This window comes from Talpa occidentalis, unplaced genomic scaffold (assembly GCF_014898055.3).
Source record: "Talpa occidentalis isolate TD23 unplaced genomic scaffold, MPIMG_talOcc4v2.1 talOcc4.12, whole genome shotgun sequence".
Lineage (NCBI taxonomy): Eukaryota > Metazoa > Chordata > Mammalia > Eulipotyphla > Talpidae > Talpa > Talpa occidentalis.
The window spans coordinates 62286879-62358967 of record NW_023601212.1 but is presented as its reverse complement, the minus strand read 5'-3'; the positions used below and the strand labels follow the sequence as shown (position 1 = coordinate 62358967).

At 37.9% G+C, this 72089-nt stretch overlaps 1 protein-coding gene and 1 long non-coding RNA gene across 3 annotated transcripts; one reads left to right on the top strand and one right to left on the bottom strand.

Annotated features, from left to right (window-relative positions):
* Positions 1–21553: 21553 nt before the first annotated feature.
* Positions 21554–26103, bottom strand: LOC119240076 (uncharacterized). The gene is made up of 3 exons (XR_005124073.2): positions 25587–26103; positions 24583–24788; positions 21554–21871 (listed from the first exon to the last, which is right to left on the bottom strand). It is a non-coding gene; the product is annotated as an uncharacterized LOC119240076 (long non-coding RNA).
* A 340-nt stretch (positions 26104–26443) lies between these two features.
* On the top strand, positions 26444–49479 carry GORAB (golgin, RAB6 interacting). 2 transcript variants are annotated; one of them, XM_037506503.2, is made up of 5 exons: positions 26444–26586; positions 34157–34517; positions 37018–37119; positions 39855–39995; positions 47993–49478. In XM_037506503.2, the coding sequence occupies exons 1-5, from the start codon at positions 26526–26528 to the stop codon at positions 48444–48446; spliced, it is 1119 nt and encodes a 372-aa protein (XP_037362400.1). In that variant the 5' UTR covers positions 26444–26525; the 3' UTR covers positions 48447–49478. The 2 variants fall into 2 exon arrangements, with proteins under 2 accessions (XP_037362400.1, XP_037362401.1); XM_037506504.2 differs by lacking the exon at positions 26444–26586 and having other exon boundaries at positions 34484–34521; positions 47993–49479.
* The last annotated feature ends 22610 nt before the right edge of the window (positions 49480–72089 follow it).

Genomic DNA, 72089 nt, shown 5'->3' with positions numbered 1-72089 from the left:
TTTTGGGGCCTCCCTGGTGGCACAAGGGGTTTAGTGCAGCGCTTTGAAGCTGTCCACAGCCACTGCAGCATGAGTTCAATCCCTGGCTGGCCAGGGAGCTACCCACATGGCACAGTAGACCTCTCCTGACTTGCCCGCTGCTCCCCTCAGCAGTGTATTTCAGTCAGTCTGCCTGTTCTGCTCCCCACTCTGTCTCTGGTGAATCCTCTTACCCCCCACGTCTCTGGCCTGTATCTTAGTTCTTGTATGCATAAATAAATATATCTTTTTAAAAAAAATTTTAAAGTATTTAAAAAATAGAACAGGGCAGGGAGAGAACACAATGGACTATGGTGGAGAACTAGGGGTGCTTTGGTGATGGGTGCACTGTGGTGACACCTGAGAGGGTGGGGGCCCTCTACTATCAAATACTAACAAGGTTGTAACCAATGGTACTTCAATAAAACAATATAAAAATAAGGCACTCCATTTATGTGTGTGTACAAGTACAACTGAAGGATTTCTAAACATCATGCAGGATTAATTTAACTGACTTGCATGTTGCAGACACTTGTCTAGAACCAAAATTTAGGGTAGAGGATAAATATAGGCTAGGCAGCAGAAAGAAAATTTTCTGAACTTCTCAAGTTTATAATGGAAATTGGCTGAGGTCTTCTGCAATTCACTTGTAATGTGAGCTGAACCAATTTCTCTTGGAAACAGATACCTGCCTCTAAGTTTATCACATGTTAAAAAAAAAAAAAAAAAAAGACTATGTCTGGCTTGAAGGCAGCAATGCAGACCACCTCACTGTCTTGTTTAGAGGAGATCAAAGCTGAATTTGAAATTCAACTCCAGTTTGTTCATCACACAGAAAATGATCTAATACTTATGGGAAAACAGCAAATCAATTTGCTGGTATTATGGTATTCAAACAGAACAACATGGGGTATTTGAGATATTCTGTATATGGTTGATTTGTTTATTATTTAGCTGTTAATAGATGTTGTGAGAACAATGACCTTTTGAGGACTGTATCCCTACTCCTGAACAATGATCTTGGTCACTCAATAAATGTTGAGGTGCTGGCAGCAAACATTAAATTTTAAATTTCTTTCACCCTGCCAAGAAGAAAGCAGGGAGTGGTTGTGTGTCAAGATGGACTGGATGTAACAACCGTTAACAGCTCATCAACGATACTGAAGCCGATTGTGGCACGTGTGAGGAATTTTGGCAGAATTCTACCAGGTTAAGAAAAATATTGAAAAATAATGGTGGGATATGAGCATCATGTGGAAAGAAGTCTAATTTGAGAGTGGACCTGATTTAATCAGTCTTGAACTTGATATCCCTCAAATTCCCAGCACTCCATGGTTTGTGCAACCAGATAGTCATGCTGAGGTCATGGAAGAAGATGTGGAAATGACATTAAGTCTCACAATAAGTCCAAAAGAGAGCAGATGATGCTGCTGAAGAGACTTGAAAGAGTTTTCCAATGTAGGGCCTCCCTGGTGGCACAGCGGGTTGAGCGCTGCACTGTGAAGCTGTCTGCAGTCTCTGCAGTGTGAGTTTTATTCCCAGCCTGCCAGGGAGCAACCCACATGGCGCACCAGGCCTCTCCTGCCTCACCTGCTGCTCCCCTCAGCAGAGTCCTTGATCCAACTTTGGTCCTTCTGCCTGTTCTGCTCCCGGCTCTATCTCTGGTGAATTCTCTCACCCTCCTGCAACTCTGACTGTACCCCAGGTCTTGTATAAATAAATATATCTTAAATCACATTTTAAAAAATCACATTTAAAAAAATCACATTTAAAAAACAAAAGAGTTTTCCAATGTAAAGAGTTTAACATGTTCAAAAGAGACAAATGGAGTTCTGAAAAAGAGGTTCTAGAAGTGGGGACACAGCATTGAAGAGTTAAAGATGATGCCGCAAGCACTGACCTAAAATAAAGTGAGTTATGAAGAAAGGAGAAAAGAGATATCTTTAGAAAAATTTAGATCTATTTAAATTCACAAAAAGAATCAGAGGACTATTAACTCAGGAAGAGAAAGCTGAGAAAACTCTGCCTCTAATCAGCATGGCTGTTCTTCTAAGTTGTCAACTAGCCTTTTTTAAATTTATTTATTAATGCATACAAGAGCTGCAGTGTAGGCCAGAAGTGGGGGGGGGGTGAGAGGATTCACCAGAAACAGAATGGGGAGCAGAACAGGTGGCTTGACTGAAATACACTGCTGAGGGGAGAAGCGGGCAATACAGGAGAGGTCTACTGCGCCATGTATGTTAGCTCCTTGCCCGCACTTTCTTTCTTTTTTTTAAATTTTTTTTTAAGATTTATTTATTGATTTATATAAGTTCCGGGGTATAGGCCAGATGTGAGGGAGGGTGAGAGGATTCACCAGAGACAGAGCGGGGAACAGAAGAGGCAGACTGACGAAATACACTGCTGAGGGGAGCAGCGGGGTAGACAGGAGAGGTCTGCCTCGCCATGTGGGCATCTCCATGGCTGGTAGGGATTGATCTGGCATTGCAGCGGCTGTGGACAGCTTCACAGTACAGCGCTCATCCACCTACGCCACCAGGGAGGCCCCTGGCCACGCTTTCTTAAGGAAGATAAACTTGGGAGTTTAGAACTAGAAGGAATATTAGAAAGCGTCTACCCCATCATCATTATTGTAGATCTGGGGAAGCTGAGGTCCCAGAGGTAGTGAATGAATATTCACTACTAGGTTACACAGCTAGTAACTAGTCTGTCAATACAAGAGTCCATCTTTCAGACTTCTGGTGTTGACTGATTTAGGGATCAGAAGATTCTGGACCTACACTAACTAGCAACTAGCTATTATGTATTAAAAAGATTCTGCAGGCCCTCCCCGGTGGCGCAGCAGTTGAGCGCTGGGTTGCAAACCTGCCCGCGGCCTCTGCGGCGCCGGTTCGATCCCTGGCTGCTCCCCAGCCACCAGAGGAGGGTCCCACATGGCACGCAGACCTCTCCTGCAGCCCGCTGCTCCCCTCAGCAGTGTACTTCGGTCCTTCTGCCTGCTCTGCTCCCCGCTCTGGCTCTGGTGAATTCTCTCACCCTCCCGTGCTCCTGACTGTACCCAGTGCATGTATAAACAAAACAAACAAACAAATAAATAAATAAACATGCCTCTATAAAATAAATAAATAAAAATAAAAAAGTAAAAAGATTCTGCAATCTCTCTATTACCAGTTTTCTCATCTGCTTTGTTTCATGGTTATTAGAATAAAATGAAGATGTGGCATGTAATGTTCATTGTAAAAAGCAAATAGTATTATTCAAAAATAAAGTATTCCTACCAGATGGGAATTAACTTTGTATCTTTCCCAGGTTCTGGCATAGAGAGTTCATCTGAAAATATCTGAACTGAATTATCTTTCATTTTAATAAACTTTCATTTTAATAAACTTAGAATAACCTAAGATTATAAACAACAGGCAAACCATTTAGAAAGGCTATATTATATTTTCAAAAACAATAACTGCACTTTTTGAGAAAAAGCAATACCCTCTGCTTTGTAGGGGTTTCCCTATATTCTAGGTCCCACTAGAATATAGATGTGGTTGGGAAAACAGAATATAGATGTGGTTTGATTACATTTCCAGTTTTTAGAACTCAAAAAATAGCTTCTAATTACCATGCAATTTATTTTCCTTGGTTCCCTTTTTCAGTGGAGAAAAACTCTACTAAAACAATCTTTCCTATATTAATAAACTAAATAAATTTAATTTAAAATACATATAGGACTACTGAGACAATCAGTTAATAATTCAGTGCAATTTGACATCTACTTAAAAACACTGTCTTCACAAAGAAATAGAAAAACATTGATGAAATTCACATGGAGTCACAAAAAACCCCGAGTAGCCAAAACCCTCCCGAAAAAAAAAGAAGGGAATGGAGGCATCACTCACCCGGATTTCAAACTACACTACAAAGCCACAATAATCAAAACTTCATGGTATTGGAACCAGAACAGACACACAGACCAATGGAACCAAATAGAAAACCCATAAATAAACCCACAGATTTATGGTTAACTAATCTTTGACAAAGGAGCAAAGAATATGCACTGGAGCAAAGAAAGTTTGTTCAATAAATGGTGCTGGGAAAACTGGGTCGCTACATGCAAAAGAATGAAACTTGACCACTACCTCACACCATACACAAAAATCAACTCAAAATGGATTAAAGAACTAGACATAAGACCTGAAACCATAAAATACATAGAAGGAAATATAGGTGAAACGCTACGTGATTTGCACATCAAAGACATCTTTACAGACACATCACCCAAAGCAGTGATAGTGAAGGCAAAGATAAACAGCTGGGACTACATCAAATTAAGGAGCTTCTGCACAGCAAAAGAGACAATAACAAAAACAAAGAGAAACCCTACCGACTGGGAGGGTTGCACTCAACACTAATGATAAAGGACGGATCACAAAAATCTACAAAGAGCTGAAGAGACTCAACAAAAACAAAATAATAATCCAGTCAAAAAATGGGCAGAAGAGCTAAAAAGAAATGTTCTCCAAAGAGGAAATACAAATGGCCAGCAGGCATATGAAAAAATGTTCACCATCACTTGCAATCAGGGAAATGCAAATCAAAACTACCAATGAGATACCATCTCACACCAGTGAGAATGGCACATATTAAAAAAACTAGCAATAACAAATGTTGGCGAGGATGTGGAGAAAAAGGAACTCTCCTGCACGGCTGGTGGGAGTACAAACTGGTCCAACCACTATGGAAAGCTGTGTGGAGATTCCTCAACCTACTAAAGATAGAGCTCCCATATGATCCAGCAATTCCATTCCTAGGTAATTACCCAAAGGACACAGAAACATCAATTCCAAAGAGCACCTGCACCCTTATGTTTATAGCAGCACTATTTACAATAGTGAAGCTTTGGAAACAACCCAAATGCCCACAAATAGATGACTGGATCAAGAAGATATGGTACATATACACCATGGAATATTACTCAGCAATCAAAAAAGATAAACACATGCAATTTGCAGCAACATGGGTGGCGCTGGAAGGGATCATGCTCAGCGAAATAAGCCAGAAAGAAAAAGAAAAATACCGGATGGTCTCACTCATAGCAGGAATCTAGAAAACCTAAATAAGGGACCAGGAAAAAGAATAACTATAAGAAAGAAAATATCAAAATCAACAAACAACTATGAACCAGAGACACACTATGGGGGGTGGGGGGGCGGGGAAAGGAGGGATTGGGGTCAAAATAAGGGGGTTGCAACTGTATGGGAAATATAAAAATAAAATTAAAAGAAAAAAACACTGTCTTCATTTATGAACCAACACATTCATTAAACATTACAGCCAAGTTATAGTTCAGTTTAGGCTAATCACTTGAATTTTCTAAAAATAGGATTAGCCCATGATACATCTCAATATTGTTTTCAATTGCTACCTAATTTTAAGTGGAAGAACATACACCAGTTATTATGAATTCATGAAATATTGGTCTTCAAAATTTGTTTCTATTTACATCTGTATTGTTTGAAATATCTTGGTAGTTAAATAGGACATCAAATAACACTTGGTAACATTTATTTTCCATCTTCTCCAGAGGAAATTCATTATTCAACACATAAAAATGACACCCTTCTTTATTTCAGAAATGATGTAACTTCAATTGGTCTATTTTTAAAAATTCAACTAGCTTCCTGCTAGTACCATCAGGAAAAGAAATTGATTAAAATTGCCACACATTATTTTACCTTTCGGCTCTAGAACATAATAACATTAGTTATCTTCTTCATCAGAAAGTTCCGAGACCAAATTCTACCAGACAAAACAGTATTAATGTTACAGAAACAAGATACCTAAGAGAAATGAATTTGATTCTCAAATTTGGTTACCCTCATGGAAGAAATTCCAGATAGTGTATTTTAATATACAGAGCCTTCAGAGCCATATCCAATTTAAATTCCAGTTAACTGAGATGAAAGTGCTTCCAAAGATGATGGTCACCATCCTCCTTTCTTGTGACAAAACGATGACCTGGAAAGTTATTACTCTAGGAATTTTATATGTCAAAATGTAGACATTGGTGGACTTTGCTAGCTTAGAACAGACAGCAATATTTTAATATTTTAATATTAATCATAGTTCTTTGATTTTTTAACTAAAAGTATAATTTACAAACATTATTTTAGCTTTACATGCACAATATAATGATTGACATCTGTATAAACATCAGAATAAGCCTACCATCTTGCCTTAGCAATTTTCAAATTTTAAATAACCTATTATTAATTATAATCCCACGCTATGTATTACATCTTCTTGTCTTATTTATTTTGTAACTGGAAATTTGTTCCTCTTGATCCCCTTTACCCATTTTGCCTACCTCCTAGCCTTCATTCCATAACCTGATTTTTTAAATTTTGGAGAAACTTATTTCTGTCTCACAGAAGTTCCACAAGGAAATGAAAAAAAGATACCTAAATAATTTAGCCTAAGTAAACTATGATAATAGAGACTTGCTTAGCAATAGTCTCTAGATGAAGGTGATAAGAGGAAAGCAGAAGAATGAGAACATCAGCATGTGATCTGCAAATTGCTCAAGATGGTCTGAGATATTCCATTACCAAAAGTCTAGACAAGCTAGATCAAGTAAATTGCCTCCAGAAAAAATTCACTGAGCTCAGGTATTACTTCTGAAAGATAGATAAAAGGGGTCACAATTTAGATCATAGACTTCAGTCAGACAGATATGGGTTTGAATTCTGGCCCTCCCACTTGGGCCTCACTAGCCTATATAAATGTTATTTACTCTCTCCGAACCTCAATTTCTTCATTTGAGAAGAGGGTATAACAAAATCACTGTCTCAGTGGGCCGCTGTAGGGATTAGGTGGGCACATGAGTGTGAATGCTTAACACAGTGCCTAGCACACACAGTGCCTAGCACACAGCAAGAGGTAAAAAAAAAAAAAAAATGGTTACACAGATGATCAGGATGTAACCAAAAGATTTTATAGAAGTTTTTATGAACTAAACAGGGAAGAGCAATTGTCTATCAGTGAAAGGACATGGCAAGTCCAGAAATTCCAATTAAATCTCTTGGTTAATGATTATTAGTAACTATATAAACCTAATTCAGGACAAGAATAAAAAATAGTCAATAGATTTCACTAATAATGTGGAAAACTTGAAGAACAAGATGGGCAAAGATATCTAAATGTATTTTCATCAGATAATGGGAAAATTCATTAAGTGAAAAAGACAAAAAGTTGAAAGCACAATCAATAACTTTCAGTATATTACTTGCTAATTCTCACTAATAGTTTCAAGACACTTAATTAGAATTACTTCACTTGACTGGATAAGTGGAAAATGGTATCATAGTCTTCTCATTGACCTCTGGAGTCAGTTGTTGCCCAATTTGTCCCAAAATCATTTGTTCCATAGTTTACAAACTAGATTATAATTTTGAGGTACATATAAGTCAAATCCATATTTTCATTTCCAAAGAAGCCCAAAACATATCCTGTGGCCCCCTCCCGAATTTTCCTTCCTTCCTTCCTTCCTCCCTCCCTCCCTCCCTCCCGTGAGAGAATTCACCAGAGCCAGAGCAGGGAACAGAAAAGGCAGACTGACAAGTACACTGCTGAGGGGAGCAGAGGGCGCAGCAGGAGAGGTCTGCACGTCATGTGGGACCCTCGCAGGTGGCCGGGGATCAAACTAGCGCTCCAGAGGCTGCAGGCTGCTTTGCAGCCCAGCGCTCAACTGCTGCGCCACCAGGGGAGGCCCCGAATTTAGTTTCTTTTAAACATTTGAGAAACTGTTTTTCTTTTTTTTATTTATCAGAATATGTTGTATTCTGGGGGGAGTTTTAAAGGAGTAATGTATATTAAAGCAGTAAAGCTGAAAATTGTAAGAGTAACTTTTGTTTTTCCATTTTTCTTTTTAAGTGAATATAGGATTGACTATTGTATAAGAATGATCTTCATGGAGTGGGGGGAATACGGCTTAAGAGTGGGACATGCATAGTCCAAATAAAACACGTTCAGTATGTATCTTACAATATCTAGAAACAAATAAAATAAAGATTGTTCAAAAGTTACAGAGAAGGGGCCTCTCTGGTGGCGCAGGGGTTAAAGACAGTGCTATCAAGCTATTGCCAAGCCACTGCAGCACAAGTTAGATCCCAGCAAGCCAGGGAGCAACCCACATGGTGCAGCAGACCTCTCCTGCCTTGTCTGCTGCTCTCCTCAGCAGTGTATTCCAGTAGATCTGCCTGTTCTGCTCCCCACTCTTTCTGATGAATCCTCTCACCCCCTGTACCTCTGGTTTACACCCCAGTTCTTGTATGTATAATTAAATAAATCTTTTTTAAGAAGTTACAAAGAAAAAAATGTTTGATATAATCTGCTTGGCTGGTGAAGAAACTCAGAAGACAAGCATTTCTCTCCCTCCCCTCATCCATCTTGGTCTTCCCCATTTCCAGGCAGGGCATAAAATAATTTCCAAAGAAACATGAGATTTTTCTTTATCAAAGAGGGGCAGGGGTTATAAAAAGGTTGAGAAACACCTTTAGAAACCCACCAGCTGGAGAATTATTTAAACATCACCAGGGACAGCAAATTCTCCCCATGCGGCATGCTACAGGAAGGAGATGAATTGAAGCCTTTAATCTCCTCTGTGGTAAATAGAGCCCAAAAAATTCAGATTATAAACACTGGAATACTACCTTGAGTGGTTTCCCCAAAGATTTTATTGCAGTGAATTGTGTCAGACCTTTGTTATTATTAACTCTCTTAAAAGGAATAATTTTAAGTCAGATGAACAAGATCTCTGAATGAAGATTCATTCTTATACAATAGCTAATCCTATATTCACTTAAAAAGAAAAATTGAAAAACAAAAGTTATTCTTACAATTTTCAGCTTTACTGCTTTAATATACATTACTCCTTTTAAAATTACCTCTAAGTGAGACTTGCACTATGTCCAATTTTTATAAGAGCACAATCATTTTTGCTTAAACTGAGTCTGATCTCCTTCTGTTATGAAATATACACTCAGTAACTGCCATTAGATTTTATTTGTTGCATCATTTTGCAATGAGCGTATTTTCAACTCCATTCACTGAATATGGTTCCTCATTAAGGCTAGATTATTTTTTCTAAACCACTAACACTACTTTTGTTTTTTTTTAAATAATAAATTTTATTTTTATATTCCCCATACAATTGCAACCCCCCCATTCTGATCCCAATCCCTCCCTCCCGCCCCCACCCCCCTAAAAGTGTCTCTGTTTCATAGTTTTTTGTTGATTCTGATTTTCACTTTCTTATAGTTATTCATTTTCCTGGTCCCTTATTTAAGTTTTCTAGATTCCTGCTATGAGTGAGACCATCCGGTATTTTTCTTTTTCTTTTTGGCTTATTTCGCTGAGCATGATCCCTTCCAGTGCCATCCATGTTGCTGCAAATTGCATGTGTTTATCTTTTTTGAATGCTGAGTAATATTCCATGGTGTATATGTACCACATCTTCTTGATCCAGTCATCTATTTTTGGGCATTTGGGTTGTTTCCAAAGCTTAGCTATTGTAAACAGTGCTGCTATAAACATAGGGGTGCAGGTGTTCTTTGGAATTGATGTTTCTGTGTCCTTTGGGTAAATCCTAGGAGTGGAATTGCTGGATCATATGGAAGTTCTATGTTTAGTAGGTCCAGAAATCTCCACACAGCTCTCCATAGTGGTTGGACCAGTTTGCACTCCCACCAACAGTGCAGAAGAGTTCCTTTTTCTCCACACCCTCGCCAACATTTGTTGTTGCTAGTTTTTTTAATATGTGCCATTCTCACTGGTGTAAGATGGTATCTCATGGTAGTTTTGATTTGCATTTCCCTGATTACAAATGATGTTGAACATTTTTTCATATGCCTGTTGGCCATTTGCATTTCCTCTTCAGAGAAGTTTCTTTTTAGCGCTTCTGCCCATTTTTTGACTGGATTATTTTCTTTGTTGTTGTTGAGTCTCATCAGCTCTTTGCAGATTTTTGTGATCAGTCCTTTATCATTAGTGTTGGGTGCAAAAATGTTCTCCCAGTTGGTGGGGTTTCTCTTTGTTTTTGTTATTGTCTCTTTTGCTGTGCAGAAGCTCTTTAATTTGATGTAGTCCCAGCTGTTTATCTTTGCCTTCACTATCACTGCTTTGGGTGATGTGTCTGTAAAGATGTCTTTGATGTGCAAATCACGTAGTGTTTCGCCTATATTTCCTTCTATATATTTTATGGTTTCAGGTCTTATGTCTAGTTCTTTAATCCATTTTGAGTTGATTGTTGTGTAATGTGTGAGGTAGTGGTCAAGCTTCATTCTTTTGCATGTAGCGGCCCAGTTTTCCCAGCACCATTTATTGAACAAACTTTCTTTGCTCCAATGCATAGTCTTTGCTCCTTTGTCAAAGATTAGTTGACCATAAATCTGTGGGTTTATTTCTGGATTTTCTATTCGATTCCATTGGTCTGTGTGTCTGTTCTTGTTCCAATACCATGCAGTTTTGATGATTATGGCTTTGTAGTAGAGTTTGAAGTCTGGGAATGTGATGCCTCCATTCCCTACTTTTTTTTTCAGGAGAGCTTTGGCTATTCGGGGTTTTTTGTGATTCCATATGAATTTCATCAATAATTGTTCTATTTCTTTGAAGAATGACATTGAAATTTTGATTGGAATAGCATTGAATCTGTAGATTGCTTTTGGTAGGATGGCCATTTTAATAATGTTTATTCTTCCAATCCATGAGCAGGGGATGTCTTTCCATTTCTTTGTGTCTTCTTCTATTTCTTTTAACAGTGTTTTATAGTTTTCCTTGTATAGGTCCTTTACCTCTTTTGTTAGATTTATTCCCAAATATTTGATTTTTTTTTGTTTCGATAATAAAAGGGATGGTTTTTTTTTAATTTCTTCTTCTTCAGATTTATTGTTTGTGTATAGGAAGGCTACTGACTTTTGCGTGTTGATTTTGTATCCTGCCACTTTACTGAACTGATTGATTAGTTGAATTAGTTTTTCTGTGGAGTTTTTGGGGTTCTCTACGTATATTATCATATCATCTGCAAATAGCTAACACTACTTTTGAATGGAGAATAATTTCAAAGGACCCATCCTAGTTAGCTTGCTGAAGAAAACCCAGTGGTATAGTAGAATCTCCTAAGGCTTTAGTTCAGACTCAATAACTCACTTCTGGATAGTGAATTCAGAGAATGACTGACTCTTGAGCTTAATGATAATTTTTTATTTCATTTGAAATCTAATGAGAATCATTTTTGGCATCTGAATCTCCTCATAAATAAAAGAGATCCAATGATTTGGCAATGAAGTGAACATTCTTCACACTGGTTTGCTCTCAATGAAATATGAACTGAGTAAAATTGAAGGTATTTTCAGGAATTTGATGTCAACTTCTGTACTATTGATAGGACAAAGGCTAATATTCCATTTTCCCAGCCTTGTGATGTTTCCATTTCATTTGATAAATTAAATCCTATTTAACATATCTACTGTACTCAAATAAATAATGAGCTTTGTCAAAAGAACAGTAATATCATAAAAAAATATAAATTAACCTCAAAAGGAGTGGGGCTTTCATCAAACTGAAAATTGGTCAAGATCAGTTTTGCAATTGAGTTACAGATTCTATTTCTAAATAGCACCAGATATCTATTATTTCTAAGATAAGGGAGTTGATACTTTAGTAAAATTATACTTTAGAGAGACAATACCTGATATGATCTGAGGTAACCTCTAGTGATATTAGTTTGAAAGCCTTTCACTGAGAGTAACTGACCTTTAACCTACCATTTAGATGACTCTCGTTTATTGCTAGCAAAGGGAGGAAAAGGAAGGGGGAATGTCTGAAAAATTAAAAGTAAATAAGTCTTCAAAGATTAAAAACTAATTAGAAGTTTGAACAGATAAGAAGAAACATGTAACTCCTAACTAAAACTGACATATACTCAAATTCTAAACAAACTTAGGACTGAGTGTGTTTACAAATTACGTTTCGCCAAAACCAAACCTCATAAGAAACTAATTGATCCATTTTAGGCTAAAGATTGATGATGATTGATAGACAGACAGACAGATAATAGATAAATGATAGACTACTCATGGGTATCAGAGCATCGAAAATTCAATACCATACACTAGCCTTATTTTACTAGAAGTTTTTGAATAGCATGACAAAAAGTTTATAATATAAATTTTAAAATATTGTGAGCAACCTGAGATAGCCAATATAAAATAAAAGTCATCAGAGCAATTAAGAGAATTTAATGAAGTTAAAGTTGCCTACCTCTTTTCAAGCAAGCCAGAAACCACTATTTAAAATATTAAGTATAGGGCCTCCCTGGTGGCACAACGAGTTAAGACGCAACCTATGAGACTAACCGCAGCCACTGCAGCACAAGTTCTATCCCAGGCCAGGGAGCAACCCACAAGGCGCAGCAGACCTCTCCTGACTTGCCTGCTGCTCCCCTCAGCAGTGTATTTCAGTCAATCTGCCTGTTCTGTTTCCCACTCTGTCTCCGGTGACTCCTCTCGCCCCCACACCCTGCACCTCTGGCCTGTACCTCAGCTCTTATAGGCATAAAAATAAAATAAATCGTAAATAAATAAATAAATAAATAAATAAATAAATAAAATATTAAGTATATCATTTGGAATTCCCACAATTAGAAAACTGGGACTGTTTTATAAAATATGATAGCCCTAGAGCTGATTACACAGTAGCTGTTTGATAAATATTTGTTGAATGACGTCTGAAAATTGCAGAAACCTGACCTTCTTGGGGCAATTGGTATTAGCTCCCATGCCATCACAAAGCCTGTAGCAGTTTCAAGTGTTAATATTTGGATTTTGAGATAAATGCACAATATTAAAAATGAATATTAGCAATATTAAAAATGAGGGGACTCATTTTCCAAAACTAAGTCAGAAGGTGCAATAACTCAGGCAGTAAATGGAAGAGGAGAGGGAGGGCTGTAAATATGAAATATGTATGTCACATTTAGCTTAGACCAGCTTATATCTATAACCAGTAGCTGACTGACAAAGGGGATAGTAGACAGTTGCTTAATTTTTCTTTTAAAGAATGATTGTGGTGCCCTATATCAGCAAGTCAAGGCTTCTATGCTTGAATCAATGCTTAAACATGGATTTTTCTTACATTTATATGTCTTTTGGGTAAAGTGAGGAATGCATAAATCACAATCCAATACAAAATTCTACTTAAGACAGACTTTCAACAGTCTGACCTTCACCTTCAGTTTTGTGTTTGAAATATACCTATGTGGGCCTCCCTGGTTGTGCAGCGGTTGAGCGCTGGGTTGCTAGGCTGCCTGCAGCCTCTGCAGCGCCAGTTCCATCACTGGGTGAGGGCCCCACATGGTGCGCAGACCTCTCCTACCGCCCACTGCTCCCCTCAGCAGTGTACTTGGTCAGTCTGCCTGCTCTTTCTGCTCTGACTCTGGTGAATTCTCTCACCCTCCCGTGCTTGGGACTATACCCAGTGCTTGTATAAATAAATAAATCTTTAAAATATATATATATATATATATATATATATATATATACACACCTATGTTTGATATACAATTCATTTTATCTTGTTTCCATATGGATGGGTCTGGTCATGGTGGAAACAATGACAAATCTGTCTCCACTGAAAACAGAAAGCTCCCCCCTCTCCAAGCTATCTCCTGTTTCCTCTACATCCAGCCAAATGGCTCCAAGCTAAGCATTAGGATGCCACCCACAGCAGTTGTTGTTGGTTGTATCTTTGCAGTCAAGCACATGCCTGTCTAACAGTGAAAACAAGGGTCTCTGTAGCCTCACTAGTCAGTGCTATATAGCTCCCTCTGTCTCCAGCATTCATTACTAAGGCAATATTGAGGGCAAAATCTTCTATTCCTGTCCTGGCTCTCCTCCCCCAGCAGAGCATGGGATAGGCATTAAGTAAGGTATTAATGCTCTCCTTCACTTGCAGAGAGCATTTCCCCCTCTTGAACATTCTCTCACAAGCCCCCTTTGTTTCCTGCCCTCCACCCCATCTATATGCTGCAGCAGCAGTGGCCCAGATGTTCTCTATCAAGGCCTGAGCCATGCCAGCAAACTTTGGCACGCAGGAAAGTGCACTGAGTACTGGCCCTCCAGAAATACCTTTTCCCCCCTCTGATTTCTGCAAATATTTTTAAATGTTAATGGGTTCCACTCACCCACAACCTAGGGGGAGGTTACAGAACAGGGCTCTGTGTGTCCAGCAAATTAGCAGCCCGAGGATACTGGTTGGCGCCTGGGTTCTGTCCCACCCTCAGGCATTGGCTGGGGTTCTCCGACCTTGAACTGTTGAGGCCAGTTTGCCAGTGCATAGTTTTCTAGTGACAGAGGTTAGACGGGCGGTTGACAGGAAAGTTGCTCCAAGCTACAAAAAGGGTCCTATCTTATTCTGAAGTTTCTGAGAGCAGGAGAGATGCTTTGACCATCCCTGAAAAAATTAAATGTTTGTTTTTTCCTCTTACTCCTCCTCCTCCTCCTCCTCTTTTTTCTATTAAAACAATTTTTCTATTAAAAACAGTTTTTTCCTGGTTTAGTACATAGGCACGGATAAGTCTGATCTGCTACTTTGAGTTTGATGTCACTTTTGAGGCACTCTTAAGTATATAAAAGGGTATTTAATATAATCCTTGGTGCAAATTTTAATAAAACACAATGTAACTCTTTATATGGTGATGGGAAGGCGATATGTATTTGGAGAGAGAAGAATAGATGGCCCAAGAGACATCTTATTTGCATTATGACAGCTGTTTTAAGGGCCCAGCTGAAGGCCTCAAAAAAGGCCAATTTCAAAAGATAAATGAAAACTACCCTTGAAGAGTTTTCATTTTTAATCCTGTCCTGATAAATTGATGTAACACTGGAAATAAATGGTGTAGATATTATCACCTTTAGGCAATAAGATGGTCTCCAAGGCTAAAGCTCACTTTGTTTACAAAGTCACACCGCTGAGGTAGGTAAGCCAGGTCTTGCTCTTACTCACTCTGGGGAGTGGAGGCCCCAGTTCTCAGATCTTGTCTCTTAGATTCCAGCTTCTCATCTACTCATGATTCAGACTTCAGAATGTGCTAGCTTTCCTGCTTAAGGTGAAATTGTATTCCAACACTTTGTAGTGACAGTTAATTGGAAGACCCGAGTGAGATTTGATTACAGAGCAAAGGAAGGGTCATCATGCTTGTTTATAGGGGCCTGGAACCTGGTCCTTGTTTGTTACCTTACCCTGCTGTTATTCAGTTAACCTGGTCTTTTTTGCATTGATTTCTAAATCCTTACTTAAACCAATATAAAGAAGACAAAGCTTCTGTTTCATGGAGGCAGACTAAGCATTGTTCATCTATTCTACTGCCCCAAAATCAGAGAAATAATAGAGGTAAAAATAAATCCACAGCAAATCCAGAACACAGGAAAGGACAACATACATGTCCACGAACAGAAAGATAATGATTTTAATTAACTGCAGATTCCAAAATAGCTAAACACATATACACACTTTAATCCCATAAGTGGGCAGAGAATTAAAGCACAACATTGAGCCAATTCTATAAGCAAAGCTTCTTGCTTTGGAATTGTCCCAAACAGAGCCAGGGTGCAGCTTTGCCCCCAAAATGGGAGTTCTAACCTAGACTGGATGTCAAGGACCTTGAAAGCCATATCAAAAGGGTTGGGAGATGGTATTTAAAGAGTAGGTATGAACTCTCTTTTGCACAACCAACAGAACCAGGGCTCACATACTTAACATGGAACAAGTATTATTACCCAGGCTTATGAAATATGTTCTAACAAGCAACAATAATCAGTCTCGCCTGGAGAGATCTTAACCTCTTTTGGGTCCTGGATCCAGCTGACTGAGAGAGCCTATGGACTCCTGCTCAAAGCAATGTTTTAAATACATTTATAAAAAATACATGGGATTTGGGGACTCCCTGGTGGCGCAAGGGGTTAAGATGCAATCTATGAAACTATTTGCAGCCCCTGCAGCATGAGTTCGATCCCCGTCCGGCCAGGAAGCAACCCACATGCTAGAGCAGACCTCTCTTGACTGCCCACTGCTCTCCTCAGCATTATATTTTGGTCAATCTGCCTGTTCTGTTCCCCACCCTGTTTCTAGTGAATCTTCTCATCCCCCACACCTCTGGCTTGTATCCCAGCTCTTGTATGCATAAATAAATGGATCTTAAAAAAAAAAATACATGGGATTTGAAAGGAAGTCAATTGCATTGGAATGAAAATATCAAGACATTCTTAAAATTATATAAAAACAGACTTCTTTATCAATACAGGATTGAGCTGTAGGACTCATACTGTCAATATTTTAAAGCAGTGAAGAATATAATCCACACTTACAAATGAATGTGATATGGAAATTTGTTTTCTATCAGTGACACAGATACTAATGACTCTTATAGTTGCAGGAATTCATAATTTTTACATTTGTAATTGAAGGAAAGAATGTAAATTTTCCTATCTAAATGAATGGACACCCTGAATTCTACCTAGGTACACCTCAGGGCTCTCTGGCCCTCAAGCTAAACCTCTGATGCAGACCTTCATCTACAAATATGTACAGGCAACCAAATACCAAATATGAGAAGTCCAACCAAATTCTTTAAAAACACCAGATTCCACAAAAGGACTAATTCCTAAGGGAAGAAAATTATAGGAAAACAAGAATAGTATAACTACAATTAGTAATTATAGACAATAGTGGTGCTTCCCCGGTGGTGTAGAGGTTGAGCGCTGGGCTGCGAAGCTGCCTGCAGCCTCTGCTGTGCCACTTCCATCGCAGGGTGAGGGATCCTTCATGGCGCGCAGACCTCTCCTGCTGCCCGCTGCTCCCCTCAGCAGTGTATTTCGGTCATTCTGCCTGTTCTTCTCCCTGCTCTGGCTCTGGTGAATTCTCTCACCCTCCCGTGCTTCTGACTGTACCCAGCGCTTGTATAAATAAATAAATAAATCTTTAAAAAAAAAAATTGTAGACAATAGCAAAAGGAAAAAGTGTAAACTAAAAAAAATAATAACAATAACCCAACCAGGGTGCTCTGAAAAAGAAGCAGAACTTTCTGGAAATTATTGAAATATGGGCTTAACTTCAGAATGAATGAGACTGAAGATTAAATTAGTAAACTGAAGACTGTAAGGAAGGTAAACTGAAAGACTGTATCAGAATTCATTTTTTAAAAAAAGGTTAAAAGGATGTGAGAAAAGAAAAATCTATGGAATAGATCTAAAAGTTCTGCCAGGGGCCTCCCCGTTGGCGCAGCGGTTGAGCGCTGGGTTGCAAAGCTGCCCACAGACTCTGCGGCGCCAGTTCGATCCCCGGCTGCTCCCTGGCCATCAGAGGCGGGTCCCGCATGGCGCGCAGACCTCTCCTGCCGTCCGCTGCTCCCCTCAGCAGTGTACTTGGGTCCTTCTGCCTGCTCTGCTCCCCGCTCTGGCTCTGGTGAATTCTCTCACCCTCCCATGCTTCTGACTGTACCCAGTGCTTGTATAAATAAATGAATGAATGAATGAATGAATGAATGAATGAATGAATAAATAAATAAATAAATAAATCTTAAAAAAAAATAAAGTTCTGCCAGTAGAAGTTCAAGAAAGAAAACTTAAAAATAGAAGGAAAAATCAAGTAAATGATAAAAACAATAAAGAATATCAACAACAAAATTTCCCCGATAAAGAAAATCTCTTCATATTAAAAGAACCATCAATAACAATGCAAGAATAACACCTAGAGAGCCTCCCCGGTGGCACAGCAGGTTGAGCGCTGCACTGTGAAGCTGTCTGCAGCCTCTGCAGCGCTGGTTCAATCCTAGCAGGCCAGGGACAGTCCCAAAAGGCATGGCAGACCTCTCCTGCCTTGCCCGCTGCTCCCCTCAGCAGTGTCTTCAGTCCATCTGCCTGCTCTGCTCCCCGCTTTCTCTTGTGAATTCTCTCACTCTCCCGCACCTCTAACCTGTACCCCAGTTCTTGTATAAATAAATCAATCTTAAAAAAAAAAGAATAACACCTAGACATATTCTACTAAAATATGTGAACTCCAGCAATAAACTATGAAGGAGATAGAGTAAAACCAAACAAAAAGAAAAATTAAAACAGAAGCAGACCTCTCCCCTGCAGAAGATAATGGAATAACGTTTTAAATTAATAAAAGGAAATCAGAATTTACAGAAGGCTAAATTGTTTAAAAACTGGGGCAAATAATAACATCCAAAGTCTAAGTCAGATACCTATAATCTCTTTGAAAAATCAACATAACATACTATCACAAAATAATAACTGAATTCAAAGAGGATAATGAAAGAAAAATTTTAAGCAAAGATAAGCCTACAATTATGTTCAAATAGCAATTGACAATTGACTAAAGTTAATTCAATTGCTAAATTACTCCAAAAATCAGAAATCCAAAATACAATAATGAAGAGGATGCAAATACACCCAAATCAGTAAAAAGGAGCCCAAAAGATCTCTGTGTGTCAGTGGATGGTAAGGTGTTATAAAGAATGCATGCTGAAGGATTTGTGTGCTCTGGGAGAAACAGGATATTTGTAGCAGCTGATCAATTCTTGATGTTTATAGAAAAGTTAGTATTTGTAAGTTATGATAAAGGTATAAATAAAAATATTTATTGTAAAATTAGAGAAAATAATCAGCATAACATGGGCACTGCTTTGGTCCTGAGGAAGTTCAAGTCAAACTTGAGATATAGCTGTAAAAAGTATTATAAGAACTTCAAACATGGATTTTTTTTTGTACTACCTTCATTCTTGTCTCAATTTTATTTTTCCTACCCTTATTTTTTCTAAGCTTAGACTTCCTTCTTTTAATATCTACAGATAGCTATCTACACATACAAATACATATATACATATATATACATCTTCTAGGCAGAGACATAAAGAGTACAAATTATATAGAGAGATAAACAGTGTAGCCACATTATTATTTAATCTCCATCTTATTACTGTAACCCAAACATTATCCGACCCAGAATTATTTTAACTTTAAAATGGTTTGTAAACCGGCTACTGTCTGATTATCAAAGGCAATCTCACCCTCTCTCTTATCCACATATGTTGACAGAATCTCAGGTAAATTCAATTACTTCAAAAAGGAACTTGAAAATATTCAAACTGATTAACTACAATAATGAATAGCCTTCTTTAAAACAAAACAAAACAAAACCAATATTTGAGGCATAAAAGTGCATTGATTAAGAGCCAGATTTGTGCCAGACTGCCTGGGTTAGTACCAATTACTAGCTGGGGCAACTTGGACAAGCTACTTAAACTCAGTGTTCTTCAGTTCCCTGACCAGCAGATGGAAGGGATAATATGCTGTGAGAATTCAATAAGATAATACATGAGAAACTCTTAGAGCTTACCACAATGAATGTTAGCTACAATTAACAAAATTGTAGCTTTAACAAAATATTTTCCTGGAAAATATCTTTCCCAGAATTCCATTAGCATTCCATCATGCATTTGATGATTGTTTTAAGGAATCCAACTCAAAACTCATTCAGTGCAGAACAGTCAATAATTCTTTATGAATAACAAGGAACATAAATCAAAAGTGACTGCTTCAAATGTTTCTATTTCCATTCACTTTCTTAAGCCACTTTTCTAATAGCTACTAAAATAGGTAAATAAACATTTGCTCAAAATGTTTCCTCTGATAAGGTGACTAAATCCTGTGAAAACTTTTCCAGGTAGCCTGTGCCCAAGGTAACAGTATTAGTACATGTTTACACAATTAAACCATATTTTTCATTAAACTTAGGTCTCTATAACTGATGGCATCCATAATTCATGCTTAACAAATATAAATGAATCCCACTTCAGTGTTCACTGGAGCAGTATGGTTTCAACTTGTAAAAGGATATTGGATGATTCTCTTCTTAACACCAGATTTCTTATGTACATGATGGAAATTGGCAAATCAAGGTGGTTATTGGCTTTCCCCCCTTTTTTCTTTCCTCCCTTCTCCCTCCTTCCCTCATCCATTCCTCCCTTCCTTTTTTCCTTCCAGTGAATTATTGCCTCTCGTCCAAAAGAATCAGTCTTCATGAAATCTGAGAGTCACAATGCCCACATCAACTCTTACAACGCTGCTGATTTCATGAGCAAGTATGAAAAAATAACCTGGTTCATAATATTTAAAGAAATACAATATAAAAAAGACAACAAAAAAGTATGTTTCTAATTCTAATATTCACATTTGTGAATCTAGTTTTCTATCTTGGTTTAAACATCTGAGCATAAATCTTTTCAGATACAACAGCAACTCGTGGTAATGATGTGGTTTGCTGAGTCCACATACTAAATTAACTTGGAAATATTGATGCATGATGTAAGTACTCTTAGAAATTCAGTTTGTTTTATTCAAAAAAAGTTTAAATACAGAATATTTTATTTTGTTCTGGAAATTTTATAAAGGCATATTGCCAAAAGCATTAAATATTTGATTCTACTTGTTAAGATTTGCAGGAACTGCTTTAAATTTATTATAAAAAATAACAGCAACAGCAACACATTTTCCCCTTTCATTAAGGTAGTGAAAAAAAGAACTTTAAGAGCTTTTCTATAAAAATGCTCTAAAATATTCCATTAAAATTAAAAGGCAACTGCCATTTCACACGTGGTTAGATTTAACTATTTAAAGTTATTTTAGGAATATCAGCCCCCAAAGACCAGACTACCTGAGAGTACAGCTGTGTTCAAGGATCTGCAGAACTAAGCCTCCAGATTTGGATAGGGCTGATATAAAGGGTTGTGGAACCCAAGAAGGGAAGAATAGTTCTGGTTCCTTATTAGTATTCTACCCCTTACCCTTTCCCACAAATCCTCTCCTGATTATAGGTTTCTTAATGAAACAATCATGCTGCAATGGTCAGGGATAAATCCACAGCAATGATGAACTGAGAATCTTAATAGCAAGTGATCTTCTGGGGTTGTGGAAAATAATAGCATTTCAGTAGAAATCTTAAACTCTTGAGATTATAAAAAGAACCCTGAATATGCTATAATAATATACATATTTGTCATTAAATATTATACTTCTTCTGGTATATTTCTCCTTGCCTAGTTTTGTTTTACAGCAATATTTATGTATTTTAAATATGGTTCAAACATTAACTGCCACAGAAATCTCCATGCATAGGTAAGTTATTAATGTATTTCTTAGGGTGGTCCATTGTACACATATTCAATTAGCTTAAGGATCAGATTGTTAAATGTTTGTTTAAATGTCCAAATATCAAGTAATAAGAGCACATTGTATTTTTCATGAATTTACTTTTGACTTTTGTACTTAAGCCTTCACAATTTTCACCAGTATCCTTGTTAGGGTTGCCCAGAAACCACAACAAACTGACATTACTCATCTTAGTGCCAGATGCTGATGTGTTTGGAAGTTCACTTTTTCAGCATGAAAGAAAGTTTCACTTTTCAGCATAAAAGAATAAGAAAGGTGAACTGATCACTACACAAATGAAAAAAAAAAAAATATGTACACAAATGACACAGTAACTAAATTGAAAGGCCAAAGACTTGCCATTAAGGAACTTTTTCCTTCTTGAATCAGTGTTAAAAAAGAGAATGGGGGTGATGGCTTGGTGGTGGGAATATGTTTATTTGGTTGGCTTGTTTGTTTAGAGATAGGTGAAAGGTCTGAGGCTTAAAGTTATACATTACCTGGACTATAATTCTGACTCTCCCATTTACTCATTTGCTTGATCCTGAAGAAATCACTCAACTTCAGATGACTTGTAGATTTTATTAGCTTTCCTTTCAGGTATCAAAAATGAGAAACAACAAAAAAGATATTTTAATGATCTTATTTATCCATGTACACTATACATTCTTATAAAAGAAAGAGCGATGTTAACTTTTATGTTAGGCCGCTGTCTTTTCTTGAAATGTCCCTATTAAGAATTTCTCAGCCTCTGCACTAGAAGGATTTCTTATTGTCAAGTATGCCTATAATGGTATCAAAAGTGCAACAGTTCTTCAACACCACACCACTTACTTGCAGGGCTATGGTTTTCTTCCACCCCATTAAGGAAGGGGCAATTTCCAGGCTACATGCCTCTGCATTTACTGTGAGCTCAACTCTGTTGGAAAGCTGCCATCCATACATTTATGAGAGCCTAAGGGGTACTGGTGGTTGTCATCTCACTATTGCTCCCTCCCACCACACCCAGTGCCCTGGCAAGGTTGTCACACCTGGTGACTGCGCTCCAGAGCACCTTGTTACCAAAAGTGTGAAAAACTTGGCCTAAGTTCAGAGAAGAGCTACTAAAATGATTAAGTGACTGAGGGGACCAATTTATAAGAAACCCAGAAATGTTTGGTTAAGTGGTAATTACCCTAAAAAAGGTATGGAGGCCTGGCATTAAGTTTGAATTCCAAGTCATACTTGGCAAAGAGGCCTCTCTTTGGGCCTTTACATTCAGAAATACTCTGAAGTGGGGGCAGACTCTCACTCTTGCCTGACCCTGTGAACACTGCACAGGCTGCTTGGGTGGTTTTCACACTCAAGTGTAGTGACCTCAACGAACAAGCACAGAAAGCAATAGCATGTGAGCAGAGAGTTCATTTTAAATGCCTGAAGGATACTTACAGGAAAGTCTTCCCAGAACAATGAATAAGTCTGATTTGAGAAGAGCCTGCTCTGAAATCCCAGTTTAGCACCTATCCACACCCCACCTCCAGTTTCTGCTTGATTTGTGGTACCATTTAATAAGAGCTGCCAACTGAGTCCAAGTATATGCAAATTTATTCAAAATACACTTTGGGGAAGGGTGTTGATTCCTTTAAGAATGAGTTCCTGCTTGACTGAATAACCACTCTTAAATAATCACACTATAAATATTGCCACAGTTGAAATTCCTTCTGAAGACCATCTGAAATTGTGCATCAATTTTTTCTTCCTCAAATAGAAACTGACATCTTTAAATTTGAATCTACAGTACTACAATTTGCCATTCTACTTCAATTGTTTAAGAGCTTTGTTTATATTAATGTTATCTTTTGGAATTTCCTGTAGGCTCCACAGATAAAGTAATTTTCAGTCTAATCTTCATCTTGTCTGCTCTGCAGCTTGACATTTTTTTAAATTGAATCTTATTATTTAATCTAAAACAAAATACTATATTACAGATTATTAAATCAGTAACATTAAAAGGCTGACCTTGGTAATACATTTTTACCACAATTGATAAGCCAGTTTAAGCTCTGATTGTTGATACACAAAGCTTTGCAATTTTGTCCAGACTATTCATAATTTTATAAGATATTGTAACACATACATGCAAACACACACAAATCCAACTACTCTTTGTGTTAGACTAAATCAATGCTATATTCTTTTTCCAACTAAAATACTATTTTAAGGAATTACATAAAGCAAAATGTCATCCTAATTCTTCTCAACCTGCTTTTGATGTTGTTTATTTACTAACTAATGAATCTGCAACTATTAGTAATAAATGGAGGGTATGTTATCCATCATCATATAAATTTATACTAGAATTTCAAAATACATTAAATATGGGAATGTTTCAGCTCCATCTTGACTTGGAAAGTCTTATTCTTTCAATATTTATTTAAATGTTCAGTAGGTGTCAAACATTCTGTTTTCATTGAGTGAATAAAAGATGTATCCCCCGATTTTGTTGAACTTTTACCTACTAGAGAATATAAACAAGTAACAAATATAAGCAAATGCAAATATTTTAGAAGCTATAATTAGTGTACAAAAGCAATAAAGAACACAGGAATGGGGAAAAAAGATGGGTAGTATAAACGGAAAAAGAGTCTATTGGTCACATAAGAGAAATAGGCAGAAATCAGATCATACAGACTCATGTGGGAGTTGGGAAACTTTTCAATTTTATTTAACATGCGATGTGAAATCATTCTACTCTTTTAAGCATTTTACGGACATGATTAGACTATTAGTTTTTAAAAATATATATATTACTCTAGTTGCTGTAGTGGATAATCAACTGGAGATAATATAATATTGTCTCAAAAATGCCCTCTTTTGCATAAATACATAAAATTGCTATGCTTTTTATTTAAAAGAAAAAAATCATTTAACTTAAGAGAAAACAAAATGTGTAGAAACCAGACTCAAATGGGACTCTACCTGAACATAAGCACTGAAGGCTTAGATTCCTATATACATTTGATGACAAGATCACTGAATACAGTTCAAAGCCTGAAAAGGGTGGTATGCTAACAGGATTGGGGTGGGGTGCGGGGAAGCTCAGCCTGCTGCTCTGGAAAAATAGTAAGGGAACCTAATACCTGCATCATATTTAAAAATAATTGTTTTAAATCAACTATACAACATTGATACCTGAGACCTCTACCATATATGGAATGGGATCCAAATTTATATTAGTTTGAAAATATAACCTCAAATCTGGTTTATTTTATTTTATTTACATTTTAAAAGGACAGGTTTATTAGAAGACAAATAAAAGAGGTACCTGCAAACATACAGTTGGGCAGGAGGGCTGCCCTCCGGTCTGGTTTAAAAGCAATTGAAACTTCAAGGACCCCAGAAAAACAATCTGTAGAGACAGTCTTAACCCAAGGTACAGAGAACTTGCACAGAACAATAAACTTCTTTGAAGATAAGCTCCCAATAACAGAACACACATCATTTGAAGATACCAGTCTCCATAAGGAAAAGCTAACAGAAACAACAAAAAGAAGATTTAGAACCTTGCAAACTGGAAGTTATAATTTTATATAGATGTTATCTTTTACTATACGCTCACACTTTGGTTTTCATTCAAGCCTAATGGAAAAACCTTTTAAAATACCATTTCTATCTCTACTAAGATTAGATAATATTTGAAATTCACTCAGTGAGCTAAAGAGAGTTTCTGCATAAAATTCAACATGGGGCATCAAGGTGGTTCAATATTTTAGATGGCCCTAGATGGCTGGTGACTGTAGATGGGAACTGAATTCACTGCTAGACTGCTACTGACCCCCATTAATTATGTTAGAGCTAGATAATCTGTATCTCTACCTTTAAGTGTTTAGTCTATGTTCAAAAGTTGCATCCAAAATCTACTCCTTCAAATCATTTTGGATAGCACAGTAATTTTTAAACGTTAAAGAAAATGAATTCACGTTTAAGATGAAGTGTCTGTGCACACCCAAATTTCAAGAAATCGATTTTAAATTTAAAAACTCAAAGCTTACAAGGGGATATTTCAAACATCCTTCACTTTCTGACCACTCACCTAAACCTGAAATATTCATTCCAACTCTGCATGTTTTATTTTCTGTCTACTCCCTTATCTCAATTTATTTAAAAGTGTTGACAAAGTAAAAATGACACTTTGGATTTTTAAATGTAAACCAAAATAATGAACCTTAAAAAACAAAAAACAAAAAAACAAAACACAGCAAAATAGTGAGAAGAGCAATATGAAAAACAAGTTAACTGGTGTTTTAAGTTACCCGGATCTGTACGTACTTTGGCAATGCTCACACATTGTAATTTTCACAATCTTGTTTAAAAAGAGAAAATGGAAGCCCAGAGATCTTAAGTGTTTACGATAGAACTACACAAGGGAATCAGGACCCAGGCAGGAAAAATCCAAGATAGGTTTTCCCATCCTCAAGAGTGCATAGTTTTTTTTTTTTTTCACATTATCTTCTCTGTACAGCTGAGATCCCTTTTAAGAGGAAGAGACTTAGACATCCTAAGACATGTCAGATAAGCGAGAATCGTCCAAAAAAACATCAAGGAAACAATCCGCAATCAAGATAAATCTGGGAGACGCTACAGTCTGCGGGCGATACAGCTTTAAACGCCTGTGCCTTTTTTATTAATTACACCTCACTCCTCTTCCAGGGTTATTCAGAGATAAAGCCTCAATGCGAATATGGTCGCGTCAATGTGCAGGAAGATTCCAACGCGGCCTTACAAGGAAACCCTAAACACCTGGAGCACACACCTCCCGGACCACCAGGTAGCGGGCTCTGCTACGGTGACTTTACTGAAGACCCCAAGAGGCATTTTCGTGCGCCTATCCGCCACCAACTCGTGCTCACTTCCTAACTGCCTGTTTATTTTTACCCTTATTCCCAGGGCTAGCTCCCTCCTTATTTGTTGGCGTCATGAATATCTAAATAGTAGGAGACAGAGAAAAACAGCAGAGCCAGATTAGAAGAAATAAAAGGCTGTGGTACCATGATTTTCTTTCGAATTTCTCCGGCACTATCTGGGGCAGCCTCGAAGGAAGTCGGACCCAATAGCAAGGGAAAGGGGAGGGACTTGAGTCCAGAAATCGGCGCGCGGATTGGTTGGTAGACCGCTGCCGGGTAGAACCCGGATGTGCCTGGGTAGTCGTGTTGGCAGTCTTGGGCTTCTGAGGTTTGGGCTGTCTGGGGGTGCTGGCAGCTCGGGCGGATGGCGCAAGATTGGGCCGGCTTCTCTGAGGAGGAGTTGAGGCGACTAAAGCAAGCTAAAGGTAACAGGACGTGCTTGTAGTGGTCTGATTCTTGGATCTGTTCAAGGGAAGGGGCGGAGCTGCAGCTTTTGGGGGTGAAAAGGGGCGGGGAAGAGGGAGCTCTCACTGGGAGGTCAGCGTTGAAGGGGCTTCTTCAGAGGTGGATGTACTGGGTCCAGGTCGGGGGACAGGCTCTGGAGACTGGGATCTACTTTAGAAAAGAGGATTAGGAAATATTTTACAGGAATTTGACTTTTTTTCCTGTGAATGAAATGGGACTTAGGGGAGGACGTGAGCCTGCACACTAGCTGTCACCTATATGAAAGGCTTGCTGCATGTATCAGTGATTGGAGGTTGGGGGTTAGGAAGGAGGAGGGGCACACACTGTATTGGGGTTGTGATGAATTTATAGGAGCAGACAGTGATTGGGGGTATAGGGAGCACAGGAATCTGAATAAATGCAAACAAATTGGTGCTTTTCATAGTACATCTAGAGTCTTGCATTCACTTCTGGTTGCCAGGTGATTTTTGCAGTTCTTTCCAATTCCTGAGATTTAGCAAACTAAAAGGATCTTTGAGAAGTTAGATGTGAAATATATATATGTGTGTGTGTACACACACACAAATGTACATAAATACACATACATATACTGACTTTCCCTTAAGCTAAAATTTTGTGCCTTCCCCACTAGTTTTATGGCGTAATCATTGACTGAATTTGTATTATTTTCTTATATTTCATGAAGGAATTTAGTTTGCTGATGTTTGACGGGAAGTTCTCGGTGATACAAACTATATTGTTTGTGACTGAAAATTAATAAAGCGCTCTGTGGTGATCCTGAGAGTGCAAGTTTACACCACTCTTGATACTGTAACTTATAGACTTTACTTTGGAAGAAAAGTAAGCCTTCCCATGCCTTTACTTAGAGTTTGTGAGAAAATTGGTTGTTGCTCAGATAAACATGTGCATTTTTATTGTAGATATGAGGATAATCTGGAACTGACAAGTGGAAAAGGAAATAAATTAGTAATGTAGGGCCAGTGTAGATTATTTATATTGAAGAAATCTTGACTGGTCTAAAGGCCTTTAAAAACTATTATAGAAGTTATATACATGTAATTAACTGACTGTAGCTTCTTTTGGTTGGTGTTTTCAACACCCATTCACTTATTGAGAGGTATGGAGTTACTGGTACCCCAGCTTCTGGTCTGACTTGGTTACAGATTTCAGCTTCTGTATTAGGGATGTCTAAGACGAACAAGACATCATTTCTGCCTTGAAAGAGTTCATAATGCAGAGAGGAAACAAACTACAATACAGTGTAGTAGTGGGTGTTGTTCAAGAGCTTACTATAGAATTAGCAGCAATTCCTGGTAGGAGTTGGGTGGAATTTGGGAAGATTTCATAGAGATTATGTGTTAGCAGAGGTGAGTTTGCCAGAGGAAAGAAGACACTATGTAGAAGTCTAACTTAAATAATACTCTCATTATGTTGATGTGTATTTCTAAATATCTCTGCAGTTTGAGAAAGATTTATATATCTTAACTATGCAGTTTGTGAAAGAACCTTAATTTCAAAGTCTGTCATTTTGTGATGAAATGTTAGAGCATAGACACCAGCTCACTAGCCTGTCACCTCATAGAAAACATCTTAGCTCTTTGTATACTCACAGCCAAATCCAGTGATTGGTATATAGGTCACCCAACCCTGCCTCAAAGTCTTTTTGCTTTGGAGATATCTCATTTATAAAACAAGAGGGGTTGGGTCTTTAGTTTTGAAGACTCCTACCACCTGTCCATCAACCTTAAAAATATGACGATGGAGTTGGTTGCCAGGGAATGTAAGGACTATAGCCGCATATATAACTTTCATAAATGTAATATATGAAAAAAAAAGTTGCAGGAGAATATATACAGTCTGATACTTTTATATAAGGTCAAAATCATACAAGGCAGATATATTCTTTTAGGAATGTAGACACAAAACTCAGGGTGATGGGGGGAAGCGAAGTATGATCAAGGAGGGGAAAATACATACTGATATTCAAAGGTGTTGGTTATATATCTAACATGGCTTTTCAGGTTTGTGCTCCATTGTGCTCCATATAGTTACTACACATAATGTTTTGTGGATTGTGCTCCATATAGTTACTACACATAATGTTTTGTCCAGTCATATAGAGGTTCACCCTAGCAATAGAAGAGAGTTGAGACTCAAGCATTGACATTTAAATGCTACCTGTAAATGATAGGTGATGCTTCTACTAGTATTTCATTTAAGAAAAGCAAGTCACATGGCTTAGAGGACAAAAAGAAAATAATTTTGTGTGTGCCAAAGAGGGAATGAATGATGTGTCTATCTTTGAATAATAGTTGTGTCTATTATAGTTAGGTTTCATTTAACTCTATTGTTATTTTTTATAGGTTGGATGTTTGTGTGTGTACATATACATATGTATTATTTGAGATAAGATAATCTTATGAAAAAATTAGAAAAAAACAGTACAGCTATAATACTGTCAATTCTAGTTAAAATATCCCTAGGAGCTCTTTATTATTGATATTATTTCTTTGCCAGTTGTATGATTATATCTTCTCCCAGTTTGTTTTTCTTTTTAACTTTTATGTTTTGATGAACAAAGTATTTAAAATCTTTGTACACTGCTCCCCGCAGCAGTGTACTTCAGACAGTCTGCCTGTTCTGTTTCCTGCTCTGTCTCTGGTGAATCCTCTCACCCCTGCACCTCTGGCCTGTATCCCAGTTTGTGTGTATAAATGGATGGATCTTTAAAAAAAAAGAAAGAAAGAAAGAAAAAGAAATACATTCTCTTTAATTAGTCCTTTCTAGGTCCTTAGAAATTAGTACACAAAAATATCAATAATTACTATAACACCATAAGTTCTAAAATATCTTAATCTTTGTTTTTCAACTAAGAGTTTTGCTTTTTAAAGATTTACTTATTTATGCATACAAGAGTTAGGGTGTATTCCAGAGGTGCGGGGATGAGAGGATTCACTAGAGACAGAGTGGGGAGCAGAACAGGCAGATCTACTGAAATACCCTGCTGAGGGGAGCAATGGGCGAGACAGGAGAGGTCTGCTACACCATGTGGGTCAGCTCCCTGGCTGGGATCTAGCTCTTGCTGCAATGGCTGCTGATAGCCTCAAAGTACTGAGACTTAACCTCTAGCGCCACCAGGGAGGCCCCAACTAAGAGTTTTTTAAAATCATTTTTGTTATAAGCTGTAACAGATTTTACTACATGAAAATGTGTTTATAATAAGAATAGTAAAGGGTTGGTTGAAATTTAAGTCTTTAATTCAGAGAATGTTTTATTTTTATATGGTGTGAGGTATGGATCAGACTTTATAGTTTATCATGTGGGTAATCATTTTTCCCCATTTTTTTGAATGACCTCATACTAGTGTTTCATACATGTATGAGTCTGTTTCTGGATTCTTTATTCTATTAGTCATTAATTCTAATATCTAATAGTCTAGTCTCCTTATTCTTTTTATTGGGAATTTCCTTGTTATTCTTGAACCTCTCATATAAAAATTTTAATAGTTTTACCAAATTTCAAACCAGTTGGAATTTTGATTTGAATTGCATTGCATCTCTAATCAATTTGGGGACACTTGGCAACTTCACATTTACACTACCACATTATTTAGATCTTCTTTAATAACTTTTAATAAAAATTTGGAATTTTTCTGTAGAGGTTTTGAACACCCTTTTGTTAGATGTGGTCCTATGTACTGAATAATTTCTGGTATGGAAATACGTTCTCTTTATGTTTTTCATTGCTGCTGCTGACATGAAAAATACAAGCAAGACAAAAGAAAAATCAACAAAAGATGTCAACAGCTGTTTTTTAAAAAAGGAAATATGAAAAGATGCTTATCAGCAGTGAACAAATCAAGAGCACAGTAAGATAAAAATCTGACAGTCTTATATAAGATCTGAAAGTCTTATAAAGTGAACGACTTTCTCTTATATATTGCTAGAGGGAATGCACTTTGGAAATGAATTTGACATTTCTCTTAAAGTTAAACTTTATGACACAACAGTTCTTTGATAATATCTCTGGCAAATTCTTAGGCATATACAAGAGAAGAAATAATAGCAGTATTCTCCGAAGCAAAAACCTGGAACCAACATAAATGTCTGCCATTAGAAGATCAATACACTGGCTTATTTAAAAATGAATGACATGAACAATATGGATATATTGGCAGTATCTTAAGTTTAATAAAAACATATGTAGCATGATGCCCTTTTCATAAAACTAAATAAAAATAGAAGTTTTAGAAATATTTGTAGATGCACTATCACATAAAAAGTGAAGGAAGGGAATGGTCTACACATGATTCAGATGTTGGCTGTCTTGGGTGGAGCATGCAGAGCTTAAATGCTATAGAGCAGAGATCACAAACTCATAGCTTGTTGGTTTAATTTAACCCAAATATGTGTTTGATATTTTTAAAACTTTATAATCTTTAAATTTCTTTTTAAATTAATAGTGATGATAATTATTAGTGGTGTTTGCCAAATTCTTCTAGTTCATTTCTCATGCCAGTAGATACTGCTTTTTGTTTTGGGGTATGATCAAGTGCAAGTTCAACATGAAATATAAGCAGAAGTGTTATGTCAGAGCAAATAATTGCTGTAGCATGACCTTCCTGAGCTTTCTCTTCTCCCTGCCATGGGGTTGGCAACACTAATAATAAGGTCATTGAGAAATGACCTTGAGAAACTGATCCGCTAAGCTCCTCTGCTGGCTCTCAGTTGGCATATTACACTAATGAAAAGTAAATTTTTGTTGTTTGAAACCACTAAGATCTAGAATCCATTGCCTCAACAACATAACATAATCTAGATTTTCTTGATTTAATTCCCTACATTTAAATATCAGTATATTTACCTAATTTTTAAATGTAGATGTAATTGTATAAATGATTTTTATAATGAGAAATCATAATGTCTGGTAGCACCTAAATTTTTTAATGAAAGCGCCATTTTTAATAGCTGGAGATGACTATGGTTTGCCCCCTTGAAACTAGACTTTCCCTCTCCAGATTACCACAGAATCTTTGATACTTCAGCCCAAATTTAAATATTAAAACAGTATTTTTTTTTTTACCAGCTTTTTTCCTAAAGACATTAATTTTTAAAAGTAGTTGCATGTACACAGCATCTTTCAGAGGAAAATATAAAGATTTCCATAAACACCTCCACACCTGCACATAATTTAGCTACCTCCCTATAATAGCATCCCCCACTAGAGTGGCTACAACTGATGAACCTACACTGATACATCATAATCCTCCAGTATTTACCTCTGGGTTCTTTCTTGATGGTGTGTATTTTCTATGGCTACATGACATATACCTATCACTAAAGAATCATATATAGTATTTTCACTGCCTGAAAAATCATCTGTGCCACACCTGTTCATCCCTCAATTCCTGCAACCCCTAATCTTTTTTACTGACTCCATAGTTTTACTTTTTCCAAATGTCATGTAGTTGGAGTTATTCACTATGTATGTAGCCTTTTCAGATTGATTTCTTTTACTTTGTAATATGCTTATAAATTTTGTTCATGTCTTTTAATGACTTAATACCTCATTGTATTTTAGCACTGAGCAATATTCCATTTTCTCTGTGTACAGTTTATGTATCCATTTAACTACTGAAGGACATCTTGGTTGCTTCCAAGTTTTTGCAATTATGAATAAGCCTTCAAATTGCTTCTCATTCCTTTAACATTGTCTAATGTAGAGTAGAAGACATGAACTAAATGGGTTGTGCCTCTTGTTTTGTATCTAAAGACATTGCTATACATAAAGGTTATCTAGGTTTTCTCCTTTGTTATCTTTTTTTTTTTTTTAAGATTTATTTAATTTTTTACAAGAGCTGGGGTACAGGCCAGAGATGCGGGAGGGTGAGAGCATTTGCCAGAGCAGAGCAGGGAGCAGAACAAGCAGACTGACTGAAATACACTGCTGAGGGGAGCAGCGGGTGAGACAGGAGAGGTCTGCCACGCCATGTGGGATTCTCGTCAGCCAGCAGGGATCGAACCCGTACTGCAGAGGCTGCGGATGGCTTCACAGCGTGGCGCTCAACCCGCTGCACCACCAGGGAGGCCCTCCTTTGTTATCTTGTAGGAGTTTTATAGTTTCATAAGTTTTACATTTAAGTCTGTGGTCTATTTCCAGTTAATTTTTGTGAAGGGTGTGTCTGGATTCTTTTTTTTTTTTTTTAATGTGTGTGTCTAGTTATTCCAACACTATTTGTATTACCTATTCCAACACTATTTGTGTTACCTATTCCAACACTGTTTGTGTTACCTATTTGTATTACCTTTGCCTTTCCTTCTTTGTCAAAGGTCAGTTGACTGTATTTATATGAGCCTTTTTCTATGTGCTTTTCTTTACATGTCTCATTTAATCGCCACACCACGTCTATGAGTTAAGTAGAGGAGGTGAAATATCAGTGACTTTGACAGATGAAGAAACTGAAGTATGGAATTATAAATAAGTATGGAAACCATAAATAAGTGTGGAATAATTAATTGATTTGCCTATAGTTACTGAAATGGACAAAGAAGTATTGGAACTGTGGACTCAACTTTTAACTCTCCTTTGGGAATTTTCAATAATAAGGTGGTTGTTTCAAAGGTCAATATGCAGATTTTAAAAGCCCTATTTGAGTTCATTTACAAGGGCTTGTCATAATTTCATTTCCCAGACATTTTGTAAAGAATACCATTTATAGATCTTAATAAGTATGGTATGAATTTGAGTCAAATTCTCTAATTGTCTGCCTTACAAGGTCAATACTGGCATGGTTAGTCCAGAAAGTATAATAGAACTATTATTATTTAGTTTATTATGCTTTTTAAAAAAAAATTCTTCCAATTTTATCTTCCTCTATTGCCTTGTTCAGACCGTTATTAAAATTAGCTTGCATACATGATTAGAGGCTAATTGGACTTTGGGGAACACAATCTTGGACTATTCTGGAAGATGAAAGAAAACAATTTAGGGTTAACTACTGTTCCTAGAAATAAGGGATTTCATTCAATTACATTTTGTATAGCGTATACCTGTATATCAAATCACCCCAAAATCTGTTAAGATTTAAGAAAAGTAAAACCCTTTTGCAAATTTAACTACCATTGTATTTCAGGAGAGTAGAAAGAGCCATAAATAAAATTTTAAGAGAATTTCAGAGAAATTAAGAAAATTCAGTTGTGTACCTACTTAGGTCAAATTAATTGGTTCTTTTAATAATTAACAAATGAAAATGAACAAGAAACCTTACTTTGTGTCCTGAGGCCTAATTCACACACACATGAACTTTCTTGAAGATAGAGTGAGTACTAGAACAGTTTTTGGTACACTATGACAGGAGAACTGTTGAAACTCTTCAGGAAGATGACCTTTTCCTTGGGCTTTTAAGATAGAGAAGGCGAGGATAACCATGCAAAATGATTTTTCAAGTTTAATGTTAATGCATCATTTTCTTAGAGAAATTACAATTATTTGCTGGTCATACAGGAATTTTCTCCATTCTCTTTTATATAGATGTATTTGAACCACAGAGGCGTGTTCCTGTAAAGAAAAGTCGACAACAACTTCAGCGAGAAAAAGCCTTGCAAGAGCAAAGCCAAAAACTTGGACTTAAAGATGGATCATCCTCCTTACCTCCAGAGCAACTGCTTTCTCCACCAAAACAGAGATTTAATAATCAAAACCCACATTCTTCTTCCCCTAATCCTCCCCTTAGTCCTCTTATGCCTACCCCCCCTATTGGTGATGGACAACCACAGAGTGTTGAAAATCATCCTGGGGAACTGGAATTTAAGAATTCCCATGATGGTCACAGAATTGCTGAGGTTCTACCTCCAAAACCAGATTGCAAATTGGAAAAAAAGAAAGTGGAATTGTTAGTAAGTCTATATATCCATGAGACTTTTCCCCAGTCTACCTTTTTCCCCCATCGAACTTTAAAGAAATATAGTTTTTTTTTAAAAGATTTATTTATTTGTACAAGCACTGGGGTACAGGCCAGAGGTGTGGGAGGGTGAGAGAATTCACCAGAGACTGAGCGGGGAGCAGAACAGGCAGAAGGACTGAAGTACACTGCTGAGGGGAGTAGCGGGCGAGACAGGAGAGGTCTGCCGCACCATGTGGGAATCTCCCTGGCTGGCCGGGAATCAAACCGGAGCTATGGAGGTTGCGGACAGCTTCACATGCTGTGCTCAACCTGCAGTGCCACCCGGCCCTAAAAAAACATAGTTTTTAACATTTTCTGTTTTATATTTTAACCTAGAAATGTGATGAGTAAACTGTTGAAAAGCTGCTTCCGTCTAAATAAGTTAATCCAGGCTACATTAGGAATTTTACTTGCTTTATGTCATTTAGTGTTCACAAAGCATTACAGTGCATGTTCATGATTTTCACTTGACAGATGAGATCTCTTAGTGTCAGGAAAGATATTATTTTCCTAAAACTAATGTATAGTTAGTAGTTGAGTTGGGGTTCACATAAAAGGCTGCCTGGATCCAAAGTCTGTGCCCTTTATACTCCCCAGAAGCAGTTCCTATATGTCTAGTATCTCTCTTCAGTTTCCAGACTTCATCTCTTTTGGCCCAGAAGAGGATACTTCTGAAGAAGTGAAAGGAAAGAGTGTAGGAAATTGAGGGGGCTTATTACATAATTCATCTGTGTCTTTTGATTTCTTTTCACTCTGTATTTAGTGTGTTTGTATTAGAAAACCCTTCTAGGATTTAGGTTATCCACATTCTTGTGGAAATTACCACGGTATGATTTGTGAATTTTTAAGAGTTTTTTTTTATTTTATAGCTTGTTTTTATATGCACTCTTATTTGTGTCCTGATTTACCACTGATAGATGAGAAAGGATGGCATTTGTTTCTCTTTTCCATTTTCTTAAGTCTTTCTTTTTTGCACTATCTTATATTTCTTCTACTTTTAGATATGTTTCCAATCTCTGCTTATTCAGATTCTGTGTTATGTGTTTAAAGTATTTCCTGCCCACTCGGGGTTGGACTTACAACCAAGAAGTTATTTTGATAAGAGATATAAAACCACATGAATTATGAGTCCAACAGTAAACAAATGTATGCATCTAAATATCTTTGAGTGTAGTTTAACAGCAGAAGCCTGAGACAAGTGCAAGCTGGGTTTAAAATGAGCTGTGCAGTTTAGATTTTATGTCAATAGGAAATTATTCTTTAGTTAACATGGGAAAATTTTTATAGAAGATGATTCCCAGGAACTGTTAATGAATATGAGAAATTCTGAGGTTATAAGAAGGGGAAAGAAAAGGTGTATTCTAGAGAATGCTCAGCGATGACATTCCACTGCTCTGGAATAGGCAAAGGATTAGCCAGAGAGTAGTATAGAGTTGAAGTAGGAATTAAAGAAGGACTCGGAAGCAGAGAGTACCTGCCTGGGTAATTTCCTGATGCCACATTATACCCACACGGAAGGGCCTCTGAAGGAGAGATGCTCTGATCAAAGTAATGACTAGAGGAAAGTTCAAGTGCAGTATTGCAGATCATTTGGGATAGGGTGCTAGGTGAGCTGGAACTAAGGCATCTAGTGAAGAAATGCCTGCCGTAGTAAAAATGAGAAAGGACCAATGCCAGCAGTAAAGTGGCGGTTATAGAAATGGAGAGAAAAAGCTAATTTTAGAAGTGGTTACTAGGTCTGGAAATAGAGCTTTTTAATATAGTCACTAAGAAATGACAAGCATAAATAGTTTGTAATTACCTTTAATTTGAGTTGGCATAAGTTTGTGAATTTACAGAAAATTTAATGTACTTTCAAGATTTGACAGATTGGAAGACAATTGTGCTTTTAGATCTTTAAAGTTTTTCTTTAGTTCACCATTGGAGTCTTAACTCAGTGTTTTATTCTGTTTAAAACTGTTTAAGAACTGGAAAGAAGTGAGCATATTAAAAGGAAATGAATGAAATAAACAGTGGTTATTGTCCTAAGGGTGTTATGTGGTAGAGACTTTAATTATAGAAAACTCTAAAAATTATAACATGACATTAGCTACAGACCAATTTATTTTGTTCTCCATTTTGCATATAATACATAATTAACTTACACAAGGTTCTTTGTACTCCAAAAAAAAATGCCACAGTACACTGGCTTCCAGTTTGTGGGTTCCTAGATTATATACATATAATGGATTTCAAAGGGCCAATTTATGTAAGCCTTCTTTACTTCGGATCATAGTCTTTGTTCCTATTAGAACAAAATAATGAGCTGCAGATGGGTTCCTTTTAAGAGGACTTTTGAAAGAAAATATACATAATCTGGTTGATTAAATTTTATACTTACAGGGACTGAGAATATAAGGTGTGGGATGGGGTTTCATAAACTCACTTTTATACGTTTTTTTTTCCGTAGGCAAGAAAAATCTCGTTGGGAAGTCCTCCAACAAGAACAGCGGCTAATGGAAGAGAAAAATAAACGTAAGAAAGCTCTTTTGGCTAAAGCTATTGCAGAAAGGTGAGGCTTCTGAATCAGGAGAGGTTGTTTATAACCTGCATTCAGTTCTGTCATGGTTTATATTTATTTCCCCATGTCTGTCTAATAAACTAACATTCTGTCTACAACTATTACTTTTAAGACTGTACAAGTTATGATACTGAAATTCAATGTTAATGTATTAAGGATGACCAGTTTGCCTGGTTCAGAATGAATTTATGAATACAGGTGCAGTGAAAAACTTAAAGGTCAATGTAGTGTTTTCAGTTTTAACCATCTACACATTCACTGGAAGCAGTAAGTAGCTGTTAATATAAGTAGTTAGCAACAAATGTAGGTTTTAATTTTAACTTTTAAGAAGCCTTAATCATCTGACATGTAGTTGACAGAAGATTGTTCCACTTAAGTTATTTAATGCTTCTACAAATCTTAATTGTGTTTCCTGTGGACATTTCTCTTAAATCATTTGCCCTCTTCTGACTGATAGAAGCTACATTTTATAATTTAAACTTTTATTAATGACTCAAGTTCTCCATTATGAGCACTGTCCCATATTGTGTATGAGTCAGTTTTTCTCTAGCCCCCCATATGAATTTGTCAGCCCTCCCTTTTTCTGCATGTACTAGCTTCAAACAGCAACATTCTCATTTGAGCCACCTTTCCTGCTGTCCCCCTTCCTCCCTTTTAGTTTGTAGTTTATAATCTATGGTTTTAGGAAACTAAGCTTGGTCAATCACAATGATTGAGAATAGTGAGACCTAAGTGCAAACAAGTATTCATTGGCATTTTCTTTTTAGTTCCCCAGAGAAGTGACAAAACTCTTAATGATTAAAGTTGGCATATATATCGGGGGAAGGGAAGGGATAGATAGGAAGTCAAGTGAGTATAAGTAATTCAGAATTTTAGCTATTTTATATATATATATATATATATTTGAAAGTGATCTTCTTTCCTGCTGGCACACCTCTATCTTTTCTGAAATATAGGAAATATACAGCACACTGATCTAAACTGTTTCCGGGGAAAAACAACATTTAAAAGAGCTGTGCTCTCTTTCTTTTTTTCCCATATGTGATTTTTGAAAAGCATTTAGTTATTTTCAATTTAAAAGAGGTTGGGGAGGCTTGTTTATTGGAGATTTTACAAAAGCATGTATAAGCTCAGCGCTTGTTCTTCTCTGTGTGCTTTTGATTTAAGACCGGAAGCACTAAACATGGGAGTACAAGTTTCCTTTCCACTTAGTGTTTTGAATTTTTTGGGATAGATGCCTAATTGTGTAATTACTGGTCGAATGGCAGATCCATGTTTAGTGTTTTGGAACACCTTCATACTGCTTTCTATAGGGGCTGGACCAGTTTATATTCCCAGCAGCAGTGAAGGAGGGTTCCCTGTACTCCACTTCTTCACCAGCACTTATTTCTGGTCTTTTCGATATGGGCTGTTCTCACACATGTAAAATGGTATCTCACTGTGGTCTTGATTTGCATTTCTCTAATAATAAGTGATTATGAGCCTCTTTTTTTGTGTGCCTACTGGATATTTTAATGTCTTTGGAGAGGTATCTGTTTAGTTCTTTGGCCTATTTTTTGATTAGGCTATTTGGTTGGTTTTTGTAGCATTTTATGAGTTCTTTGTGTATCTTTGATATTAGTCTTTTGTCAGATACATGGTATGCAAAAATTTTCTCCCATTCAGAGTTGGTGTTGGGTGTACTGCGGTGGTACTACCTGATGGGGGTACTCCAATATTACATCAGTTAAAAATAAATAAATTTACAAAAAGACAGGAAGTAGTGTTTAAGACAGATATGTAAGGAAATATAACCTGATGGGATTATTAATAAATAGACAATGAAGAACTTAAAGTAAAAGGATCATACTGTTTATTTTTGTAGGCAGAAAACAAGTGTAAATGAATTATAGGTTAAAATCGGGAGAATTTAGGTTGCAATAAAATGGTTTTATGAGGGAGTTTTAGTTTCCCACAAGAATGTGCATGAAATTTTGAAATGAGTGAAATCATGATTAAAGGTTTGCTTTTATATTTGTTTATTCTATTTCTTAAGTGTATATTATATTTAGGGTTGGTGAAGGAACTGAGAGATAATGAGATTGGATATGCTTCTAAACAGGGAAAAAAAGAGTGTTTGGTTTTGAGTCCCAGAAGGAATTTTGAGGATTTGTAGTTTTGCTTGAACAATAGGAATCAAAACAGTAAGTTTGGGAAATTAGCCCTGAGAGAGTTAAAACCAAATACATGTTTTCAGACATATGAAGAAATGGTGTTTATTTAATGTAGGTCTCTGTTCTTGGGATCTACTAAGTATCAAACAGGTGAAAATGGACTTAAGCTTGAATTTAGAAAGCTGTATTCGATGTTCTAATGTAAAAAAAAATACAGACATACTCTTTTGGTGCTTATTTTTGTCATTGTGGAATGAATGTAGACCTATGAGAATTATTCATCTGTAGTTTTAAAAAAAAAAATCTTATTTTTTCTCTTGCATATGAAATAATATGTACTAACAGGGAAATTTGAAAAATAGGGGGGAAAGCTCAAATGCAGTCTTACAGATATACCAAGATGTTACCAGCATTTGCTTTGTTTCAATTTTTTTGATTTTCCCCCTCATTTTAAAAAAAGGGTACATTATAATCATGTTGTATATACAGTAGCTTTTTTCCCTCCCTTATATTGTATATGGCTGTATGGTTTAAAAATGCTATATTTTTCCACTCATGTTCCTGATTTTCTAGATCTAAAAGAACTCAGGCAGAGACCATGAAACTAAAGCGGATCCAGAAGGAGTTACAGGCTTTAGATGACATGGTGTCAGCTGACATTGGAATCCTTAGGAACCGTATTGATCAGGCCAGCCTGGACTATTCAAATGCTCGGTGAGTTGGGGACTTGAATAAGGTGTCGGATTTAATGAATGTATATTGTCAGGTGGGTCAGAAACCTAGGTATGGCATCATTTAAGTGTCAAAACAACCCCACTAGGGGCTGTAATTATTCCTGTTTGATACTAAATCAGGTCTACCTTTAAATCTACCCTGTAATCTTGCTTATAAGCCTGTTACAGTATTTCTTGCATATTTATTTACATTTTACTCTTTCCTGCTAAACTGTCAACTATTTAGGGTTTGAGACTCTAAATATCTGAATGTCTTGCTCTAAAACTACATTATTCTGACACCAAATCTAAGTTCTCTCCATCAAGGAATTTGGTCCATCTAAGAAGGTCTTATAGGATTGAAGCCATGTCAATTTTCATAAAAGTAGATGTAGTTTATTTTAAAGCCTATGTTTATTTTAAAGAAAATGCCACTCTGTCTTGAAACCTTGAAGTTTTTTCTTATTTTTTCTTTTTGATTATACTCAGTGTAAAGTGGTTGCTTTACATCATGTGTTTCTTTGGTTTCTACCATTGGCATTTTTTTAGTAGAAAAAATCATCATGGAGTATTTTTACAATGAACTAACACATGTAAAGAATTACATGAACTTTGCAAACAGATAAAAGGGCAAAAAATTAAGTCCAATTTCAGGGTTTTCAGTCCTTTCAACATTGCTTTAATCATCCTGGTTTGTCTTTTTTTCACAAGGGAATGCTGTGTTAATGATTCAGTTTTGCATCTTTCTCTGTAACACTAGAAATCAATCATAATGCCTCATTAGTCCAGGGTAAACCACAGCATCAGAATGTTTATATAACAATTTAATAAAGCGGAAATGGCTTGATTGTGGTTTTTAATTCTCTGTTTATTATTTAAGAAAGAGGCTTGTGGTTGTCCTTGTGAGTTTTGTAATTGTTGTTTGACCATATGCTATTAGACTTAATGGGTTGCCTTTATTAATTAACTGCGTAAATTAATGCCATCAGTAGCTGATAGCTAGAGGTTCCAGATTTCTGTTAATAAGGTAATTAAGTAGGTAACCAAGATTAAGCTAAACCTAGATTTTTATCACATTTTCTGTTAAATTTGCTAGAGGAACATTTTTTACACCTTTAGCCTTTTACATGAATAATTCACATTAATCTGATTACTTGAACATAAAAATCATCTGATATTGTTTTAATTTTGTCCTAGAGGAGGCTGAAGAAAGATGCCTTTGTCAGTTGAATATTATATAATAAATGTCAGTTTTAGTATTCAGAGAACCACCAAGAAGGGGAGATTACTAAAGGTGAAGATTTATAAGTACGTGTAATGAAATTTTTGTCACTTTTTACACTAAAAGGTTTTGCATCCATTTACAAGCTGAAGATGACAATTCTTCATGGCACAGTTGTAGGCGACTGTCAACATTTCTACATATAAGGCTACTTTTCAAAACCTGAGCTCTTATGTCAAAGAGAAAATAGACAGTTGTGACTAGAACTAGGGTTGTTTCTTGTTCATAAGCTTAAAAATATTTTCTGTTTATGTCTGTAGTTGATGAGAAATTATACGTTAGTGATACAGTGTCATGACCTAGATTTCCATGGAAAGTAGTACACGCAGCAGTCCGTCTCTGTGGGAGAGTTCCTTAATTTTTTAAAAATAAAAATAATAGTTCTACAGTGATATGTCCAGAAAAGGTCTTGGACACTGAATACGACAGAATTTGCTTTAAAATTGGCTTCAATAGAGCAGCATCAGGGTCGGCACCTCTGAGGGGGTCCACACCTTAAGTGAGGCAACTTGAGAGAGTCCTTGTTACTGCTGTTGCTGTTCACAGCTGTGATTACAAAGTTCCATATGCAGGGGAGGCCAGCTTGTAAAATGGAGGAGGGGCAGCATGTAAGACAATTTTTAACCCTCAGTATACTAAAGAAACAATTGTCACCATGCACACACATATACATACATATACACACACATACATGTATCCACATGTATATATAAATAGTTTTGTGTCATTTTGTGAATAATTTATAAAGTAAGAATAAAGGGATTGTGGAAAAATATTATTAAAAAGGTTAAGAATGTGAGCATGGCAAACCTTTATGTAAGTGATATCTGACCCCAAGCATAAAAAAATAAGAGAGTATGGTTATATTGTTTCAACATCTTGGGATGGTTTAGGTACTTATACAGTGCTCCTCCTGTTGAAATTATTAACTATGAAAATAGTTTTCTCTTTATGCTCAAAAATATTTTTTTCACACATTGATTCTTTAGTTTAAGAAAGTTTAAGATACATTTCTCTGGCTCGCATACTCTGAGATGTCACTCATGTGATCAGTTTCTCTATTTAGATTCTAGATTGTCTCTGCATTTGTACTGATTTTCCAAGGCTGCCAGAACAAATTAGTACACACTGTATGCCTTAAAACAACAGGAATTTATTCTTATATATCTGGTCTCCAGAAGTGATCAAGATGTTGACGGGGTCACTCTTTTTCATATCTGGTCTCCAGAACTCTAACATCAAGATGCTGATGTGGTCACTGTTTTTTAGAGAGTTTATGGAAGAATCCCTTCCTTGTGTCATCCAACTTCTGATGGCAGAAGATTTTCCATGGCTTGTGTTTGTACCATTCAGTAGTCATGTTGCTCCCTCCTCTTCTCCTCAAAACTTCTCTGCCTCTTTCTTAAAAGATAGATATATTTAGGGCCCAAATGAATAATCCAGAATAAACTCCTCTCAAAATGCTTAACTTAATCATATCTTTTGCCATAAGTTAATAGTCATAGGTTCTGAGGCGTAGGTAATGAACATCTTCAGGAGGTTGTTTTTAGCCTACCTCAATATTCTTTTTTTAGCTTTTCTGATAAATGCAAAATGTCTGCACCTGTCAGTTTTCTTTATTTTGTCACTGGACAGAAAATGTTCATTACTAATACTCATCTTTGTTCAATGAAAGTTGAGAACATACTACAAATATGTTGTTTCTGGTCTGTCATATCTTTTTTGAAAGGTGGTGTAATACTTTGGACAGCACTGTAAAAAAAGCAGTATTGCTTGATTTCATTATAGCATCATCCTTTTAAGTCATCATGCTCTGTTTTATCATTAATCTTTTAGTTTGAATGGGAATAATTGATGAGTTACAAGGAAGTAATTCCTAGGGTAATGAAATGACAAGATGTTTTAAGATACAAGGATTCCTGCTTTTTGAAAGTTCTATTATGCCACTTCACTTTTATGAAAGACCTGCACTGTATCTGTTTTTACAATTGAAAGAAATGCTAAGAAGATTTTCACTTTTATAGTAAAAAGCAAAAACTGAGAATTTAGTGTTTATTTTGCAGCAGCTGTTACAGGGGCAACAAAAGTATCATTGTGTGGCACCACCAGGTCCCTTGCTCAGGAACTGCTTTATGAAGGATGTATAGTTATCATATCATTATAGCTTTTACTACATGTTATTTTAGGTTTTGTGTGTTATTTAGTATGATTTGGCAGGTTATTATTAACCCTTTGCACTCCGCTGTCCCCTTTCAGGGGACATCGGAATTCTAGCATATCACTCGGATGTCCCCTCTCAGGGGACATTGCAATTTATTAGTGATTACGGGGAATTGAGTAATTTCAACGCAACTTTTTGAGACATGCATGTTTCCCTGAAGTTTTATCTTGAAATGGCACAAGAAATTAAATCAAAATATCGTAAAATTACTTACATACAAGAAATGTCAGCGGGTTTTGTGTCGGACGAGAACGTGAGATGCGTGCTCACGACGGTACGAGCACTTCGCGACGCCACTTGAAAAGAGCGATAAGGGGAGTTTGTAGAAGAAAGGTCGGTTTTCGAATGTAGCACGCACTATATAGTGAGATATATAATTACAAATAAACAAGTCTACATCTGGAGGAAAAGATTTTCAAAATTGAGCTCATTTTGGTTTGAAGCTTTGAGCAGTGCACATAGATCTAACGAGAAAATCGGAAAAGTGATTCTTAGTGAATAAATTGTTTGGTGAAAGCTATTTTGGTAAATATCATCTTGTCAGTTAGTGATAACAATTAGAAATTTTCAACCCATGCATTTATTCATATTTTTTATTAGAACAATGGCAAAGCGTCCAACCACGAATGAGTCTCATGACACAAGTAGTAGTGAAGATGAGCTCCAGATAGACTTCTATACAGACATGTCAAACATGCACTAATCAGCCTGCAATGCATATTGGGGAGTGTTACAAAACTTATCATACTGTACAAAATTATAAACAATAAAATATTGGTTTTTTTGCAACTATACATTCCTCGATGTCACCCAATTCATATAAGTCCAATATCATTATAATACGTTACTTGGTTCCAAAATTATACTAAATAATACGAGGGTCTGTAAATGCACGTTTCCGCCGCAAAGTAGCGTCGAGTACCTGGTAGCCAATGCCCAGAATGGTTCGGAGTGCAAAGGGCTAAGGGTCTTGAAACACTAAAAAAATTTTCCATATAAATTAATGGTAATTACTTTTCACTTTATGCCATTTGAGATTACCAAGTATTTCATAATGATGTTCTACTGTTGGATAGTAGGAGAAACCTGCATAGGGAAAAATAATATCTCAACATTCCCGTAAGTATCTTAGATTTATAAAACAATCATTGGACCCATATTGCAAAGTAGAGTTAGTCTTTTTTTATTCTGAAATATATAATAATTCTCTTTATGCTTTGGAAAAATTCTAAGAAAAGATCTAAATCATGCTATGTTAATCCTTACAAATAGTTAGAACTGCTCAGCAAAGACTCTGCAAACCTAAAAGTGAATTAGTGGGACTTAATAGTATGCCACAGATTAATGGTTGAATTTTTTAAAAATTTCGGGATACCAAAACTAAAGGGCAGTTTCTTGAATCCTTTAAATAGCATTCACTAAATCAATTCAGTGTCTCTGTAAAATAACAAAAGAATGCTATAATTACATTACCAGTTCAATTTACCTGACTATGTTATGCATAAATAATACTCTCATTATTCTGTTCCAAAGTATGTCATCGTACTCTTATTTGATACTATCCTCCTGATCCCCAGACCGGGCATGCAGTTTGTGAAACTAATCAATTTTTAAACATAAATCACTCGGTACAAGAATATATATGCACGTTTCTGGCCAGAAGGACTTTGAATAAATAAACAAAATTCAAAATCTTGAGTGATTTATTCAGAGTAAAAATCAGAGGAAATCCAGAGACCTATTGCAAATCTTAATTTCAGTTCAGCATTCATGAGCCCAGTCAGTAAATCTTTCCTGACTGACTCAAGGAGACCACAGCCTTACAGAGAAGGGAGGTTAAAATGGGGAAAGGGTCAGGATTTCATATACCTGTAGAGAACATTGTCATAGCTCTTTGGCTTGTTGCAGGAACATTCATAAACAGGACATATTATAAAGTATGGAAATAAAGGATCCCGATAGCCAACAGTGTTCTCTTGGAACACTTATTTAACATAAGGGCTTACTAGAAAACAGCTTATGTTCTCATTCTTATATTTACTAGGTGACCATAAAAAAAAGACATGATTCATAAATAAGTTTTCAAATATAAACATCAGGTGTTTTGCATTTTAGATACTGTTTCAATTTTAGATACCTATTTAGTGATGTACTAGCAATACTTAATGATTCTGATCACCTGAAGGATAAGTTCCTGAGTTCCTATCAGACACTCGACTACATACTTGCCTGATTTATACTCGGTAGTCCTTAATACTCCTTGAATTATTATTATCATCATTCTACATATAAACCAAGACCAGTTGAAGCTATCCAGGGCCATAGTGCTAAATTTTCAAACATTGCATGCCTGTTCTCCAGCCCCTTCCCCAGGAACCAGGCCATATTTTATAATCCTGATGCTAACCCATGGGCACACTTGATTGGAAAAGACACGGGCCACCAACTAAAGGACACCTAATCCACAGGCTAAATGGGCTCATGGCATGACCTGGCATTAAGAGTTCTGATTAAGCTGGTATGAGTCAGGACAACCCAAATCCTCCCTCTCTAGTGTATTGGAATTGGAACACTGAGAGACTGAGTGGAGTAAATCTGATACAGAACCACAGCTGGTCATCATAAGAGGCTGTGGGAATGATAGGAAAACCAAAATGAGAGAAACTGTGTGACCTCTAAGCACTTAAGAGAATAGCCTTTGATTCTGATGACATGCTTGTGAGATTATCTCCTATATCCTACAATAAAAGCCACTTTTTATTGAGCTAGTTTAGCTGGTTATCTGTCCTTTACATCCAAAAAAGCCTTGACCAAAACAGGGATCGTGACAAAGGCAGATTTTGAATGCTAGATTATCTAAAATCAAATTCTGTTGTCTTTGACTATATTTCCTTACAAGACAGAGAATTTTGCATTAGGGGCTATAACTGTTTCTTTTATACCATAACTCTAATACCAGAAATTAGTATAGTTGATGTAGGTGGTTATAACAGGTATGGTAGCATGATCTCTGCAATTGTTAGTGGTAATTAAACTAAGTAGTTAGTTGGTAAGTGGGAATCATCCTCTTTTATCAACAAAAATAAAAGCTTCAAGTCATGGAAGAGACAAGAGACAATAAACCAATATATGTTAACTTTCTTTTTGTACCAATCTAATGCAAAAGAAATGAAAAAAGAGATCATAGGGTGACTTCCCCAAGAGAATTACTCTTGATGTAAGACTGGCATTGCCTGTCTATGGAGATTTAAATATCTGTATGTATGTAAATATATAAAATTTCCTAGAAAAAGCCTAACAATAGTCTTTAACAGAGTAGAAGGGATGAAAACACCGAATTCAGTGATTCTCAAGAGGGGGCAGTTTTCTCTCCCAGGAGACATTTGGTAATATCTGGAAATATTTTGGTTATCACAACTTGGCGTGAGACTGGCAGCTAGTAGGGGGTAATAAACAATGATGCAGCTAAGCATCCTATATGGACAAGATAGCTCCCCACATCAAATAATTATGTGGCCCAAATTATTAATAGTGCTGAATTTGAGAACTCTTTCTGAACCTATCCTGAAGTTTCCTGTTCTACTTGATGGTTACTTCTTGCTCTCGTTCAGTCTTATTTTGCCGGGTGTACTCTGCCCCATATATATTTACTTCCTAACCATTGTTCATGTCCTTCTGCACCAACATTTTTCTTCCTTTTCCAATCGTTTAAGAGAGAGATTTGGGTCCTCGCTGGTGGCACAGGGGTTTATGTCTCAGCACTATGAAGCTTCTGCAGCCACTGTAACACGAGTTCAATCCCCAGCCAGGGAGCTACCCACATGGTGCAGCAGACCTCTCCTGTCTTGCCCACTGCTCCCCTCAGCAGTGTATTTCAGTCAGTCTTCCTGTATTGCTCCCCACTCTGTCTCTGGTGAATCCTCTCACCACCCCCCTACCCCGCACCTCTGGCCTGTACCCCAGCTCTTGTATGCATAAATAAATCTTTTAAAAAATCTTTAAAAAAGAGAGATTTGCTAGTGTCACTGTCTCATTGATATATGTCTCATATTTAACTAGTTTTTTGCTGGAGCAAGCTTGCATTAGATCATGAGGGCAGCTTTTATGTAACTTCTCAGTTCTATATTCAAACTGTCACATCGATAGCTTGAACTTGACCATGGTAGTAGTGTTTATTCTGCAAAAACTCACAAACATTGCAAATTAGGGCCCTCCCCTATCATAGCTAGCTTAGTGTGCCTTTATTCAAGAACAGCCAAAGATCAAATGTATGCAGAGGAATGATATTAAATTAGGAAGGTTCACATATATAGATGTTATAGAATTTTTAGCAGCACTAGCCTAGTTTGTCTTAACATGTAGACAAGTGTTCATTAAAGTAGCAATATCCATATCTTCATTATACATTTGCTTCCCCAATTTTGGGCTTTACTTATTGTTTCTAGACCTAACTCAATGGCAACCTATGGACCAATCTTTCTACCTTCCCCTACAGAAAGCGGTTTGACAAGGCTGAAGCAGAATACGTTACAGCAAAGCTAGATCTACAGCGCAAGACAGAGATTAAAGAACAACTCACTGAGCACCTTTGCACCATCATACAGCAGAATGAACTCCGCAAGGCCAAGAAGTTGGAGGAATTGATGCAACAACTGGACGTACAAGCCGATGAGGAGACTTTGGAACTTGAAGTTGAGGTGGAAAGGTTGCTCCATGAACAAGAAGCAGAAACAAAGAGACAGCTGGTCCATTCAGAGAGGCCATTTCAGCCTTCTGGGGATAGTGTGACATTTGCTAAAGAGAACAAAAAGCATCCAGGACAAACTGCTTGCCCAAAGATAGATGAACAGAGTAAAAATTCCAATAGCAATCCCCTTCTTGATTCAAACCAACCAAATCAAGAAGTTAAAACTGCTGTAAATGATATTTCAGCTGCTCTGACCACATGAAGTACTGGTGTGTTTTCTTTCCAACTGATACTGTTATTCAGTGAAGTGTGTTTTGTTCTATAAACTATGCCATGACCTTTGATAAATGGTCTTTAAAATCATATTAATTTCTCTGTGTATGTTAACGTATTTGACCATTCTAAAGTCTCAAGTTAGGATAATTTTATGTGTGGGGCGTAGCTCACCTTGGTTTTGGTGAGCTGTAGTAAGTGTACCCTTACTACTGGGTAAAAACAAGTGACTGAAAAGGGTGGAAGAAAACACTTGGCTCAGTGTTTTTAGACCAGGTGAACATAGAAAAGTAAAATGGAAACTGATACCTGGAAGAAGTATTGGGAATGAGAGTCCTAACTTACATAGTCAGTAAAGAGACACAAAATTAACAACTAGAACCAAAAAAAGAAGAAGGTTGCATTATCTATTTGGATCTTACTTGAGTTGCAAAAAACAACTTGGAAATTGCAACTTGCTTAAAGAACCAGACAACTTAAGCTAACATTACTTTTGTCTACAACTTCTTAAATAGCTTTAGTTGACAACCTGAGTGTTACACAACCTGAGTTAGTTGATATACATACAAACATGTTTACATAAACATATCATGTATGTAATTTTATTATTGATTATTGTTTTTTTCCCTTTAATCAGTGCATTGATTGAACATTGACAATGAAAACATTTCTACAGTAAGGCTAAAAATACAGAAAATGTTATTGCAACTTTTGATTATCCAAAGAATTGATCTATTTTCCTTCTAAAGTTATCTGTAAATACGTGTTTTATATAATAGGTATATATTTCCCATTACAAAGCATTTAAATGGCTACAGTGATGATTTTCTTGTTACTTTATTAGTTAATTCCTATCACCACTACTACTACTACATTGTGCTATATGTGAATGTGTAAATAAATATTAGTTTGTCATAAAATCTGTATCACATTAAATTATGATCTAGCAAAAATTCCAAAAAGTACAAATATTGCATTTTAAATCTTAAAAAAAAATTATAAAAGAAGATAAGGACAAATTTAATATTGTGAGTTTGTCTAAAGGTATTATTTCCTAGTAATGTGGATGAGCTTTGCATTTTTATATTATTTGAGTTGAAATTATAGCCTCCCATTACTGACTTCTCTAAAGATTGATACATTGTATTTTTCTTTATGACTGATATACATAAAAGTTAAAAGCTGCTGATTTTTCTAAGAAATGAACACATCAGATGCAAATATGATACAGTGTTTTCAGAAAATGTTTCAAACAGGTAAGAAGTATTTTTAAGCTATATGTGGCAGTAATGCATCCTATGTCTCCATGAGATAGATACAGTTATCTACTGTCTCATGAGTCTCTGCTAAGAAAAATTCAATAAATGAGATTCTGTAATGTTGGTTAAATACAGGTAGATACAATCTAATACTCAGTCTAAGTACTTCAGATACTGACGAGGTATTTGGAGAAATGAGAAACATAAAGTAAATGAATTGGATGGGACCTCAGGAGATCTGATATAATCATCTTATTTTATGGATAAGAAATTTGAGAGCCAGACATTTCACTACTAGCATATTGGCCAACTGGCTGATTTGTGAACTCAGAGCACTAGTAAAGCTGCAGTTCTAAACTCCTGATGTATCACTTACATATATCAGGCCATGAAGTTCACTGCATCCCTCCACTTGAAAATTTTGCTTTATACCCCATTCAGGGATTGTGTTTGTGCATGTGAAATGCTTTCAAATATGTCTATAAAAGATCACTGAAACCCCTACTTTGAAAAGCTTACCTTGCTTGACTGTCCCAGGGTGGTATCTGAGTGCTTAGGTGATGATATAAGTGATAAGTTAACATTGCATCAGTTTTGTACAAGGCAGCTGTATCCCATGTGTGAGAGGAGCAAGAGCAAACAAATGAGAAGTGGGGGTACGTTGGTATGAGGACCATATGCACTGGTTTCTCCCTGCTATCTTTTAAAATCATAAAATATATTCAAAAGACCTTTGATATATATATTCACAAATCCACAATAATTGTTAGTTTCTATAAAGGAAATTATTGGTTCACAATGACTACAATGAGTTAATTGTGTTAATCAGTTTATTTGGTAGCACTGTCTCTGATGTTAAGCTTCTGTCCCATTTTAGCTAGCTAGAGCATAAGATTATCCTAGCTCGTAATGATGTGATTTGTAATTGAGGAGTTAACTACTTTGTGTTATCTCACTTGTTTATTTAAAAGTTTGTGTACAGAATTCTAATTTTCACTTACTATCTTAAAATAGCCTACATGGGAACTTGAGTTCCTGAATTTTAAGAGTTCATCTACCTGGATTCCCTATAACTTTAAATTGGAACAATTTTTAAAAGATTTCGGAGAAATAGAATTTCTTACAGCCTGGTTCCCACTGCATTTAAAATACGTAGGAATTTTTTTCAAGTTTTTCACATCTGCATAATTCTCCTGAATTACAGCAATTTGAGGTGGTAAGACTTTGTACTTACTGAGAGCACAGCTGGTTTCCAAGTCATGATAAAAACTTCTGATTGGAATTCCTAGAACATATTTCGTTGCTGGATTGGCATTTGAATTATAGAGTAAAACTCGACTATAAACCTCTCTCACTCTTTGTTTGGATTTAGCAACATGGTATTCTCAAGGAGCTTTATCTAAGTACTCAGATTTCCTCTTCCGAGCCACTGGCACAAAACGGACTCGAGTTATTCTGACCCAGGCCATTGCCAGTGACCTTTATAAATGATGTTTGGGGTTTTGTATTTCTAAGGAGCCAAGTCAGCATTTTAGGAAGTCCTGATAGATATAACTCAGTCTGCCAGACAAGACCTGGGGCCATTCTGGACCACGGTAATTATACCTCTCCTCAACATAGATCTACCCCAGGCCTGACTTGAACTACCCTCTGGAGGAATGAAGAAGGACACTATTCTTCACTCTGCCTTTCTCTTAATATCAGGCTACTTTTGCAAGTTCCTAATCTCAAACAGCTGTCTTAAAAGTATGATATCCTGTATTTATACAGTTGATCAAATAACTATGGCTACAGATATAACCAGGGCTCTACAAGAAGCATATGATCTATGTTTTGTCCTTAAGAAGCTTATAGTCTATTTGAAGGCGTAAGACTTCACTCATCAAACAGGGGTTAATAAAGAACAATAATAGCTTATTTAAGGGAGATAAATGGTTAGAACACAACAAGGATGCATCCTCTAGAAGTCCTAGTTTTTCAAAAAACCACAAACTTTATGTATTCCACTCACTTGTTCTACAATCTGTTAATGTATGTAGGGCCTGCCATTTTTTTTTCAGTTTGTGTTTAGCACTGGGGCGCAACACATGCACAAGGAAATAAAAGAAACCTCAGTGAGACATTATATGCAGATTTTGAATGAAATTGTCACCACCAAGCAAGAGTAAATTAGAAAGATGGAAGGTGTTTGTATGTCACACATATAAAATAAAGGACCCACTGGAATTTACTAGGAAAGAAAATAAGTTGGAAAAATTAAGCACATGACTTTCTGACAAAGGGTTGATACTATCAGGACTCCCTGGTGGCGCAGCATGTTGAGCACAATGCTGTGAAGCTCTCCGCAGCCTCTGCAGTGCAGATTCAATTCCCAGCCAGCCAGGGAGTTTCCCACATGGTGAGGAAGACCTCTCCTGTCTCACCCACTGCTCCCCTAGGCAGTGCTTTCAGTCCATCTGCCCATTCTGCTCCCTGCTCTGTCTCTGGTGAATCCTCTCACCCTCTCGTGCCTCTGGCCTGTACCCCAGGTCTTTTATAAATAAATAAAAAATCTTTAGGAAAAAAAAGTGTTGATACCATCATATGGACAAAAGCATAAATATAAGAACTGATTCCAATAACTGAGGTATTGCTGAACCAAGTGACAATAATTACTGCCCAAGCCAAAACAAGATAGAAATGGTCCAGACTGGTGTGAACTCAAAGATAATTTAATATGGATAAGAGCCAAATGACTCTGGAGTCTAAATTGAGCCATAATTAAGCAATAAGATGTGACAGGGAGCACATTTCTCAGTGATTATAGCATGTCTCAAGGGATAAGTCACTAGGCCAAAGGTTCATAGGAAGAGTGATATAATAACCCTGCAATGTATAGAATCACACTTAGAAGGAGAAGAAGAAAATGAGTAATGAGAGTCCCTTCCTGGCCATTATTTTAGTTGTTGAGTAATACTGCCATGTGCTGGCCCATTTGTTGTATCCAGAGTCCTGAAACTCTGTACTCACACCACGTTCTTCATTTGATTTTGAAATCCCGCAGAATTATCCATCTTCTCCCTTTCCTAGCAAAAATCAGATAATTAAGACACAGATTTGAATGTTCACAGCCATTTATTGGAAACTACAGAATTGAAATTCCAGTTGTTCAGACCTGGCTTCTATAATGAAAAAATAGCTGATGCAACCACACTGCATCATTTTCAGTATTTTGACTCATTTATTTCATGGGCATTTCCCTGAGAAATGACCAATAGACATTGCTCTAGTGTTACATACATCCAGAAACATTTCCAGTGGTCAAAACTTGGCCTTCCCTACTACTGTGGAAGAGAAGGAACACTCTGGAACACTCTCAGGATCAAGATCAACTAAACAACACGCTATGGAGTGGAGAGGGGAAGTGTGGCATTCATCAGGATGAGATGTGAGATACCCAGTAGCCATTTCCAACTCTGATAGAGCCTCAGAAACCCTGCAGATAGAGGCTGGTATCTTACCGCAAGATTCCTCCCTAGGTGTCTAATGTTCTTATATATCACCTCACATATTTTCTGAAGCAGATTCAGGGGACAAGACTTTTTTATGGTCCTTAATGTTTCTCATAGCTCAGACAGACCTATACCCTGGCACAAAATTCTGGGTAAACAATGGCTTATCGTGGGTAGCCCAGGGCCTTTCAAGTCCTTTCCTCTCTCAGAATTGGTTCTTAAATCTGAAGACAATTGCTGTAGACCCGACTATTTGCATCCTCCCAAAACTCATATGTTGAAACCTAAGCCCCAACGTGATGGTGTTAAGCCCCAGCGTGATGGTGGGTCTCTCTCAGGTGGTTAGGTCATGAGGGTGAGCACCCATGAGTGCTCCCCTGTCTCTCCACCATGTGGAAGTTGACAGTGAACCAAGAAGTGGGTCTCACCAGACACCAAACCTGTGAGCACCTTGAACTTGGATTTTCCAGCCTCCAGAACTGAGAGAAATAAATTTCTGTTGGTTTAACCATCTATTCAGTGTTATTTTGTTATGGCAGCCTGAAGCAACTAAATCCTTGGTACCAAGAAATGGGATGCTGCTGTACTCACCATCCTGTGGGTAAGTGATTTGGACTAGGATCAGATGGGCCATTCTGCTGTTGTAGCCCCAGAATCAGAGGCAAAAAACCGCTTTGGGGCGGGTTTTTTTTTTTTAATGTGGCAGTAGATCATTGGTCTCACACAGTAGATTGAATCAGGAGCTCTAGCTTATTCTATTAGGCAATGAAATACAAGTTGGCCATCAGTGAGGTTGGCCACCTTTAGGGTGATGAGAACTGTCCTGACCTAAGCAGTGTACGCCATATCTAAATGACACATAAACTACCCAATCAGATCCTTCTTTTGGGGATCAAGGGCAGAGCAGAGAGAATTGTGCGTGAAGGCCAGATTGCTATTGAATTGAGGCTGAGCTGCTTTTTCAAAATTGCCCTCATGGTGCCCAGAGTGTGCCTCTGGGTTATCCGTCCATGCTGGCATTCTCTAAGCTGCATGTGGTACCACTGGACCCTGTACTTAGTTTATGTGATTTTCATCTTCATTATCCACAATGGGATTCCTCCAAGTCTGACTCTGTTAGCAGGGTAACACACACACACGCACACACCACACACACACCACACACATAGCACACACATAGCACACACACACATACATGCACGCACGCATGCTCTAGACTCACCTCCCCTACTGATCTGGGACTGTGCAAAACTCTCTGAGGGACCCCATACCCAGGCAACTTCTCTGGCACAATTCTGGGTAGAGGGGATTTCTCCAAGGTTTGCCATCTTTTGGATTGGATTCCAACCAGGAAATAAGGCACAGGTCTCCTTGTTCTCAGAACCTGAGAACCCACACTCTGTCTGTGGAAGTGCAGGAGTAGAATTCCGGAACCTCTCTCAGGGACTTGCCAGCATCCAACCCCCTGGCTTTGCCTTAGAATAGTCTCTTGTCTCTCAGCCAGGGGAATTTTTATTGTACGTGGGCAGGAAAAAATTGGCTCGAAATGATCAAATAGTCTTCCAAATATTTTTTTATACTTTTCTGAAGCCGAAGCTCAGCTTTTTAAACTCAAAAGCCAAGAATTTGTCTCTTTTGTTCTCTGGTTCTGCTGTGACAACCCTCCCTTGAGGCATATGACTCACGGTCTAACTGCCCTGATGGGGGCGGGTCAAGGGTAACAGGAAATCGTGGGGAAAACACATTTGTTAATACATCAGAATATTATCCTGGTACACTCAGACTTCTATTCTCTTCCTTATTCTTTGTTAGTTGGAGATGAGCCTGTCTTTCTTTCTTGCAAAACCTTCTATATTAGAGAGGATTCTTTGGGATATAAGTTCTAGAAAGTAAGTAATTGTTGCCCACTTTCACCCTAAAAGAGAAATGCAGTTGCTGGCTAAAGGAGTAGAAAGAACAGGAGACTGAGACAAATGTAATCATGTTAGTGATGTGGTTCGAGTTAGTGCGGGGTCCTTGGGTTCACTCTGGGAAAGGTTTCACCAGAGCTTCCCTTTCAGCGGCGCAGGACCAGTTTCTCCAGGAGACGGAGACAGAGACGGTCGTTATATTTAGTAGATTTTTTTAAAAGATTTATTTATTTTTATTTATATAAGCACTGGGTACAGTCAGAAGCGCGGGGAGCAGAACAGGCAGACTGACGAAATACACTGCTGAGGGGAGCAGCGGGCGGCAGGAGAGGTCTGCGCGCCATGTGGGACCCTCGCCCAGAGGCCAGGTATCGAACCGGCCATGCAGAGGCCGTGGGCAGCTTCGCAGCCCAGCACTCAACCGCTGCACCACCAGGGGATGCCTGACGGTCGTTATATTTAAAGGGGAGGTTTATTAGGGAAAGGGATAAAACAGTTAAAGACCCTTGCATAGACACAAGCGGGCAGGAAGAGCTTTCCCAGAAGGGACAGGTTTGCTAAGAGAGACCTGCATGGTTGCATGCGGGCAGCCTTTACAGGTCACGGGCAGGCAGGAAGGCTGCTGCCCTGCAGAGGGAGAGAGTTGGTGGAAAGAGGCACCTGCATAGACACAGGTGGGCAGTGGGATTGCTGCCCTGAGACTGTGCAGAGTCTGCACTGATATAGTCTTCTTCTGTTTGGGAGGGGCTCACTCCTTGTGAACTGTCAGTTGGTTGCTAATTTTGGATATCTATGTAGAATTTGAAAGGGACCTGAGATTCTACAGTGGGCTCAATCGCCATATCTTTACCTTTGGGGGCCTGTTGGGCTCAATCTCCTTATCTTTAGACTGCACCTAGGGATACTAGTTTCCACTACTCTATCGATGGTTATGCTAATCTCTTTTGCCTCCATTTCCTTGTGTGAGCCAGGTTTCTGGTCTCGTGGTGCCTCCTTTAGTTTTTTTTTTTATTCTTGTCCCCCATCATTAGCACAGGACTGAGGGCCTCCCAGGGACTACAAATTATTAAGGGGTGCATGCTTTATCATGGGTTCTGCTATCTGCTGCATAAAGACAAAGGAAGCAGACTCTTAGTGTGAAAGATCTTTAGGATAATTAGTGTGCATAGAGGGGGAAGAGAAGATATTCCTGTTAGGGTTTAATATCAGGGTTGCTCTATAACATTCCTAATAATAGTTTCCCAATTAAACCCTCAAAATCACCCATCCCCTCATGGGTAAATGGCAAAACAAAAAGGGTCAACCTGGCGTGGGGGTCCCTGTGGTACAAAACCTTGCCACAAGTCTAAGGAAACTTCTGGTGGAGAACAGCAAGAAATGGAGACAGCTGGGACAAAAAGGAGATACGACATCAAGAGAAAGCCTGCCACTGTCAGCCTACCCACAAGTCTCTCACCACATGTCTTTTCCAAGTCTCCTGCATGCATCTCTCCTCCACCTGTCTCCTTCAAGTACCTGGGTGCAAGTTGAAATTGGAAAAGCAAGAGCCCCAGAGTCCACCTGACTTCCAGGTGATATAGCTTCAAGGTGCTGCTCAGCTCTGCCCCTTGTCCCCAGTAGCTTGTTCATGGTGTGCTGGTATGTCATGCAGGGCAGCTGCATGGAAGTGAGGGTGGGGAAAATCATGCCAGTTCACTGTGCTATGATGCTCCTCCCCTTAACCCTCATGCTTTGTGGAGGTACCAAATACCTGAATTTCCATGCATTTGCTCCCTCTCTGGTGCCACTGAACTCCTACTACTATTCTGAAACCAAAACCTCCTGCTCTGGTATCTGAATTCTAGTGGAAAGAATCCTAATTGGACCTGGATGGGCAATAATCTAACAACTGTAGCTGAGGGAACACTTGTAGGGCAGGACAGCATCCATATTACAAAACAGTGGCCCAGTGCCCACCACCAGGGGAGGAAAGGAAAAGGATTAAAACAGTGGAGGTTGGGCAGATCATGCCTTAGATGTCCAGTTTAGTGTTCCCTGGGTGGATGTGATTTTACCTTTATTAAACTGTCTTGGCAGCTTATCTGCATCTCTCATGTAACACTTACTATACTATTTATTTTATATATCTCCCTTTCCTAATGGACCACCAGCAAGTGGGCAAGAATTTAGCTCCCCAAAAGCAAACATTGTGTCCTGCACTCAGTATATATTCAAAATTATCACTGAAAGATCAAATAAATCAATGCGTGGGAATGAAGGAAAGAGTTCATCAAATCAATATGCCCAAGCAGTCGATAGATATTGTAAAGGGAGAAACAGAAGGTATTTATAGGGTAAGTGTAATTTTGAAAAACATCCAGATCCCTCCCATGGTGGGCTGTGATTTTCTTTAGGCAGGGAAAGAGTTAAGCAACTTTGCACCATGTTCGTGGACTTCTGACATGATATAAAACACTACAATTTTGGCTTTTCCATTTTAGCTGACATAGTTTAAGTTGATGAATATTTTGATTTGTGCCAGTCTCAGGCTGTTTTAAATGCTATCCCTGCCGGAGTCAAGAAGTCCAGTCATAATCATAACAATATGCTTGTCAGTCAAAAGCACCGGAAGATTGTTTAGGTGCAAAGAAAGCATTTTCCCCTGAAAGGAAACAGGGCAATTGAATCACCTACTTTTCAAGGCATTGAAGTCAAAACTGTTACCAGCTTCATGGTGTGAAAATCCAGGTCTCACCACCCCCTTGGTCAGACTCCAGTATGCCCTGGGGCTATCCAGCCAAAAAACAAGTTACAGTCTAAAGTTCAGAAGAAATTAGACTAAAGGGAAAGCACAGCGATCAAGGTTGATTTCCCCATCATTATTTGCAGGTCACCATTTCAGCAGGGAGTGTATAATGAATTCCCTCCATTTCTGCCGTCAGTGTACCTTGGGATAGATTTACAGAGCCAACTAAATCAGAGAATTCATGCAATTACACAAGATCTGGAAAGAAGAAAGGGATTTTTTTTTCCTGAACAGAATGAGCAAATAATACTTGATAGAAATGACCTAAAGGTTAAAACATAAGACTTGTTTGCATTATAGCAGGTAAAACTTAAAAATTCACATAGAATTGGATTCATCTAAAAAGAGAGGGAAAAGCCAGAAACCAGTGTGGGAGAAAGAAAGAAATGAATAGCCTGGAGGAATGGATTCAAAATTGGAGGCAGCCCAGAATTATTCAAATCTTTGGGTATGTTGATGTCAGGACCTTCTTTTTTCAATGTTAGTGTGACCTTAACAATTCCAGCTGCTCAACAAATTTGCTCAGCAACTTTGCCCCACCAGAGGAAAATTAAAAAACAAATCTGGTATGCACCTTCTCATTTTATTATATCAAGAGCAGCTTTTCCATGGAAATGAACTAGTTAAATAAAAAGTTACTATAATAGAAAGAACACCTTTCACCCCCAAAGAATTCCATATACCCCATGCTGATATCAAAAGGATCTCCTCATGGGAAAGAGCAATGTGGAAAGCAGAGGGGAACAAAAATCTGGTGTTCAGAGTCCACTGGGAGCTTCAGACAAATATGAAACAATGACTTCATGTAGTAGATAAATTTCTCACATTCTTCAACCAGTTTTATTGGCGAAATACTCATGTATCTAGTTGTCTGAACACCAAGCTCTCCCAAAGATTCTGAGTGGGTATGAAAAAAAAAAATCCCAGCATGCTATGTAGCCCTTTTGTGCAGCAACTCACCAATGTTTGTTATTTGTTGGTCATACTTGAAGTCGCCTAAAAACATATCTATGTTTATCTTTCATTTTACTGATAAGGACATGATAACTCTGAAAAAGTTAAAAAAAATTAAGCAATAGTAGATCAGGAGGACCCTTAGTGTCATTAATCTGGGTCTCATTCCACCTTGCCTACTATCCCAGGATGCAGTACAAAATCCAGCACAGCAGATTATGTCTCTTTCTCTGACTCTTTCTCCTAGTTCTCTCCTATGTATTCTTTCTTTGCATTTAATTCATTTCAACTCATCATCTCTAACCAGACCAATCACTATGTACTCTGTACCTTTGTGTGCTCTATTTCCCCATTTTCTCCCTCTATGCTCAGTCTATCCAGCAGACTGGGTGGCTCCATGAACCTCCCATGTCTGCGCCAGCCTTTACCATGTCTATCGCATCTGATTCCTGTCAGTTGGCACTTATCCTAGTCTACCTTGCTTGTGATATCTTTTATGATTTCATTAGTCTCTGAAGGTCATGCAGGATCATAGAAAGTATATAGGCTTTGAAATCAGACTTGGATGGAGATCTAGACTCTTTCTCTGATGAACTATGGTAATTCAACCCTCTGAAGTTTCATATTCTCATGAGCAGACCTGGAATAATTAGATCTAGTTTACAGAGTTGTTGTACACATCAAATAAAGACTTAAAGTGCCTATACTTTACAATTAAGTCAGAGCTTTGTCTCTTTTGCTCCTTGCTATATCTTTTGCACCTAGAATTCTTAGCTCCAAGCACAGAATAGGTACTTAATGCTTATTTGAAGAATTAATTAGTAGTGTGCAATAAACACAATTCTGTTTTTTTCCCACAAGGCTGTAATTTGGGGGTAAGGGCTTGTGCCTGTATCTCTTGATATACTCACTGTGAAGAGCTTTGATGGGTGTTTTGTTTTGGGTCCTAGGTCTTCCCATTTACTTTATAAGTCTCAGTGGCACACGATTCATTTAAAATGGCAATTAACTGATTTGTCTTTGAATTTCAGCACTACTTTCCACTGACGGAAGCAGTGGCAGAGTAAAAATAGTTGACAACATTTTAGAAAAATCAAGAAGGCATTTGGAAAATAGGTGGCATTTACAACCTTCGCACCTGCCCAGCATGCTAAGAATTATCCCATAAAACTCAAAAATAAAAGGCAAACCATCACTAATAAAAAGTACTGAAGAAGGAGAAAGGAAGTAAAGGATGGAAGGGAGAGGGGAGGAAAGAAAAATTGAAAGGAATGAGAGATGGAAGGATGGAGGAAGATGGAGAGAGCGTAGGAGAAAGAAAGAATACAAGGGGAAGGAGCAGAAGAAAAAGCTGTGAACATATCACTGTTGCCTCAAGCCTTGTCTTGTTTGTTCCCAGGCCTCTCGTGATCATTCCTGCTCAGGCTGGGAACAGCATCAGAGGAGTTCTGAAATCCCAAAAGGATAGTGGTATTTTATGTCCAGAAATCTCATAACAAAGTCTCTCCTTCAGAAACCATGCCAAATCATCACACATCGGTCTCTTCTCTGTGTGTCTATCCGAGCAAGAAACTAGATCTGAGATCCTAGAAGATCCCATCTTGATTTTAACCCAGAGACTTCATAATGTATTTTAATCAACTTGGACTGTGATGTCATACACCAGAAAGACAGTTTGGAGCAGTTAGGATAGGCTTTCCCTTGGCATAATGGAAACCACATGCACCATTTCTAATGCTTCATTCAGGTGGGTACATGTTGCTTTGAAGAAAAGGAGGCCATTTCCAACCATATTTCTCCTGATTTATGCCTCAGCTCCAGAAGGTCCAGACAGGTTGGAAAAGATTTGGTAACTGGAGAAGTGACAGGGGTTGAGAAAGCATACTTTGTAAAAAGACTGAAAACTTAACTCTCACTTTAAATCCTTGCCTTGGGCAATGTGTGCATTTCAGAGCTTAAATCATGTTAGTAGTTTAAGCCCGATTGAGAGTGAAAGACTACACAGCTCTATGAATTAGGACTGAACTGTTTTGGTAAAAACATTTTCTAAGTTGGCCAAACATAAATCAATCCTAACAAGGTACCTGTGATTACAGGCAGGTCTAAGGCAATGCCCTTTAACACTTATATCCACCCACTCCTTTTTCTCTTCTAGTCACATGTTTTTTTCCAAATAGAAAAGCAGAAAGCATGGGGATTAAAAAAAGAGAGAGAGAGAGAGCATGTTGCACTCAACTTCAAAAGAGAATAGAAGTGTTTGGCATGACACAAACCCAGAGCACAGGACGCAGGTGACAGCATGGAGCTTAGCAAGGAGGTTAGGGACCAGCTGAATCTGAGGAGAGCTTTTCATCAGACAGCAAGGCATTGAAGTCCTAGACGTCAGCATAATGCCCAACAGCTGGCATTAACTGCTACCTGGCAGCTGGCATGCCACACTCCTGCCCTAGGGCACCTCCATGATTACACTCATTTCTCTTACTCTCTGTCCTATAAATCTTAGTACAGGAAATTCTAACTGCCCACATCTTCAGGTGACTCTTGTTTATCCATGGAAAATCTTCATGGTTACTTTCTTATTAAACCTGGGGGTTTGACCTTGAGAGCCTTCTTCATGACTGTGTTATTCTTTATTGTTGTCTCAAGAAAAATGGTCTCACCTTTGGTTCACTTCCCTATTTTCATTAGCAAACGACTTCCTTCTTTAAGTTCCATCAGAAACAGGGTAACTCTGAAAATAAGACACCAGAGTTATTTTGCACCATTGCAAACTTTGAAAATGAGTCAAGCGGAGTTGAAACTTTTGTCCATCAAATCCAGGGGTCTTGGGAAAAAGCCCTATGTGCTGCTATTTTCAGTTTATTTTTTAAAATTTGATTTAAATGACCTTCTCTCATCATGTTCTCTGTCATTTGTAAACTTTTTAATGAATGAAATCTTTCTTCTATTGTTTGTCACTCTTAATTTTTTTCATTTGACTTATCATCATAATATTCCATAACAGCTACTACTCAAATAAGTTACTGAACTCTGAGATTTGAAGAAAAATGATTATTTTTGTGAGCATCATGTGCTCAAGGTACTGCTAACTGGTAGAATCAGTTGGTTTCTCCTGATCTCATAACCAGTCAGAATTGCAATTATGGCCTTACCTTCAGGAAGATCATTTGCATTGTATATTTTATATAGTGCATCAGTTTCCATTTACTTTAGTAAGTAAGCAAGGTCCATTTTGTCACACTCTTGAGCTGAAATCCTCCATAAAGCTCTGTTCATTTTAAATGATCATGTCTAGCAACATGATGACCATGTGAAGTTGTGACATCAACACTAACAGGTATGATTAGCCACACTTTAAAATAAAGATTAGAGGTTCAGAAAATTTTAATAACTCATTGTAACTCATCTAGCTCTGGTGTAGAGAACTTAAGATTTGAACTCATGTCTGTCTAACTCTAATGCCTTGTTAAGTCCTATGTAGATTTTTCACGAGTAATAATCACGTTTTATGGCATCAGAGCACATCAGAGCACATCAGAGCACAAAATTCTCATGTCCTGGGGCCTCCCTGGTAGCACAGGGATTAAAGTCTAAGCACTATCAAGCAATCATCAGCCACTGTGGCATGAGTTCGCTACCTGGCCAGGGAGTTACCCACATGGCTCAGCAGACCTCTCCTGTCTCACCCGCTGCTCCCCTCAGCAGTGTCTTTCAGTCAATCTGCCTATTCTGCTCCCCACTCTGTCTCTGGTAAATCCACTCACTCCCCACACCACTGACCTATACCCCAGTCCTTGTATGCATAAGTAAATAAAAATAAATCTTAAAAACAAATTCTTAAGTCCTGATTTCACTGAGAGCCATTTAAGATTGGCAACATGATTATTATTATTTCTATTTTATAGCTGAGCCCATGGAAGATCAAGAGGTTAAATAATTTATTGAAGACCCCCATCTCCTGATCCCTACTAGCGTGCTTTTGTTTATAGTACATCCTACTGTCTTCTGAGACTTCCTTCTTGCCTGTGTCTTTTGACTTTTTCCCTACTTTTGACTGTAGTGTGTATTAGTTCATAATGGATAATGAAGATGGGGATAAGCACACTGATGAGAAGGAAAATAATTCCCTATTATACACAAAAACACACACTTTTGAATATTTTTGTAATGAAAAATCTTATACTTGTTCCTCCTTTGTTACAGTTATACACGTGACTTCTCTTTTGCCTGATTAACTGGGGTATATTCTTCAGGGTAAAGGAACAAAAAGGAATAAAAATTAGGTCTCAAAATTATGTGTTTCATATAGTTTAGTGTATAGACTAAGGGTAAAAACTGTTCAGATTTTTCAGAATTAGAGATGGTTTCAAGAGATTTAACCCACTAGAGTCATCTCCATGGTAAATTTCATTCTTTGATTATCTATTTCTTGAATACCTACCAATGTCAAGCACTATAATAGTGGAGATACAGCAGTGAAAATCAACAAAATTTGATTGCTGAGTTGAATAAATTACGTTATTTTGTCAGTTAGGGAGGGGAGGGGCAGTAAATAATCAGCAATGCACAATATCCATTTTTTACTTTTGGATATACACAATGGTATATACATAAATACATGTCACAGTATATACTGGACTAAAGCAGAAGTAATAGATCTGCTGACAATCAGATAGATATTGAACTGCAGATCTTGTGTCATGTGTGTTAATTCTGACATTTTATTGTGTTAATATTTATTGTTATTATTTTGAAATGAAAATAATAAGCATCCTTCTAACTGCTCAAAGAAAAGACTAAATGGAAAAGAAAATCATAAGATTCCAAAATAGAAATTTTGATGAACATTGCTGGCATGTCTTTTGAGCTATTCTGACTCTTTTGTGGAGAATTCATTTATGACTCCAATTATATGGTATTCATCTCCTTGCCACAGAGATACTTATGCTTGGCAACGGGGGTGGTCCCTCACTTGCTCTTTAACTTAGAAATTGTGGCACAGATCACTTAAAACTAAAGGGAAGAAGTCAGTGGTTCAGCTCTCATTATTACTTAACTGTTGTTTGTTCTTTACTAAGGCTACTTTTTTCTTGATTATTACTACTGATTTTTCAAACATCATTAGGTAGTATCTGGATGTTGCCTTTGTTTTAAGTAGAGGGCTTAGGTTAAGGAGCCCTGCCCCTAAAACATTGTCTTTCCTATTGTCAAGCCCTCTATCCCACCTGACGTAGAGCTGTCACCCCAAAGTGTCAGTTGTCACATCAGTGTTCTAGATAAGAAGATTTGGGGTCGTTGTGATGTAGGATTGTTTATAAGGGAAATGGAATGTCTCATGGGTTGATTACTGGGCTTAGGATTTAGGGGGAAAAAAATAAAGCAGAGCCAGTTATGAAATATTTCATATACCCACATATATAATGGGGCTTACCAGCTGTCACACAGGCCTTACCAAAATATAACACCAAATAGATATCACTATGTGGCTAGCCAAATCAGAATACTGTCAGTGAGTATAACTTAATAACTGTATTACGAAAGTTGACTTTGGTCCACATTGTATTTCAGAACCTTTGACCCTATCCTCAAACCTCCCCTTTACAAAATATCCAAATAATTCTACAACTTCTAAAAGTGTTCTAAGAGGGGGGCCTCTTTCTTAGCAAGGGGTTAGGTCTCAGCACTACGAACTGTCAGCAGCCACTGCAGCACAAGTTCGATCCCTGGCCAGGGAGCTGACCCGCATGGCACAGCAGACCTCTCCTGTCTCTCCTTCTCCCCTCAGCAGGGTATTTCAGTGGATCCGCCTGTTCTGCTCCCTACTCTGTCTCTTGTGAATCCTCTAGCCCCCTCCCCTGCACCTCTGGTCTACACTACCCCCAGCTCTTGTATGCATAAATAAATAAAAAAAATCTTTAAAAGTGTTCTAAGAGGGACCTCATAAACTCTTCTAAATAAATTCTCTCAAACCACTATACACTACATATCATACCTTCTCTTCTGTCTATTGCTCTTTAGTGATATGCCCATGAAAGTTCTTCATCTCAACCTCTAAGACTTAGTCACTTCCAACTACCATTGTGACTACTCAGTGGGCCCTCAGGGCCATCCTGTGCCCACAGTGCCCTGTAGGAGAGGTGCTCCAAGGAACTAGAGAGATCTCTTCCCCCTTTGCCCTTGTAGACACGGTTTGTGCAATGGTCTGCAATCAGAATCTTAAAATAAAGAGTAGTCTTGGCATCCCCAGCTCCTCAGGGGAATTTCCTATATATACCCTTTTCTAAGATTCGGACAGTAGTCCTGAGGGTTGGAGAAGGCTTGTTTCTTAGAAGTCTTCATGTTGCCCTCCTGTATGAGCTAGAAATAGCTGTCTAGAAAACAGACCCTGAATCAAGGGCTGATGCTTTACTTGGGAGTGAGATAGAGTGAGGAAGAAGGAAGTTAGGAAAAAAAGAATAGGAAGCGCTACTGTGCTGGCTGACACCATGAAGATAGAGAGATAGAGTGGGCTGTGCAGTAGTGGTATCCATAGAAACTTCAGCAGATGGACCATATGAAGAAATGATACCGCCAAGCAGACCACGGGTATGAGGAAGAAGAGGAAATTTACCTGACCAAGTCCTACCTATGTCCTCTTTCCCACTGGTTGATATTTGCCACATGGGATAGTGTTCCTTATCTTTCTGGACTATGTCATCTTGGTGGCTGGGCATGTCAGAGGTGTACTGTCTTATCGAAGTCTAAAAATTGTGGCCCGAGACACAAACTCTGGGCATATGCGAGGTACCTGAGAAGGAGGACTTGACATTAGGAGAACAAGAGACCACTCATCCCAGCAGGGAGAGGGAGGCCCTGCTAAGTTGGTAAGTTCTGGCAATCAAGGCAAAGTAGCATGAGGGTCCAGAAAGTGAGAGGCCCCAAGGTAATCTTGAGAGATGCTTAGAAGGTCAGATCACCTCCCAGCCCCTTCCCCACACTCCAATACTGTTATTTCCTCCCAGTCTATGAATATTCAAAATTCCTACTGAATTCCATTCCTTATTCAGAGTGAGACTTGTTTTACTTCGAGGTCCATTAAAGTTTGATAAAGTGCCAGCTGCGAAGCAATAACTGAGCCATTGACCATCTCTATCAAAATTGAAGTGTTAAAATGAAGAATTTTAATTGAATGATATGTCTCAGGGAACTGTTACATACTTGCTTTAAGAATGAGAAAAAGAAGAAATACATGCCATCTTCTATAATCCGTAGCACAATGGAAATCACTAATAAAAATTACCTTTAGGGTCTCCCTGTTGTGCAGCAGTTGAGCGCTGGGTTGTGAAGCTGCCCACAGCCTCTGCAGCACCGGTTCGATCCTGGCCGCTGGTCGAGGGTCCCACATGGCGTGCAGACCTCTCCTGCCACCCGCTGCTCCCCTCACCAGTGTGCATTGTCAGTCTGCCTGTTCTGCTCCCCGCTCTGGCTCTGGTAATTTCTCTCACCCTCCCTCGCTTCTGACTGTACCCAGTGCTTGCATAAATAAATAAATAAATAAATAAATAAATAAATAAATAAATAAATAAATCTTTAAAAAAAAACCAAAAAAATTACCTTTAAAAAAAGACAAACTAGGGCCTCCCTGGTGGCACAGGGGTTGGGACGCAACCTGTGAAGCAATCCGCTGCCACTGCAGCATGAATTTGATTCCCGGCCAGCCAGGGAGAAACCCACATAGAGGGACAGACTGCCTTGCCCGCTGCTCCCCTTAGCCGTGTACTTTGGTCCGTCTGCCGGTTCTGTTCTCTGCTCTGTCTCTGGTGAATCCTCTCACCCCCCATGTCTGTGGCCTGCACCTCAATTCTTGCATAAAAATAAATAAATCTAAAAAAAAAAAGGACAAACTAATTTCCACGCCTAAGACACTTCAGGTTCCTATAAAGAGAGGCAGAAGGGATGCCTAAATGTAAATCAACTAAAAAAAAAAAAAAAAAACTAATACACCCTGACCCTGAGGGGTGGGATTGTTTAGCTCACACAGTGGAATGAAAAGTGGTTTTTGTTTGTTTAGGTCTTTTTAGATTATTTTATTGTTATGGTTTTAAGTTCACCATGGCTAGGGCACAAGGAATTTTCTTCTTTTCTATTACAAGTTGCTGGCGGGCTGGTAAAGATTTGGTTTCATTCTAATGTTTGGAGAAAATGATCTTCCTGTTCCATATTCACAGATAAAAATATCTCCCAGCTAAAGAGAGATTGCCAGTGCTTGGGCCAGGTTCCTTTTCAGGAATTTCCTTCCTGACCTTGGCTCTTCAACATCCAAAACAATTGTTTTTCAGCTTTTCGAAAATCAAAATATTTACCAACAGGCTTTGGTTTTAGGACCGTGCATCTCCTTCATTTGCCTGCTGTGATGTTACATCAGACTGGCTGAGCAGGGGGAAAGCCAGAAGGAAACCTCTGCGAGCAAAGAAGGGGGTAAGGAGAGAGCAAGCAGGAATGGGGAACAGCCTTGCCTATTTGACATGCACATCGGAATTTCAAAACAGGCAACAAGGCCAAGTATCCAAAGTAGAAATGCGTATCAGATGAAACACCCACACTTTGATCTCTCTCTTAAAATATCTTTGGGGGCAAAATCCCTTTTTCCTCCATACCTGTTACAGAAACGATCTTTTTCTTGCCATTCAATAAAGCTAAAAAGAGTAACAGTAATATGAACACCTTCCAATGGGAAAACAGCACTGGAAATGGTGCATTCTGTCTGTTTTTGGCTTGCATTCATATTTGAAAAGGAATCTGGCAAAATAACAAAATGCTTCTGTCCACCTCCCCACTATCCCAACCAAATTCTATGCATCTTAATGAACTGATGTCAGAGAAATTTGGCAGGATACTGAGCCAGAGCCCCTCAAATTAATGCACAAGGTAAATTGAAATAGCCTTTCTGGAGGATACTTCCTATCTCAATCCCTGATGGATTAACAGTTAATGGCGAGTAATGCCAGAACTGGGATGGTGTGGGGGTGGAATGAGGTGCTGGTGGGCAGGGAAGATTACCATGTTTCAATGTTTTTTTCCTGATGAGAGTGATAACCTTCAGGCAGCAGAAATGACGGCACAATCCAGATCCAAATATAAGTACTCTTGGAGGAAAAGGCAGCTTAAGATAGGAAAACATTTCATCTGCGGAATGACCTAGCCTTAGACATAGGCTTCTCATTTGATGAGAGCGGAAAGTGAAACACATTTAATAAAAAATGTATTACATGTCAGGTCCTCTACTGGATGCTTTACAAATGTTTTTTCTTTTAGTCTTCATGATGACTTAACCTGGTTTTGGGAATATTCCTAATTTGGAAATGGAATACTATGTAGTCATTATAAAATATAAAATAGTTCCTTTTGAGACTAAATGAATGGAACTTGAGGTGATTTTGCTAAGTGAAGTCTGAAAGTGAAAGGCAGATGTTTTTCTGCCAACCATACTGGATGGTTTCACTTATCTGTGGAATATAAATAACATATGTATATATATATACTGGGATATATATATATATATATATATATATATATATATATATATACTGGTTACCAGAGGAAACAGGGGAGGGAGAGGAGATAGCAGAAAGAAGATGGGACATTGGCACAGGAGGTTTGGTGGAGGGTACATGAAGCATATGCATATGCATGGAGGAATGAAAATGTAACCCCAAAGTTACTGAGACATGTAAAAAACTAACAACTTAGTTTTTAAAAAACATTTTTTTAAAAAAGAGCAAAAATTAAGTATCTTGCCTAGCATAACACATCTATGGTCACTGGCTGAATAACATTTCAGTCAATGATGGACTGTATATGCTACGGTAGATATACCTGCCTGCATGTGCAGAAGGCAATATCATCTAATTTTGTGTAGGTATACTCTATGACACTCATACAATGAAATCACCTCTTTTCCTAGATTATATCCTCACAGTCTCCCCATCACTAAGTAACAAAAGAACTATAAGAACCATGAGACCAGATCCTGGTTCAGGGTTTGTAGCCTACTAGCTAAATGCTGTGAGATGCTCATTCCAGATGACCCTTCAAGACCTAGACTTCCCTCCCCACTGCTGCAAGAAGAACGGCTCACTGTCAGATCTCCAGGAATTGCTCTAGGTTAAAGCCTTACCGAAAACAATGTCCTTTTCCTGGAAGATAGCTTGAAACCCAGGACTAGTAATTGTGGGCATACAAAGGACTCAGTAGGGAAGAACCAATGGCCAGAACACCCCATGGGCTCAACTGAGCCCTTTATTGTGATTACAGCCCAACCCAACCTCTCCCTCTCTGCTCAGTCCTGCTTCCTTGACTTTCTTATAGTTTTCATCTTCAAACATACTTCCCAATAAAATGTAGCACCCATATTTCTACCTCAGAGCTTATTTCTTAGGAAACATGATCCATGAAAGACAAGTGGATGCACATTAAAATGAAAGAACAAAACAGTCCAAGTGGCAGGACACAGAAAAAACAAAAAGATAAATGAACAAACAAATAAGAAAATCAACTGCCTCATCATTTCAGTATCGTGGCTGTAGCCATCTATCAAGGGATGCTGAGTGGCACTCTTATTCCAGGTAGAATTTTATAAATTATAGAACCAAGATGATTGTTAAGGAGTCTTTCTTTACCATGCCACCCTCATCCACCTTCATATTACAGTTTTTTAAAGATTTATTTATTTATGCATACAAGAACTGGGGTGTAGGCCAGAGGTGTGGGGGGCAGTGAGAGGATTCATCAGAGACAGAGTGGAGAGTAGAACAGGCAGATCTACTGAAATGCACTGCTGAGGGGAGCAGTGGGCAAGGCAGGAGAGGTCTGCTGCGCCATGTGTGTTGCTCCCTGGCTGGCCAGGGATCGAACTCCTGCTGCAGTGGCTGGCAATAGCTTGATAGTACTGTCTTTAACCCCTGCGCCACCAGGGAGGCCCCATATTACAATTTTTTAAAAAAGAAATAAAACTTTGAAGAAGCAACTAACTTGACTGTGGTCACCTAATTTGGTAGATTAGGACCCAGTGCTGAATCCAAGATATCACTCTATAAATAGTCAAGATAATATCAGACTAAATTTGATTAAATTAAGAATGTTTTTATGGTGCATGCTATGTGCAAGAAAAGTACTTACACCAGTACTTATGTGCTAGGTTCTCTCATCCCAAATTTAGAGTTTTGAATATATAAGCATTTTCTTTCAAAATATGTGAAAGTAACTCATAATATTATGGAAATGGATGTTTATCCTCTGCTTTAACCTGATCATACTTAATTCTACTTATTTAACCAAGTGCTTTTATATACTCACCTGAAACTGTTGTAATTCACTCAGCTTTAACAACACAATTTTTCTCTCTACCATCCTGTGCAAATTTTAATTTAATTTTCACCATATTGCATGATAAGTTGTTTATTTTCCTCAAAAGGAATAACTTCAAGCTTGCCTTCCAGAACTCTGGGAGTTCTTTTTTCCTTCAATTAGCTTACTTTACAAATCAGGATCTTGGAAACTGAAGGAGGATTCAGTTACAAAAGGGAAAATTTCCCCCTCTATGATTCTAACCCAAACCCTCATAGGCGCACACGCACACGCACACGCACACACACACACACACATCCTCTATCAAGAGGTTAAAGGACCAGAGCCTTCTGTTTCATAGGATAAATTAACATTACTGGGTTGCTAGGAGGGAGTAAGGACTTTCCAAGCTGTAACATGCTGGATGTGTTGAGAGTGCGTGGTTATGTAACACCATATTTTTTAATACAACTGACAGTCTGTCTTGAGATTTAAGTGTTTTTTGACAGTTTTTATGCACCTGTTAATTCAAAGCTCTTAACATATGCCAGTTAAAAAGAGCCAGGCACTAAAACATCTAGCTTTAGAGGTTAAATATGGCTCAGCTGCAATCCCAGGCAGGCCAGCTGACAGGAACAATTCCTTCCTCCAAGATGGAAATCAGCTGTAGCCTCCTCTCTGTGACCCGAACAAACCATTTCTAGGTGGGGTGGTTGGAAAAGCCATTTGGTTTCTCCACAGACAGTTATGAGAGCCTATCAGCTCCTCTGCATGGTTGATGACTTTGGACAATGTTCTCTTGTATTCAGGCGGAGGACTCAAGCTATGGAAGGCCCTTATTGTTCATGGGGAAACCTGGAGTAGGTTTCTAGAGCTCTCCACCTGTCTTCTGCTCCATCCCTCTCTTCCATGTTCATCTACCCAGTCCCAGCAAAACTGGGGACAAATTCCTGAATTTTTCCAATGCCTGCTCCATGGTGTTTAAGGGAAAAGACCATGCATTACACACCCATACACACACACACACACACACTGTTCCTGGTTTAACTAAATAATTCTCATCAAACTTAAGGAATCTTCACTTTAGCACTAGCCACATGGAGAGAGACAGGCAATCTGGGCCTCCCCGGTGGCACAGCGGGTTAAGTGCAGCGCTGTGAAGCTGTCTGCAGTCTCTGCAGCGTGGGTTTGGTTCCCGGCTGGCCATAGAGATTCCCAAATGGGTGGCAGGCATCTCCTGTCGGGCCAGCTGCTCCCCTCAGCAGTGTATTTCTGTCGTCTGCCTGTTCTGCTCCCCACTCTGTCTCTGATGATTCCTTTCACCTTCCTGTGCCTCTGGCCTGTACCCCAGCTCTTTTATAAAAATAAATAAATTTAAAAAAAAAAAGGACAGGCAATCTCTCTGTACAGCCAAAGTACCTTGTACACAAAGCACTAAAGCAGCATAGCATGAAAGATAAATAAGCCTTTGCTTTTACTGTTCTCTGAGACTGTATGGGGCAAGGTGCAGATTTGATACATTTCAAACATCTGGTGCATTCTACTCTTGAGGGTATAAAGCAATGCTGTTAGGTAGAAATATACTGCAAGTTGCAAATGTAAGTCACATGTATAATTAAAAAGTTTCTAGTAGTCACATTTTTAAAAAATGAAAAGTAACAGGTCAAAATAATTTTAATGTATTTATTTAATCTCTAAAATATTATTATTTCAATGTGTGATCAATTGATGAGGCATTTTTTTTTTTGCTTTGTTTTTGACATGCACTCTTTGAAATCTCATGTGTTGGACTAAGCACATTTAAATTTTTTAATAGTCAAATGTTCCAAGTGTGTTTTTAAAATGTCAGCCATGAAAATGTCCCAATAAATGAAAAATAGCACTTAATGACTCCGGGGAATATTTCCA

What these genes read in the sequence shown, in the direction of transcription:
- GORAB (XM_037506503.2), top strand. Translation starts at nt 26,526, where the DNA reads ATGGCGCAAGATTGGGCCGGCTTCTCTGAGGAGGAGTTGAGGCGACTA. An exon ending in GCGACTAAAGCAAGCTAAAG is followed by an intron (nt 26,587 to 34,156) that starts GTAACAGGACGT and finishes TCTTTTATATAG; the next exon opens with ATGTATTTGAACCACAGAGG. An exon ending in CTGGACTATTCAAATGCTCG is followed by an intron (nt 39,996 to 47,992) that starts GTGAGTTGGGGA and finishes CTTCCCCTACAG; the next exon opens with AAAGCGGTTTGACAAGGCTG.